Raw genomic sequence first — 69,881 nt, 5'->3', positions numbered from 1 at the left:
ATAGCGGCCTTTCACACTGAAGCCATGGGCTTGTTTCCCATTCAGCGAGTGTATGTGGTCCCTCCCAGGCTGGAGGCGCGTCAGGTGACACCATTTGCGCTGCCCCTGGAAAATGCAAGTGGCTGTACCCGATGTGGGCTGCCTGGTGAAACAACTTGCAGTCACCAGCACCCTGAGTACCTTTCCTGAAGTGTGAGTCCTAGCTAGGTAAACTCGGCCTTCGGAGGCTAGAGGGGAGCAAACATGTTCAACTGGTGGGGAAAGTCTTTGACCGATGACCAATATGCTTGTGCTTGGGCGAGGGTTAGGCAGGAACTTTCCAACACAGGGTTTTTACCTCACCGTAAGCCGTCCCTTTGGGCTGAAGCAGGCGGCGGGTCTGTCTGTATCACAGTCTGGGAAGGAGGCCCTCAGGTGAGTCTGCCCACTGACTGCCCTCCATCATAGCCAGCTGAGGAAATATGGCAAGGCTGATGGAACCCACTTACAGCGGAATGTTTCTCTTCAGAAGAGGAGATTTTGCAGCCAAACGTCAGCAGCTCCTCAGAGTGCTGTTCTGGTGTAGACGAGGGCAAGCTCCCACGGTCCGAAGATTATGAACGGCTCTTTTCCAGTTGCTTCATCCGAGAGAGAGCCAGAAGGGCTGATCTCAACAAATAGGGCGGCACACCGTGAGTGCTTCGGGCAGGGCAGGGCAGTCCTGAGCCAGTGTGCCACCTAAGGAATGAAAGCCAAGTTTCCTAGCCACAGGAAAGCAGACCGAGGCCTGCTGTTTTCTCTAGGCGATTGACGTGAGCCTGAGGGTGAGGCCTATACTACGTTGTGGAAAAGCTCGGGGTCACGGCTGTCTTCCTCCCTCTCTCGGTCCCATGCCCTGGGCTCAGCCATGGGGGAATGCGGAGTGGGAGAGACTGCCTCTCTGCCGGACTCAGAAGGCCTCCTCCCTTTAGGGCAATTCCGTTTGTGTCTTACTTCGTGGAGGAGGAATGAGGGCGCCCAGAGATCTTCTGACATGAAATGGCTAACGACAGAGGACCTGGAGGAGCTGGTTTGTCAGTGGAAGGAGCCAAGAAGCCTGCATTCCTAAGGTCTCTCTGAGGACTGCCAGACACTCTGCCGTCATAGGCCTAAGAATTGGAAATTGTGACGGCAAGGCAACACCTGGAATCCTAGGAGGCAGTGGAAGTGCGGCTCTCAAACTGGATGGAAGAATCTTCCAAGCATAGGGTTCTTTCATGTCCCAAAGAGAACCCAAGTGTCTGAGGCTGCTAGCCTTGTGGCTGGAGAGAACTGGCATCCCCGTGGGCCTGTCGGCTCATTTCCTCTTTCTGACCCGCGAAGGAAAGTCTTCCAAAAAGCCTTTGGGACCCGCTTAGAGAGAACAGCTGCGAAGCTGATGCACAGAACATCGACATAGAGACTAGCCCTGGGTCCCAAGCAGCCACCTATCTCTGGAGGGTACGTACCCCACCCGGGGATTCAAGCAGGGAGTTTGCCTTGTACAGCTTAGGCAGGAAACCGGGAGGAGATGGAGGGCCACTCTACCTGCGCTCACACTACCTGGCCCGGAGAAGTTATCTCGCAGCAGAATTCCACACCCTCCCACTACACGTGTGTAGCCAAAAGAGGCGCTGGGCAGTGGGTGTTCTCAGCCCAAGAGCAGTCCTTGTTCTGGGCCGCACCTGCTCCGTGGTTCAAAGGGTCTCTGAGTCTGCTCCTTTGGAGGCATTTCAGAGCTGACGCTATCCCTGGGCTGCCGAAGCAAAGAGGCATAGCGGCCTTTCACACTGAAGGCATGGGCTTGTTTCCCATTCAGCGAGTGTATGTGGCCCCTCCCAGGCTGGAGGCGCGTCAGGTGACACCATTTGCGCTGCCCCTGGAAAATGCAAGTGGCTGTACCCGATGTGGGCTGCCTGGTGAAACAACTTGCAGTCACCAGCACCCTGAGTACCTTTCCTGAAGTGTGAGTCCTAGCTATGTAAACTCGGCCTTCGGAGGCTAGAGGGGAGCAAACATGTTCAACTGGTGGGGAAAGTCTTTGACCGATGACCAATAGGCTTGTGCTTGGGCGAGGGTTAGGCAGGAACTTTCCAACACAGGGTTTTTACCTCACCGTAAGCCGTCCCTTTGGGCTGAAGCAGGCGGCGGGTCTGTCTGTATCACAGTCTGGGAAGGAGGGCCTCAGGTGAGTCTGCCCACTGACTGCCCTCCATCATAGCCAGCTGAGAAAATATGGCAAGGCTGATGGAACCCACTGACAGCGAAATGTTTCTCTTCAGAAGAGGAGATTTTGCTACCAAACGTCAGCAGCTCCTCAGAGTGCAGTTCTGGTGTAGACTGGGGCGAGCTCCCACGGTCCGAAGATTACGAACGGCTCTTTTCCAGTTGCTTCATCCGAGAGAGAGCCAGAAGGGCTGATCTCAACAAATAGGGCTGCACCCCGTGAGTGCTTCGGGCAGGGCAGTCCTGAGCCAGTGTGCCACCTAAGGAATGAAAGCCAAGTTTCCTAGCCACAGGAAAGCAGACCGAGGCCTGCTGTTTTCTCTAGGCGATTGACGTGAGCTTGAGGGTGAGGCCTATACTACATTGTGGAAAAGCTCGGGGTCACGGCTGTCTTTCTCCCTCTCTCGGTCCCATGCCCTGGGCTCAGCCATGGGGGAATGCTGAGGGGGAGAGACTGCCTCTCTGCCGGACTCAGAGGGCTTCCTCCCTTTCGGGCAATTCCGTTTGTGTCTTACTTCGTGGAGGAGGAATGAGGGCGCCCAGAGATATTCTGACATGAAATGCCTATCGACAGAGGATCTGGAGGAGCTGGTTTGTCAGTGGAAGGAGCCAAAAAGCCTGCATTCCTAAGGTCTCTCTGAGAACTGCCAGACACTCTGCCGTCATAGGCCTAAGAATTGGAAATTGTGACGGCAAGGCAACACCTGGAATCCTAGGAGGCAGTGGAAGTGCGGCTCTCAAACTGGATGGAAGAAGCTTCCAAGCATAGTGTTCTTTCATGTCCCAAAGAGAACCCGCGTGTCTGAGGCTGCTAGCGTTGTGGCTGGAGAGAACTGGCATCCCCGTGGGCCTGTCGGCTCATTTCCTCTTTCTGACCCTCGAAGGAAAGTCTTCCAAAAAGCCTTTGGGACCCGCTTAGAGAGAACAGCTGCGAAGCTGATGCACAGAACATCGACATAGAGACTAGCCCTGGGTCCCAAGCATCCACCTTTCTCTGGAGGGTACGTACCCCACCCGGGGATTCAAGCAGGGAGTTTGCCTTGTACAACTTAGGCAGGAAACTGGGAGGAGATGGAGGGCCACTCTACCTGCGCTCACACCACGTGGCCCGGAGAAGTTATCACGCAGCAGAATTCAACACCCTCCCACTACACGTGTGTAGCCAAAAGAGGCGCTGGGCAGTGGGTGTTCTCAGCCCAAGAGCAGTCCTTGTTCTGGGCCGCACCTGCTCTGTGGTTCAAAGGGTCTCTGAGTCTGCTCCTTTGGAGGCATTTCAGAGCTGACGCTATCCCTGGGCTGCCGAAGCAAGGAGGCATAGCGGCCTTTCACACTGAAGGCATGGGCTTGTTTCCCATTCAGAGAGTGTATGTGGGCCCTCCCAGGCTGGAGGCGCGTTAGCTGACACCCTTTGCGCTGTGCACCTGGAAAATGCAAGTGGCTGTACCCGATGTGGGCTGCCTGGTGAAACAACTTGCAGTCACCAGCACCCTGAGTACCCTTCCTGCAGTGTGAGTCCTAGCTAGGTAAACTCGGCCTTCGGAGGCTAGAGGGGAGCAAACATGTTCAACTTGTGGGGAAAGTCTTTGGCCGATGACCAATATGCTTGTGCTTGGGCGAGGGTTAGGCAGGAACTTTCCAACACAGGGTTTTTGCCTCACCGTAAGCCGTCCCTTTGGGCTGAAGCAGGCGGCGGGTCTGTCTGTATCACAGTCTGGGAAGGAGGGCCTCAGGTGAGTCTGCCCACTGACTGCCCTCCATCATAGCCAGCTGAGAAAATATGGCAAGGCTGATGGAACCCACTGACAGCGAAATGTTTCTCTTCAGAAGAGGAGATTTTGCTACCAAACGTCAGCAGCTCCTCAGAGTGCTGTTCTGGTGTAGACTGGGGCGAGCTCCCACGGTCCGAAGATTACGAACGGCTCTTTTCCAGTTGCTTCATCCGAGAGAGAGCCAGAAGGGCTGATCTCAACAAATAGGGCTGCACCCCGTGAGTGCTTCGGGCAGGGCAGTCCTGAGCCAGTGTGCCACCTAAGGAATGAAAGCCAAGTTTCCTAGCCACAGGAAAGCAGACCGAGGCCTGCTGTTTTCTCTAGGCGATTGACGTGAGCTTGAGGGTGAGGCCTATACTACATTGTGGAAAAGCTCGGGGTCACGGCTGTCTTTCTCCCTCTCTCGGTCCCATGCCCTGGGCTCAGCCATGGGGGAATGCTGAGGGGGAGAGACTGCCTCTCTGCCGGACTCAGAGGGCTTCCTCCCTTTCGGGCAATTCCGTTTGTGTCTTACTTCGTGGAGGAGGAATGAGGGCGCCCAGAGATATTCTGACATGAAATGCCTATCGACAGAGGATCTGGAGGAGCTGGTTTGTCAGTGGAAGGAGCCAAAAAGCCTGCATTCCTAAGGTCTCTCTGAGAACTGCCAGACACTCTGCCGTCATAGGCCTAAGAATTGGAAATTGTGACGGCAAGGCAACACCTGGAATCCTAGGAGGCAGTGGAAGTGCGGCTCTCAAACTGGATGGAAGAAGCTTCCAAGCATAGTGTTCTTTCATGTCCCAAAGAGAACCCGCGTGTCTGAGGCTGCTAGCGTTGTGGCTGGAGAGAACTGGCATCCCCGTGGGCCTGTCGGCTCATTTCCTCTTTCTGACCCTCGAAGGAAAGTCTTCCAAAAAGCCTTTGGGACCCGCTTAGAGAGAACAGCTGCGAAGCTGATGCACAGAACATCGACATAGAGACTAGCCCTGGGTCCCAAGCATCCACCTTTCTCTGGAGGGTACGTACCCCACCCGGGGATTCAAGCAGGGAGTTTGCCTTGTACAACTTAGGCAGGAAACTGGGAGGAGATGGAGGGCCACTCTACCTGCGCTCACACCACGTGGCCCGGAGAAGTTATCACGCAGCAGAATTCAACACCCTCCCACTACACGTGTGTAGCCAAAAGAGGCGCTGGGCAGTGGGTGTTCTCAGCCCAAGAGCAGTCCTTGTTCTGGGCCGCACCTGCTCCGTGGTTCAAAGGGTCTCTGAGTCTGCTCCTTTGGAGGCATTTCAGAGCTGACGCTATCCCTGGGCTGCCGAAGCAAAGAGGCATAGCGGCCTTTCACACTGAAGCCATGGGCTTGTTTCCCATTCAGCGAGTGTATGTGGCCCCTCCCAGGCTGGAGGCGCGTCAGGTGACACCATTTGCGCTGTGCCCCTGGAAAATGCAAGTGGCTGTACCCGATTTGGGCTGCCTGGTGAAACAACTTGCAGTCACCAGCACCCTGAGTACCCTTCCTGAAGTGTGAGTCCTAGCTAGGTAAACTCGGCCTTCGGAGGCTAGAGGGGAGCAAACATGTTCAACTGGTGGGGAAAGTCTTTGACCGATGACCAATATGCTTGTGCTTGGGCGAGGGTTAGGCAGGAACTTTCCAACACAGGGTTTTTACCTCACCGTAAGCCGTCCCTTTGGGCTGAAGCAGGCGGCGGGTCTGTCTGTATCACAGTCTGGGAAGGAGGGCCTCAGGTGAGTCTGAGTCTGCCCACTGACTGCCCTCCATCATAGCCAGCTGAGGAAATATGGCAAGGCTGATGGAACCCACTGACAGCGAAATGTTTCTCTTCAGAAGAGGAGGTTTTGCAACCAAACGTCAGCAGCTCCTCAGAGTGCTGTTCTGGTGTAGACGAGGGCAAGCTCCCACGGTCCGAAGATTATGAACGGCTCTTTTCCAGTTGCTTCATCCGAGAGAGAGCCAGAAGGGCTGATCTCAACAAATAGGGCGGCACACCATGAGTGCTTCGGGCAGGGCAGTCCTGAGCCAGTGTGCCACCTAAGGAATGAAAGCCAAGTTTCCTAGCCACAGGAAAGCAGACCGAGGCCTGCTGTTTTCTCTAGGCGATTGACGTGAGCTTGAGGGTGAGGCCTATACTACGTTGTGGAAAAGCTCGGGGTCATGGCTGTCTTCCTCCCTCTCTCGGTCCCATGCCCTGGGCTCAGCCATGGGGGAATGCGGAGTGGGAGAGACTGCCTCTCTGCCGGACTCAGAAGGCTTCCTCCCTTTAGGGCAATTCCGTTTGTGTCTTACTTCGTGGAGGAGGAATGAGGGCGCCCAGAGATCTTCTGACATGAAATGGCTAACGACAGAGGACCTGGAGGAGCTGGTTTGTCAGTGGAAGGAGCCAAGAAGCCTGCATTCCTAAGGTCTCTCTGAGAACTGCCAGACGCTCTGCCGTCATAGGCCTACGAAGTGGAAATTGTGACGGCAAGGCAACACCTGGAATCCTAGGAGGCAGTGGAAGTGCGGCTCTCAAACTGGATGGAAGAAGCTTCCAAGCATAGTGTTCTTTCATGTCCCAAAGAGAACCCAAGTGTCTGAGGCTGCTAGCCTTGTGGCTGGAGAGAACTGGCATCCCCGTGGGCCTGTCGGCTCATTTCCTCTTTCTGACCCGCGAAGGAAAGTCTTCCAAAAAGCCTTTGGGACCCGCTTAGAGAGAACAGCTGCGAAGCTGATGCACAGATCATCGACATAGAGACTAGCCCTGGGTCCCAAGCAGCCACCTATCTCTGGAGGGTACGTACCCCACCCGGGGATTCAAGCAGGGAGTTTGCCTTGTACAGCTTAGGCAGGAAACCGGGAGGAGATGGAGGGCCACTCTACCTGCGCTCACACTACCTGGCCCGGAGAAGTTATCTCGCAGCAGAATTCCACACCCTCCCACTACACGTGTGTAGCCAAAAGAGGCGCTGGGCAGTGGGTGTTCTCAGCCCAAGAGCAGTCCTTGTTCTGGGCCGCACCTGCTCCGTGGTTCAAAGGGTCTCTGAGTCTGCTCCTTTGGAGGCATTTCAGAGCTGACGCTATCCCTGGGCTGCCGAAGCAAAGAGGCATAGCGGCCTTTCACACTGAAGCCATGGGCTTGTTTCCCATTCAGCGAGTGTATGTGGTCCCTCCCAGGCTGGAGGCGCGTCAGGTGAGACCATTTGCGCTGCCCCTGGAAAATGCAAGTGGCTGTACCCGATGTGGGCTGCCTGGTGAAACAACTTGCAGTCACCAGCACCCTGAGTACCTTTCCTGAAGTGTGAGTCCTAGCTAGGTAAACTCGGCCTTCGGAGGCTAGAGGGGAGCAAACATGTTCAACTGGTGGGGAAAGTCTTTGACCGATGACCAATATGCTTGTGCTTGGGCGAGGGTTAGGCAGGAACTTTCCAACACAGGGTTTTTACCTCACCGTAAGCCGTCCCTTTGGGCTGAAGCAGGCGGCGGGTCTGTCTGTATCACAGTCTGGGAAGGAGGGCCTCAGGTGAGTCTGCCCACTGACTGCCCTCCATCATAGCCAGCTGAGGAAATATGGCAAGGCTGATGGAACCCACTTACAGCGGAATGTTTCTCTTCAGAAGAGGAGATTTTGCAGCCAAACGTCAGCAGCTCCTCAGAGTGCTGTTCTGGTGTAGACGAGGGCAAGCTCCCACGGTCCGAAGATTATGAACGGCTCTTTTCCAGTTGCTTCATCCGAGAGAGAGCCAGAAGGGCTGATCTCAACAAATAGGGCGGCACACCGTGAGTGCTTCGGGCAGGGCAGGGCAGTCCTGAGCCAGTGTGCCACCTAAGGAATGAAAGCCAAGTTTCCTAGCCACAGGAAAGCAGACCGAGGCCTGCTGTTTTCTCTAGGCGATTGACGTGAGCCTGAGGGTGAGGCCTATACTACGTTGTGGAAAAGCTCGGGGTCACGGCTGTCTTCCTCCCTCTCTCGGTCCCATGCCCTGGGCTCAGCCATGGGGGAATGCGGAGTGGGAGAGACTGCCTCTCTGCCGGACTCAGAAGGCCTCCTCCCTTTAGGGCAATTCCGTTTGTGTCTTACTTCGTGGAGGAGGAATGAGGGCGCCCAGAGATCTTCTGACATGAAATGGCTAACGACAGAGGACCTGGAGGAGCTGGTTTGTCAGTGGAAGGAGCCAAGAAGCCTGCATTCCTAAGGTCTCTCTGAGGACTGCCAGACACTCTGCCGTCATAGGCCTAAGAATTGGAAATTGTGACGGCAAGGCAACACCTGGAATCCTAGGAGGCAGTGGAAGTGCGGCTCTCAAACTGGATGGAAGAAGCTTCCAAGCATAGTGTTCTTTCATGTCCCAAAGAGAACCCGCGTGTCTGAGGCTGCTAGCCTTGTGGCTGGAGAGAACTGGCATCCCCGTGGGCCTGTCGGCTCATTTCCTCTTTCTGACCCGCGAAGGAAAGTCTTCCAAAAAGCCTTTGGGACCCGCTTAGAGAGAACAGCTGCGAAGCTGATGCACAGAACATCGACATAGAGACTAGCCCTGGGTCCCAAGCAGCCACCTATCTCTGGAGGGTACGTACCCCACCCGGGGATTCAAGCAGGGAGTTTGCCTTGTACAGCTTAGGCAGGAAACCGGGAGGAGATGGAGGGCCACTCTACCTGCGCTCACACTACCTGGCCCAGAGAAGTTATCTCGCAGCAGAATTCCACACCCTCCCACTACACGTGTGTAGCCAAAAGAGGCGCTGGGCAGTGGGTGTTCTCAGCCCAAGAGCAGTCCTTGTTCTGGGCCGCACCTGCTCCGTGGTTCAAAGGGTCTCTGAGTCTGCTCCTTTGGAGGCATTTCAGAGCTGACGCTATCCCTGGGCTGCCGAAGCAAAGAGGCATAGCGGCCTTTCACACTGAAGCCATGGGCTTGTTTCCCATTCAGCGAGTGTATGTGGTCCCTCCCAGGCTGGAGGCGCGTCAGGTGACACCATTTGCGCTGCCCCTGGAAAATGCAAGTGGCTGTACCCGATGTGGGCTGCCTGGTGAAACAACTTGCAGTCACCAGCACCCTGAGTACCTTTCCTGAAGTGTGAGTCCTAGCTAGGTAAACTCGGCCTTCGGAGGCTAGAGGGGAGCAAACATGTTCAACTGGTGGGGAAAGTCTTTGACCGATGACCAATATGCTTGTGCTTGGGCGAGGGTTAGGCAGGAACTTTCCAACACAGGGTTTTTACCTCACCGTAAGCCGTCCCTTTGGGCTGAAGCAGGCGGCGGGTCTGTCTGTATCACAGTCTGGGAAGGAGGGCCTCAGGTGAGTCTGCCCACTGACTGCCCTCCATCATAGCCAGCTGAGGAAATATGGCAAGGCTGATGGAACCCACTTACAGCGGAATGTTTCTCTTCAGAAGAGGAGATTTTGCAGCCAAACGTCAGCAGCTCCTCAGAGTGCTGTTCTGGTGTAGACGAGGGCAAGCTCCCACGGTCCGAAGATTATGAACGGCTCTTTTCCAGTTGCTTCATCCGAGAGAGAGCCAGAAGGGCTGATCTCAACAAATAGGGCGGCACACCGTGAGTGCTTCGGGCAGGGCAGGGCAGTCCTGAGCCAGTGTGCCACCTAAGGAATGAAAGCCAAGTTTCCTAGCCACAGGAAAGCAGACCGAGGCCTGCTGTTTTCTCTAGGCGATTGACGTGAGCCTGAGGGTGAGGCCTATACTACGTTGTGGAAAAGCTCGGGGTCACGGCTGTCTTCCTCCCTCTCTCGGTCCCATGCCCTGGGCTCAGCCATGGGGGAATGCGGAGTGGGAGAGACTGCCTCTCTGCCGGACTCAGAAGGCCTCCTCCCTTTAGGGCAATTCCGTTTGTGTCTTACTTCGTGGAGGAGGAATGAGGGCGCCCAGAGATCTTCTGACATGAAATGGCTAACGACAGAGGACCTGGAGGAGCTGGTTTGTCAGTGGAAGGAGCCAAGAAGCCTGCATTCCTAAGGTCTCTCTGAGGACTGCCAGACACTCTGCCGTCATAGGCCTAAGAATTGGAAATTGTGACGGCAAGGCAACACCTGGAATCCTAGGAGGCAGTGGAAGTGCGGCTCTCAAACTGGATGGAAGAATCTTCCAAGCATAGGGTTCTTTCATGTCCCAAAGAGAACCCAAGTGTCTGAGGCTGCTAGCCTTGTGGCTGGAGAGAACTGGCATCCCCGTGGGCCTGTCGGCTCATTTCCTCTTTCTGACCCGCGAAGGAAAGTCTTCCAAAAAGCCTTTGGGACCCGCTTAGAGAGAACAGCTGCGAAGCTGATGCACAGAACATCGACATAGAGACTAGCCCTGGGTCCCAAGCAGCCACCTATCTCTGGAGGGTACGTACCCCACCCGGGGATTCAAGCAGGGAGTTTGCCTTGTACAGCTTAGGCAGGAAACCGGGAGGAGATGGAGGGCCACTCTACCTGCGCTCACACTACCTGGCCCGGAGAAGTTATCTCGCAGCAGAATTCCACACCCTCCCACTACACGTGTGTAGCCAAAAGAGGCGCTGGGCAGTGGGTGTTCTCAGCCCAAGAGCAGTCCTTGTTCTGGGCCGCACCTGCTCCGTGGTTCAAAGGGTCTCTGAGTCTGCTCCTTTGGAGGCATTTCAGAGCTGACGCTATCCCTGGGCTGCCGAAGCAAAGAGGCATAGCGGCCTTTCACACTGAAGGCATGGGCTTGTTTCCCATTCAGCGAGTGTATGTGGCCCCTCCCAGGCTGGAGGCGCGTCAGGTGACACCATTTGCGCTGCCCCTGGAAAATGCAAGTGGCTGTACCCGATGTGGGCTGCCTGGTGAAACAACTTGCAGTCACCAGCACCCTGAGTACCTTTCCTGAAGTGTGAGTCCTAGCTATGTAAACTCGGCCTTCGGAGGCTAGAGGGGAGCAAACATGTTCAACTGGTGGGGAAAGTCTTTGACCGATGACCAATAGGCTTGTGCTTGGGCGAGGGTTAGGCAGGAACTTTCCAACACAGGGTTTTTACCTCACCGTAAGCCGTCCCTTTGGGCTGAAGCAGGCGGCGGGTCTGTCTGTATCACAGTCTGGGAAGGAGGGCCTCAGGTGAGTCTGCCCACTGACTGCCCTCCATCATAGCCAGCTGAGAAAATATGGCAAGGCTGATGGAACCCACTGACAGCGAAATGTTTCTCTTCAGAAGAGGAGATTTTGCTACCAAACGTCAGCAGCTCCTCAGAGTGCTGTTCTGGTGTAGACTGGGGCGAGCTCCCACGGTCCGAAGATTACGAACGGCTCTTTTCCAGTTGCTTCATCCGAGAGAGAGCCAGAAGGGCTGATCTCAACAAATAGGGCTGCACCCCGTGAGTGCTTCGGGCAGGGCAGTCCTGAGCCAGTGTGCCACCTAAGGAATGAAAGCCAAGTTTCCTAGCCACAGGAAAGCAGACCGAGGCCTGCTGTTTTCTCTAGGCGATTGACGTGAGCTTGAGGGTGAGGCCTATACTACATTGTGGAAAAGCTCGGGGTCACGGCTGTCTTTCTCCCTCTCTCGGTCCCATGCCCTGGGCTCAGCCATGGGGGAATGCTGAGGGGGAGAGACTGCCTCTCTGCCGGACTCAGAGGGCTTCCTCCCTTTCGGGCAATTCCGTTTGTGTCTTACTTCGTGGAGGAGGAATGAGGGCGCCCAGAGATATTCTGACATGAAATGCCTATCGACAGAGGATCTGGAGGAGCTGGTTTGTCAGTGGAAGGAGCCAAAAAGCCTGCATTCCTAAGGTCTCTCTGAGAACTGCCAGACACTCTGCCGTCATAGGCCTAAGAATTGGAAATTGTGACGGCAAGGCAACACCTGGAATCCTAGGAGGCAGTGGAAGTGCGGCTCTCAAACTGGATGGAAGAAGCTTCCAAGCATAGTGTTCTTTCATGTCCCAAAGAGAACCCGCGTGTCTGAGGCTGCTAGCGTTGTGGCTGGAGAGAACTGGCATCCCCGTGGGCCTGTCGGCTCATTTCCTCTTTCTGACCCTCGAAGGAAAGTCTTCCAAAAAGCCTTTGGGACCCGCTTAGAGAGAACAGCTGCGAAGCTGATGCACAGAACATCGACATAGAGACTAGCCCTGGGTCCCAAGCATCCACCTTTCTCTGGAGGGTACGTACCCCACCCGGGGATTCAAGCAGGGAGTTTGCCTTGTACAACTTAGGCAGGAAACTGGGAGGAGATGGAGGGCCACTCTACCTGCGCTCACACCACGTGGCCCGGAGAAGTTATCACGCAGCAGAATTCAACACCCTCCCACTACACGTGTGTAGCCAAAAGAGGCGCTGGGCAGTGGGTGTTCTCAGCCCAAGAGCAGTCCTTGTTCTGGGCCGCACCTGCTCTGCGGTTCAAAGGGTCTCTGAGTCTGCTCCTTTGGAGGCATTTCAGAGCTGACGCTATCCCTGGGCTGCCGAAGCAAGGAGGCATAGCGGCCTTTCACACTGAAGGCATGGGCTTGTTTCCCATTCAGAGAGTGTATGTGGGCCCTCCCAGGCTGGAGGCGCGTTAGCTGACACCCTTTGCGCTGTGCACCTGGAAAATGCAAGTGGCTGTACCCGATGTGGGCTGCCTGGTGAAACAACTTGCAGTCACCAGCACCCTGAGTACCCTTCCTGCAGTGTGAGTCCTAGCTAGGTAAACTCGGCCTTCGGAGGCTAGAGGGGAGCAAACATGTTCAACTTGTGGGGAAAGTCTTTGGCCGATGACCAATATGCTTGTGCTTGGGCGAGGGTTAGGCAGGAACTTTCCAACACAGGGTTTTTGCCTCACCGTAAGCCGTCCCTTTGGGCTGAAGCAGGCGGCGGGTCTGTCTGTATCACAGTCTGGGAAGGAGGGCCTCAGGTGAGTCTGCCCACTGACTGCCCTCCATCATAGCCAGCTGAGAAAATATGGCAAGGCTGATGGAACCCACTGACAGCGAAATGTTTCTCTTCAGAAGAGGAGATTTTGCTACCAAACGTCAGCAGCTCCTCAGAGTGCTGTTCTGGTGTAGACTGGGGCGAGCTCCCACGGTCCGAAGATTACGAACGGCTCTTTTCCAGTTGCTTCATCCGAGAGAGAGCCAGAAGGGCTGATCTCAACAAATAGGGCTGCACCCCGTGAGTGCTTCGGGCAGGGCAGTCCTGAGCCAGTGTGCCACCTAAGGAATGAAAGCCAAGTTTCCTAGCCACAGGAAAGCAGACCGAGGCCTGCTGTTTTCTCTAGGCGATTGACGTGAGCTTGAGGGTGAGGCCTATACTACATTGTGGAAAAGCTCGGGGTCACGGCTGTCTTTCTCCCTCTCTCGGTCCCATGCCCTGGGCTCAGCCATGGGGGAATGCTGAGGGGGAGAGACTGCCTCTCTGCCGGACTCAGAGGGCTTCCTCCCTTTCGGGCAATTCCGTTTGTGTCTTACTTCGTGGAGGAGGAATGAGGGCGCCCAGAGATATTCTGACATGAAATGCCTATCGACAGAGGATCTGGAGGAGCTGGTTTGTCATTGGAAGGAGTCAAAAAGCCTGCATTCCTAAGGTCTCTCTGAGAACTGCCAGACACTCTGCCGTCATAGGCCTAAGAATTGGAAATTGTGACGGCAAGGCAACACCTGGAATCCTAGGAGGCAGTGGAAGTGCGGCTCTCAAACTGGATGGAAGAAGCTTCCAAGCATAGGGTTCTTTCATGTCCCAAAGAGAACCCGCGTGTCTGAGGCTGCTAGCCTTGTGGCTGGAGAGAACTGGCATCCCCGTGGGCCTGTCGGCTCATTTCCTCTTTCTGACCCTCGAAGGAAAGTCTTCCAAAAAGCCTTTGGGACCCGCTTAGAGAGAACAGCTGCGAAGCTGATGCACAGAACATCGACATAGAGACTAGCCCTGGGTCCCAAGCATCCACCTTTCTCTGGAGGGTACGTACCCCACCCGGGGATTCAAGCAGGGAGTTTGCCTTGTACAACTTAGGCAGGAAACTGGGAGGAGATGGAGGGCCACTCTACCTGCGCTCACACCACGTGGCCCGGAGAAGTTATCACGCAGCAGAATTCAACACCCTCCCACTACACGTGTGTAGCCAAAAGAGGCGCTGGGCAGTGGGTGTTCTCAGCCCAAGAGCAGTCCTTGTTCTGGGCCCCACCTGCTGTGTGGTTCAAAGGGTCTCTGAGTCTGCTCCTTTGGAGGCATTTCAGAGCTGACGCTATCCCTGGGCTGCCGAAGCAAAGAGGCATAGCGGCCTTTCACACTGAAGGCATGGGCTTGTTTCCCATTCAGAGAGTGTATGTGGGCCCTCCCAGGCTGGAGGCGCGTTAGCTGACACCCTTTGCGCTGTGCCCCTGGAAAATGCAAGTGGCTGTACCCGATGTGGGCTGCCTGGTGAAACAACTTGCAGTCACCAGCACCCTGAGTACCCTTCCTGCAGTGTGAGTCCTAGCTAGGTAAACTCGGCCTTCGGAGGCTAGAGGGGAGCAAACATGTTCAACTTGTGGGGAAAGTCTTTGACCGATGACCAATATGCTTGTGCTTGGGCGAGGGTTAGGCAGGAACTTTCCAACACAGGGTTTTTGCCTCACCGTAAGCCGTCCCTTTGGGCTGAAGCAGGCGGCGGGTCTGTCTGTATCACAGTCTGGGAAGGAGGGCCTCAGGTGAGTCTGCCCACTGACTGCCCTCCATCATAGCCAGCTGAGAAAATATGGCAAGGCTGATGGAACCCACTGACAGCGAAATGTTTCTCTTCAGAAGAGGAGAGTTTGCTACCAAACGTCAGCAGCTCCTCAGAGTGCTGTTCTGGTGTAGACTGGGGCGAGCTCCCACGGTCCGAAGATTACGAACGGCTCTTTTCCAGTTGCTTCATCCGAGAGAGAGCCAGAAGGGCTGATCTCAACAAATAGGGCTGCACCCCGTGAGTGCTTCGGGCAGGGCAGTCCTGAGCCAGTGTGCCACCTAAGGAATGAAAGCCAAGTTTCCTAGCCACAGGAAAGCAGACCGAGGCCTGCTGTTTTCTCTAGGCGATTGACGTGAGCTTGAGGGTGAGGCCTATACTACATTGTGGAAAAGCTCGGGGTCACGGCTGTCTTTCTCCCTCTCTCGGTCCCATGCCCTGGGCTCAGCCATGGGGGAATGCTGAGGGGGAGAGACTGCCTCTCTGCCGGACTCAGAGGGCTTCCTCCCTTTCGGGCAATTCCGTTTGTGTCTTACTTCGTGGAGGAGGAATGAGGGCGCCCAGAGATATTCTGACATGAAATGCCTATCGACAGAGGATCTGGAGGAGCTGGTTTGTCAGTGGAAGGAGTCAAAAAGCCTGCATTCCTAAGGTCTCTCTGAGAACTGCCAGACACTCTGCCGTCATAGGCCTAAGAATTGGAAATTGTGACGGCAAGGCAACACCTGGAATCCTAGGAGGCAGTGGAAGTGCGGCTCTCAAACTGGATGGAAGAAGCTTCCAAGCATAGGGTTCTTTCATGTCCCAAAGAGAACCCGCGTGTCTGAGGCTGCTAGCCTTGTGGCTGGAGAGAACTGGCATCCCCGTGGGCCTGTCGGCTCATTTCCTCTTTCTGACCCTCGAAGGAAAGTCTTCCAAAAAGCCTTTGGGACCCGCTTAGAGAGAACAGCTGCGAAGCTGATGCACAGAACATCGACATAGAGACTAGCCCTGGGTCCCAAGCATCCACCTTTCTCTGGAGGGTACGTACCCCACCCGGGGATTCAAGCAGGGAGTTTGCCTTGTACAACTTAGGCAGGAAACTGGGAGGAGATGGAGGGCCACTCTACCTGCGCTCACACCACGTGGCCCGGAGAAGTTATCACGCAGCAGAATTCAACACCCTCCCACTACACGTGTGTAGCCAAAAGAGGCGCTGGGCAGTGGGTGTTCTCAGCCCAAGAGCAGTCCTTGTTCTGGGCCCCACCTGCTGTGTGGTTCAAAGGGTCTCTGAGTCTGCTCCTTTGGAGGCATTTCAGAGCTGACGCTATCCCTGGGCTGCCGAAGCAAAGAGGCATAGCGGCCTTTCACACTGAAGGCATGGGCTTGTTTCCCATTCAGAGAGTGTATGTGGGCCCTCCCAGGCTGGAGGCGCGTTAGCTGACACCCTTTGCGCTGTGCCCCTGGAAAATGCAAGTGGCTGTACCCGATGTGGGCTGCCTGGTGAAACAACTTGCAGTCACCAGCACCCTGAGTACCCTTCCTGCAGTGTGAGTCCTAGCTAGGTAAACTCGGCCTTCGGAGGCTAGAGGGGAGCAAACATGTTCAACTTGTGGGGAAAGTCTTTGACCGATGACCAATATGCTTGTGCTTGGGCGAGGGTTAGGCAGGAACTTTCCAACACAGGGTTTTTGCCTCACCGTAAGCCGTCCCTTTGGGCTGAAGCAGGCGGCGGGTCTGTCTGTATCACAGTCTGGGAAGGAGGGCCTCAGGTGAGTCTGCCCACTGACTGCCCTCCATCATAGCCAGCTGAGAAAATATGGCAAGGCTGATGGAACCCACTGACAGCGAAATGTTTCTCTTCAGAAGAGGAGATTTTGCTACCAAACGTCAGCAGCTCCTCAGAGTGCTGTTCTGGTGTAGACTGGGGCGAGCTCCCACGGTCCGAAGATTACGAACGGCTCTTTTCCAGTTGCTTCATCCGAGAGAGAGCCAGAAGGGCTGATCTCAACAAATAGGGCTGCACCCCGTGAGTGCTTCGGGCAGGGCAGTCCTGAGCCAGTGTGCCACCTAAGGAATGAAAGCCAAGTTTCCTAGCCACAGGAAAGCAGACCGAGGCCTGCTGTTTTCTCTAGGCGATTGACGTGAGCTTGAGGGTGAGGCCTATACTACATTGTGGAAAAGCTCGGGGTCACGGCTGTCTTTCTCCCTCTCTCGGTCCCATGCCCTGGGCTCAGCCATGGGGGAATGCTGAGGGGGAGAGACTGCCTCTCTGCCGGACTCAGAGGGCTTCCTCCCTTTCGGGCAATTCCGTTTGTGTCTTACTTCGTGGAGGAGGAATGAGGGCGCCCAGAGATATTCTGACATGAAATGCCTATCGACAGAGGATCTGGAGGAGCTGGTTTGTCAGTGGAAGGAGCCAAAAAGCCTGCATTCCTAAGGTCTCTCTGAGAACTGCCAGACACTCTGCCGTCATAGGCCTAAGAATTGGAAATTGTGACGGCAAGGCAACACCTGGAATCCTAGGAGGCAGTGGAAGTGCGGCTCTCAAACTGGATGGAAGAAGCTTCCAAGCATAGGGTTCTTTCATGTCCCAAAGAGAACCCGCGTGTCTGAGGCTGCTAGCCTTGTGGCTGGAGAGAACTGGCATCCCCGTGGGCCTGTCGGCTCATTTCCTCTTTCTGACCCTCGAAGGAAAGTCTTCCAAAAAGCCTTTGGGACCCGCTTAGAGAGAACAGCTGCGAAGCTGATGCACAGAACATCGACATAGAGACTAGCCCTGGGTCCCAAGCATCCATCTTTCTCTGGAGGGTACGTACCCCACCCGGGGATTCAAGCAGGGAGTTTGCCTTGTACAACTTAGGCAGGAAACTGGGAGGAGATGGAGGGCCACTCTACCTGCGCTCACACCACGTGGCCCGGAGAAGTTATCACGCAGCAGAATTCAACACCCTCCCACTACACGTGTGTAGCCAAAAGAGGCGCTGGGCAGTGGGTGTTCTCAGCCCAAGAGCAGTCCTTGTTCTGGGCCGCACCTGCTCTGTGGTTCAAAGGGTCTCTGAGTCTGCTCCTTTGGAGGCATTTCAGAGCTGACGCTATCCCTGGGCTGCCGAAGCAAAGAGGCATAGCGGCCTTTCACACTGAAGGCATGGGCTTGTTTCCCATTCAGAGAGTGTATGTGGCCCCTCCCAGGCTGGAGGCGCGTTAGCTGACACCCTTTGCGCTGTGCCCCTGGAAAATCCAAGTGGCTGTACCCGATGTGGGCTGCCTGGTGAAACAACTTGCAGTCACCAGCACCCTGAGTACCCTTCCTGCAGTGTGAGTCCTAGCTAGGTAAACTCGGCCTTCGGAGGCTAGAGGGCAGCAAACATGTTCAACTTGTGGGGAAAGTCTTTGACCGATGACCAATTTGCTTGTGCTTGGGCGAGGGTTAGGCAGGAACTTTCCAACACAGGGTTTTTGCCTCACCGTAAGCCGTCCCTTTGGGCTGAAGCAGGCGGCGGGTCTGTCTGTATCACAGTCTGGGAAGGAGGGCCTCAGGTGAGTCTGCCCACTGACTGCCCTCCATCATAGCCAGCTGAGAAAATATGGCAAGGCTGATGGAACCCACTGACAGCGAAATGTTTCTCTTCAGAAGAGGAGATTTTGCTACCAAACGTCAGCAGCTCCTCAGAGTGCTGTTCTGGTGTAGACTGGGGCGTGCTCCCACGGTCCGAAGATTACGAACGGCTCTTTTCCAGTTGCTTCATCCGAGAGAGAGCCAGAAGGGCTGATCTCAACAAATAGGGCTGCACCCCGTGAGTGCTTCGGGCAGGGCAAGGCAGTCCTGAGCCAGTGTGCCACCTAAGGAATGAAAGCCAAGTTTCCTAGCCACAGGAAAGCAGACCGAGGCCTGCTGTTTTCTCTAGGCGATTGACGTGAGCCTGAGGGTGAGGCCTATACTACGTTGTGGAAAAGCTCGGGGTCACGGCTGTCTTCCTCCCTCTCTCGGTCCCATGCCCTGGGCTCAGCCATGGGGGAATGCGGAGTGGGAGAGACTGCCTCTCTGCCGGACTCAGAAGGCTTCCTCCCTTTAGGGCAATTCCGTTTGTGTCTTACTTCGTGGAGGAGGAATGAGGGCGCCCAGAGATCTTCTGACATGAAATGGCTAACGACAGAGGACCTGGAGGAGCTGGTTTGTCAGTGGAAGGAGCCAAGAAGCCTGCATTCCTAAGGTCTCTCTGAGAACTGCCAGACGCTCTGCCGTCATAGGCCTACGAAGTGGAAATTGTGACGGCAAGGCAACACCTGGAATCCTAGGAGGCAGTGGAAGTGCGGCTCTCAAACTGGATGGAAGAAGCTTCCAAGCATAGTGTTCTTTCATGTCCCAAAGAGAACCCAAGTGTCTGAGGCTGCTAGCCTTGTGGCTGGAGAGAACTGGCATCCCCGTGGGCCTGTCGGCTCATTTCCTCTTTCTGACCCGCGAAGGAAAGTCTTCCAAAAAGCCTTTGGGACCCGCTTAGAGAGAACAGCTGCGAAGCTGATGCACAGAACATCGACATAGAGACTAGCCCTGGGTCCCAAGCAGCCACCTATCTCTGGAGGGTACGTACCCCACCCGGGGATTCAAGCAGGGAGTTTGCCTTGTACAGCTTAGGCAGGAAACCGGGAGGAGATGGAGGGCCACTCTACCTGCGCTCACACTACCTGGCCCGGAGAAGTTATCTCGCAGCAGAATTCCACACCCTCCCACTACACGTGTGTAGCCAAAAGAGGCGCTGGGCAGTGGGTGTTCTCAGCCCAAGAGCAGTCCTTGTTCTGGGCCGCACCTGCTCTGCGGTTCAAAGGGTCTCTGAGTCTGCTCCTTTGGAGGCATTTCAGAGCTGACGCTATCCCTGGGCTGCCGAAGCAAAGAGGCATAGCGGCCTTTCACACTGAAGGCATGGGCTTGTTTCCCATTCAGAGAGTGTATGTGGGCCCTCCCAGGCTGGAGGCGCGTTAGCTGACACCCTTTGCGCTGTGCCCCTGGAAAATCCAAGTGGCTGTACCCGATGTGGGCTGCCTGGTGAAACAACTTGCAGTCACCAGCACCCTGAGTACCCTTCCTGCAGTGTGAGTCCTAGCTAGGTAAACTCGGCCTTCGGAGGCTAGAGGGGAGCAAACATGTTCAACTTGTGGGGAAAGTCTTTGACCGATGACCGATTTGCTTGTGCTTGGGCGAGGGTTAGGCAGGAACTTTCCAACACAGGGTTTTTGCCTCACCGTAAGCCGTCCCTTTGGGCTGAAGCAGGCGGCGGGTCTGTCTGTATCACAGTCTGGGAAGGAGGGCCTCAGGTGAGTCTGCCCACTGACTGCCCTCCATCATAGCCAGCTGAGAAAATATGGCAAGGCTGATGGAACCCACTGACAGCGAAATGTTTCTCTTCAGAAGAGGAGATTTTGCTACCAAACGTCAGCAGCTCCTCAGAGTGCTGTTCTGGTGTAGACTGGGGCGAGCTCCCACGGTCCGAAGATTACGAACGGCTCTTTTCCAGTTGCTTCATCCGAGAGAGAGCCAGAAGGGCTGATCTCAACAAATAGGGCTGCACCCCGTGAGTGCTTCGGGCAGGGCAGTCCTGAGCCAGTGTGCCACCTAAGGAATGAAAGCCAAGTTTCCTAGCCACAGGAAAGCAGACCGAGGCCTGCTGTTTTCTCTAGGCGATTGACGTGAGCTTGAGGGTGAGGCCTATACTACATTGTGGAAAAGCTCGGGGTCACGGCTGTCTTTCTCCCTCTCTCGGTCCCATGCCCTGGGCTCAGCCATGGGGGAATGCTGAGGGGGAGAGACTGCCTCTCTGCCGGACTCAGAGGGCTTCCTCCCTTTCGGGCAATTCCGTTTGTGTCTTACTTCGTGGAGGAGGAATGAGGGCGCCCAGAGATATTCTGACATGAAATGCCTATCGACAGAGGATCTGGAGGAGCTGGTTTGTCAGTGGAAGGAGCCAAAAAGCCTGCATTCCTAAGGTCTCTCTGAGAACTGCCAGACACTCTGCCGTCATAGGCCTAAGAATTGGAAATTGTGACGGCAAGGCAACACCTGGAATCCTAGGAGGCAGTGGAAGTGCGGCTCTCAAACTGGATGGAAGAAGCTTCCAAGCATAGTGTTCTTTCATGTCCCAAAGAGAACCCGCGTGTCTGAGGCTGCTAGCGTTGTGGCTGGAGAGAACTGGCATCCCCGTGGGCCTGTCGGCTCATTTCCTCTTTCTGACCCGCGAAGGAAAGTCTTCCAAAAAGCCTTTGGGACCCGCTTAGAGAGAACAGCTGCGAAGCTGATGCACAGAACATCGACATAGAGACTAGCCCTGGGTCCCAAGCATCCACCTTTCTCTGGAGGGTACGTACCCCACCCGGGGATTCAAGCAGGGAGTTTGCCTTGTACAACTTAGGCAGGAAACTGGGAGGAGATGGAGGGCCACTCTACCTGCGCTCACACCACGTGGCCCGGAGAAGTTATCACGCAGCAGAATTCAACACCCTCCCACTACACGTGTGTAGCCAAAAGAGGCGCTGGGCAGTGGGTGTTCTCAGCCCAAGAGCAGTCCTTGTTCTGGGCCGCACCTGCTCTGCGGTTCAAAGGGTCTCTGAGTCTGCTCCTTTGGAGGCATTTCAGAGCTGACGCTATCCCTGGGCTGCCGAAGCAAAGAGGCATAGCGGCCTTTCACACTGAAGGCATGGGCTTGTTTCCCATTCAGAGAGTGTATGTGGGCCCTCCCAGGCTGGAGGCGCGTTAGCTGACACCCTTTGCGCTGTGCCCCTGGAAAATGCAAGTGGCTGTACCCGATGTGGGCTGCCTGGTGAAACAACTTGCAGTCACCAGCACCCTGAGTACCCTTCCTGCAGTGTGAGTCCTAGCTAGGTAAACTCGGCCTTCGGAGGCTAGAGGGGAGCAAACATGTTCAACTTGTGGGGAAAGTCTTTGACCGATGACCGATTTGCTTGTGCTTGGGCGAGGGTTAGGCAGGAACTTTCCAACACAGGGTTTTTGCCTCACCGTAAGCCGTCCCTTTGGGCTGAAGCAGGCGGCGGGTCTGTCTGTATCACAGTCTGGGAAGGAGGGCCTCAGGTGAGTCTGCCCACTGACTGCCCTCCATCATAGCCAGCTGAGAAAATATGGCAAGGCTGATGGAACCCACTGACAGCGAAATGTTTCTCTTCAGAAGAGGAGATTTTGCTACCAAACGTCAGCAGCTCCTCAGAGTGCTGTTCTGGTGTAGACTGGGGCGAGCTCCCACGGTCCGAAGATTACGAACGGCTCTTTTCCAGTTGCTTCATCCGAGAGAGAGCCAGAAGGGCTGATCTCAACAAATAGGGCTGCACCCCGTGAGTGCTTCGGGCAGGGCAGTCCTGAGCCAGTGTGCCACCTAAGGAATGAAAGCCAAGTTTCCTAGCCACAGGAAAGCAGACCGAGGCCTGCTGTTTTCTCTAGGCGATTGACGTGAGCTTGAGGGTGAGGCCTATACTACATTGTGGAAAAGCTCGGGGTCACGGCTGTCTTTCTCCCTCTCTCGGTCCCATGCCCTGGGCTCAGCCATGGGGGAATGCTGAGGGGGAGAGACTGCCTCTCTGCCGGACTCAGAGGGCTTCCTCCCTTTCGGGCAATTCCGTTTGTGTCTTACTTCGTGGAGGAGGAATGAGGGCGCCCAGAGATATTCTGACATGAAATGCCTATCGACAGAGGATCTGGAGGAGCTGGTTTGTCAGTGGAAGGAGCCAAAAAGCCTGCATTCCTAAGGTCTCTCTGAGAACTGCCAGACACTCTGCCGTCATAGGCCTAAGAATTGGAAATTGTGACGGCAAGGCAACACCTGGAATCCTAGGAGGCAGTGGAAGTGCGGCTCTCAAACTGGATGGAAGAAGCTTCCAAGCATAGTGTTCTTTCATGTCCCAAAGAGAACCCGCGTGTCTGAGGCTGCTAGCGTTGTGGCTGGAGAGAACTGGCATCCCCGTGGGCCTGTCGGCTCATTTCCTCTTTCTGACCCTCGAAGGAAAGTCTTCCAAAAAGCCTTTGGGACCCGCTTAGAGAGAACAGCTGCGAAGCTGATGCACAGAACATCGACATAGAGACTAGCCCTGGGTCCCAAGCATCCACCTTTCTCTGGAGGGTACGTACCCCACCCGGGGATTCAAGCAGGGAGTTTGCCTTGTACAACTTAGGCAGGAAACTGGGAGGAGATGGAGGGCCACTCTACCTGCGCTCACACCACGTGGCCCGGAGAAGTTATCACGCAGCAGAATTCAACACCCTCCCACTACACGTGTGTAGCCAAAAGAGGCGCTGGGCAGTGGGTGTTCTCAGCCCAAGAGCAGTCCTTGTTCTGGGCCGCACCTGCTCTGCGGTTCAAAGGGTCTCTGAGTCTGCTCCTTTGGAGGCATTTCAGAGCTGACGCTATCCCTGGGCTGCCGAAGCAAGGAGGCATAGCGGCCTTTCACACTGAAGGCATGGGCTTGTTTCCCATTCAGAGAGTGTATGTGGGCCCTCCCAGGCTGGAGGCGCGTTAGCTGACACCCTTTGCGCTGTGCCCCTGGAAAATCCAAGTGGCTGTACCCGATGTGGGCTGCCTGGTGAAACAACTTGCAGTCACCAGCACCCTGAGTACCCTTCCTGCAGTGTGAGTCCTAGCTAGGTAAACTCGGCCTTCGGAGGCTAGAGGGGAGCAAACATGTTCAACTTGTGGGGAAAGTCTTTGGCCGATGACCGATTTGCTTGTGCTTGGGCGAGGGTTAGGCAGGAACTTTCCAACACAGGGTTTTTGCCTCACCGTAAGCCGTCCCTTTGGGCTGAAGCAGGCGGCGGGTCTGTCTGTATCACAGTCTGGGAAGGAGGGCCTCAGGTGAGTCTGCCCACTGACTGCCCTCCATCATAGCCAGCTGAGAAAATATGGCAAGGCTGATGGAACCCACTGACAGCGAAATGTTTCTCTTCAGAAGAGGAGATTTTGCTACCAAACGTCAGCAGCTCCTCAGAGTGCTGTTCTGGTGTAGACTGGGGCGAGCTCCCACGGTCCGAAGATTACGAACGGCTCTTTTCCAGTTGCTTCATCCGAGAGAGAGCCAGAAGGGCTGATCTCAACAAATAGGGCTGCACCCCGTGAGTGCTTCGGGCAGGGCAGTCCTGAGCCAGTGTGCCACCTAAGGAATGAAAGCCAAGTTTCCTAGCCACAGGAAAGCAGACCGAGGCCTGCTGTTTTCTCTAGGCGATTGACGTGAGCTTGAGGGTGAGGCCTATACTACATTGTGGAAAAGCTCGGGGTCACGGCTGTCTTTCTCCCTCTCTCGGTCCCATGCCCTGGGCTCAGCCATGGGGGAATGCTGAGGGGGAGAGACTGCCTCTCTGCCGGACTCAGAGGGCTTCCTCCCTTTCGGGCAATTCCGTTTGTGTCTTACTTCGTGGAGGAGGAATGAGGGCGCCCAGAGATATTCTGACATGAAATGCCTATCGACAGAGGATCTAGAGGAGCTGGTTTGTCAGTGGAAGGAGCCAAAAAGCCTGCATTCCTAAGGTCTCTCTGAGAACTGCCAGACACTCTGCCGTCATAGGCCTAAGAATTGGAAATTGTGACGGCAAGGCAACACCTGGAATCCTAGGAGGCAGTGGAAGTGCGGCTCTCAAACTGGATGGAAGAAGCTTCCAAGCATAGGGTTCTTTCATGTCCCAAAGAGAACCCGCGTGTCTGAGGCTGCTAGCCTTGTGGCTGGAGAGAACTGGCATCCCCGTGGGCCTGTCGGCTCATTTCCTCTTTCTGACCCTCGAAGGAAAGTCTTCCAAAAAGCCTTTGGGACCCGCTTAGAGAGAACAGCTGCGAAGCTGATGCACAGAACATCGACATAGAGACTAGCCCTGGGTCCCAAGCATCCACCTTTCTCTGGAGGGTACGTACCCCACCCGGGGATTCAAGCAGGGAGTTTGCCTTGTACAACTTAGGCAGGAAACTGGGAGGAGATGGAGGGCCACTCTACCTGCGCTCACACCACGTGGCCCGGAGAAGTTATCACGCAGCAGAATTCAACACCCTCCCACTACACGTGTGTAGCCAAAAGAGGCGCTGGGCAGTGGGTGTTCTCAGCCCAAGAGCAGTCCTTGTTCTGGGCCGCACCTGCTCTGCGGTTCAAAGGGTCTCTGAGTCTGCTCCTTTGGAGGCATTTCAGAGCTGACGCTATCCCTGGGCTGCCGAAGCAAGGAGGCATAGCGGCCTTTCACACTGAAGGCATGGGCTTGTTTCCCATTCAGAGAGTGTATGTGGGCCCTCCCAGGCTGGAGGCGCGTTAGCTGACACCCTTTGCGCTGTGCCCCTGGAAAATCCAAGTGGCTGTACCCGATGTGGGCTGCCTGGTGAAACAACTTGCAGTCACCAGCACCCTGAGTACCCTTCCTGCAGTGTGAGTCCTAGCTAGGTAAACTCGGCCTTCGGAGGCTAGAGGGGAGCAAACATGTTCAACTTGTGGGGAAAGTCTTTGGCCGATGACCAATATGCTTGTGCTTGGGCGAGGGTTAGGCAGGAACTTTCCAACACAGGGTTTTTGCCTCACCGTAAGCCGTCCCTTTGGGCTGAAGCAGGCGGCGGGTCTGTCTGTATCACAGTCTGGGAAGGAGGGCCTCAGGTGAGTCTGCCCACTGACTGCCCTCCATCATAGCCAGCTGAGAAAATATGGCAAGGCTGATGGAACCCACTGACAGCGAAATGTTTCTCTTCAGAAGAGGAGATTTTGCTACCAAACGTCAGCAGCTCCTCAGAGTGCTGTTCTGGTGTAGACTGGGGCGAGCTCCCACGGTCCGAAGATTACGAACGGCTCTTTTCCAGTTGCTTCATCCGAGAGAGAGCCAGAAGGGCTGATCTCAACAAATAGGGCTGCACCCCGTGAGTGCTTCGGGCAGGGCAGTCCTGAGCCAGTGTGCCACCTAAGGAATGAAAGCCAAGTTTCCTAGCCACAGGAAAGCAGACCGAGGCCTGCTGTTTTCTCTAGGCGATTGACGTGAGCTTGAGGGTGAGGCCTATACTACATTGTGGAAAAGCTCGGGGTCACGGCTGTCTTTCTCCCTCTCTCGGTCCCATGCCCTGGGCTCAGCCATGGGGGAATGCTGAGGGGGAGAGACTGCCTCTCTGCCGGACTCAGAGGGCTTCCTCCCTTTCGGGCAATTCCGTTTGTGTCTTACTTCGTGGAGGAGGAATGAGGGCGCCCAGAGATATTCTGACATGAAATGCCTATCGACAGAGGATCTGGAGGAGCTGGTTTGTCAGTGGAAGGAGCCAAAAAGCCTGCATTCCTAAGGTCTCTCTGAGAACTGCCAGACACTCTGCCGTCATAGGCCTAAGAATTGGAAATTGTGACGGCAAGGCAACACCTGGAATCCTAGGAGGCAGTGGAAGTGCGGCTCTCAAACTGGATGGAAGAAGCTTCCAAGCATAGTGTTCTTTCATGTCCCAAAGAGAACCCGCGTGTCTGAGGCTGCTAGCGTTGTGGCTGGAGAGAACTGGCATCCCCGTGGGCCTGTCGGCTCATTTCCTCTTTCTGACCCGCGAAGGAAAGTCTTCCAAAAAGCCTTTGGGACCCGCTTAGAGAGAACAGCTGCGAAGCTGATGCACAGAACATCGACATAGAGACTAGCCCTGGGTCCCAAGCATCCACCTTTCTCTGGAGGGTACGTACCCCACCCGGGGATTCAAGCAGGGAGTTTGCCTTGTACAACTTAGGCAGGAAACTGGGAGGAGATGGAGGGCCACTCTACCTGCGCTCACACCACGTGGCCCGGAGAAGTTATCACGCAGCAGAATTCAACACCCTCCCACTACACGTGTGTAGCCAAAAGAGGCGCTGGGCAGTGGGTGTTCTCAGCCCAAGAGCAGTCCTTGTTCTGGGCCGCACCTGCTCTGCGGTTCAAAGGGTCTCTGAGTCTGCTCCTTTGGAGGCATTTCAGAGCTGACGCTATCCCTGGGCTGCCGAAGCAAGGAGGCATAGCGGCCTTTCACACTGAAGGCATGGGCTTGTTTCCCATTCAGAGAGTGTATGTGGGCCCTCCCAGGCTGGAGGCGTGTTAGCTGACACCCTTTGCGCTGTGCCCCTGGAAAATGCAAGTGGCTGTACCCGATGTGGGCTGCCTGGTGAAACAACTTGCAGTCACCAGCACCCTGAGTACCCTTCCTGCAGTGTGAGTCCTAGCTAGGTAAACTCGGCCTTCGGAGGCTAGAGGGGAGCAAACATGTTCAACTTGTGGGGAAAGTCTTTGACCGATGACCGATTTGCTTGTGCTTGGGCGAGGGTTAGGCAGGAACTTTCCAACACAGGGTTTTTGCCTCACCGTAAGCCGTCCCTTTGGGCTGAAGCAGGCGGCGGGTCTGTCTGTATCACAGTCTGGGAAGGAGGGCCTCAGGTGAGTCTGCCCACTGACTGCCCTCCATCATAGCCAGCTGAGAAAATATGGCAAGGCTGATGGAACCCACTGACAGCGAAATGTTTCTGTTCAGAAGAGGAGATTTTGCTACCAAACGTCAGCAGCTCCTCAGAGTGCTGTTCTGGTGTAGACTGGGGCGAGCTCCCACGGTCCGAAGATTACGAACGGCTCTTTTCCAGTTGCTTCATCCGAGAGAGAGCCAGAAGGGCTGATCTCAACAAATAGGGCTGCACCCCGTGAGTGCTTCGGGCAGGGCAGTCCTGAGCCAGTGTGCCACCTAAGGAATGAAAGCCAAGTTTCCTAGCCACAGGAAAGCAGACCGAGGCCTGCTGTTTTCTCTAGGCGATTGACGTGAGCTTGAGGGTGAGGCCTATACTACATTGTGGAAAAGCTCGGGGTCACGGCTGTCTTTCTCCCTCTCTCGGTCCCATGCCCTGGGCTCAGCCATGGGGGAATGCTGAGGGGGAGAGACTGCCTCTCTGCCGGACTCAGAGGGCTTCCTCCCTTTCGGGCAATTCCGTTTGTGTCTTACTTCGTGGAGGAGGAATGAGGGCGCCCAGAGATATTCTGACATGAAATGCCTATCGACAGAGGATCTGGAGGAGCTGGTTTGTCAGTGGAAGGAGCCAAAAAGCCTGCATTCCTAAGGTCTCTCTGAGAACTGCCAGACACTCTGCCGTCATAGGCCTAAGAATTGGAAATTGTGACGGCAAGGCAACACCTGGAATCCTAGGAGGCAGTGGAAGTGCGGCTCTCAAACTGGATGGAAGAAGCTTCCAAGCATAGTGTTCTTTCATGTCCCAAAGAGAACCCGCGTGTCTGAGGCTGCTAGCGTTGTGGCTGGAGAGAACTGGCATCCCCGTGGGCCTGTCGGCTCATTTCCTCTTTCTGACCCTCGAAGGAAAGTCTTCCAAAAAGCCTTTGGGACCCGCTTAGAGAGAACAGCTGCGAAGCTGATGCACAGAACATCGACATAGAGACTAGCCCTGGGTCCCAAGCATCCACCTTTCTCTGGAGGGTACGTACCCCACCCGGGGATTCAAGCAGGGAGTTTGCCTTGTACAACTTAGGCAGGAAACTGGGAGGAGATGGAGGGCCACTCTACCTGCGCTCACACCACGTGGCCCGGAGAAGTTATCACGCAGCAGAATTCAACACCCTCCCACTACACGTGTGTAGCCAAAAGAGGCGCTGGGCAGTGGGTGTTCTCAGCCCAAGAGCAGTCCTTGTTCTGGGCCGCACCTGCTCTGCGGTTCAAAGGGTCTCTGAGTCTGCTCCTTTGGAGGCATTTCAGAGCTGACGCTATCCCTGGGCTGCCGAAGCAAGGAGGCATAGCGGCCTTTCACACTGAAGGCATGGGCTTGTTTCCCATTCAGAGAGTGTATGTGGGCCCTCCCAGGCTGGAGGCGCGTTAGCTGACACCCTTTGCGCTGTGCCCCTGGAAAATGCAAGTGGCTGTACCCGATGTGGGCTGCCTGGTGAAACAACTTGCAGTCACCAGCACCCTGAGTACCCTTCCTGCAGTGTGAGTCCTAGCTAGGTAAACTCGGCCTTCGGAGGCTAGAGGGGAGCAAACATGTTCAACTTGTGGGGAAAGTCTTTGGCCGATGACCAATATGCTTGTGCTTGGGCGAGGGTTAGGCAGGAACTTTCCAACACAGGGTTTTTGCCTCACCGTAAGCCGTCCCTTTGGGCTGAAGCAGGCGGCGGGTCTGTCTGTATCACAGTCTGGGAAGGAGGGCCTCAGGTGAGTCTGCCCACTGACTGCCCTCCATCATAGCCAGCTGAGAAAATATGGCAAGGCTGATGGAACCCACTGACAGCGAAATGTTTCTCTTCAGAAGAGGAGATTTTGCTACCAAACGTCAGCAGCTCCTCAGAGTGCTGTTCTGGTGTAGACTGGGGCGAGCTCCCACGGTCCGAAGATTACGAACGGCTCTTTTCCAGTTGCTTCATCCGAGAGAGAGCCAGAAGGGCTGATCTCAACAAATAGGGCTGCACCCCGTGAGTGCTTCGGGCAGGGCAGTCCTGAGCCAGTGTGCCACCTAAGGAATGAAAGCCAAGTTTCCTAGCCACAGGAAAGCAGACCGAGGCCTGCTGTTTTCTCTAGGCGATTGACGTGAGCTTGAGGGTGAGGCCTATACTACATTGTGGAAAAGCTCGGGGTCACGGCTGTCTTTCTCCCTCTCTCGGTCCCATGCCCTGGGCTCAGCCATGGGGGAATGCTGAGGGGGAGAGACTGCCTCTCTGCCGGACTCAGAGGGCTTCCTCCCTTTCGGGCAATTCCGTTTGTGTCTTACTTCGTGGAGGAGGAATGAGGGCGCCCAGAGATATTCTGACATGAAATGCCTATCGACAGAGGATCTGGAGGAGCTGGTTTGTCAGTGGAAGGAGCCAAAAAGCCTGCATTCCTAAGGTCTCTCTGAGAACTGCCAGACACTCTGCCGTCATAGGCCTAAGAATTGGAAATTGTGACGGCAAGGCAACACCTGGAATCCTAGGAGGCAGTGGAAGTGCGGCTCTCAAACTGGATGGAAGAAGCTTCCAAGCATAGGGTTCTTTCATGTCCCAAAGAGAACCCGTGTGTCTGAGGCTGCTAGCCTTGTGGCTGGAGAGAACTGGCATCCCCGTGGGCCTGTCGGCTCATTTCCTCTTTCTGACCCTCGAAGGAAAGTCTTCCAAAAAGCCTTTGGGACCCGCTTAGAGAGAACAGCTGCGAAGCTGATGCACAGAACATCGACATAGAGACTAGCCCTGGGTCCCAAGCATCCACCTTTCTCTGGAGGGTACGTACCCCACCCGGGGATTCAAGCAGGGAGTTTGCCTTGTACAACTTAGGCAGGAAACTGGGAGGAGATGGAGGGCCACTCTACCTGCGCTCACACCACGTGGCCCGGAGAAGTTATCACGCAGCAGAATTCAACACCCTCCCACTACACGTGTGTAGCCAAAAGAGGCGCTGGGCAGTGGGTGTTCTCAGCCCAAGAGCAGTCCTTGTTCTGGGCCGCACCTGCTCTGCGGTTCAAAGGGTCTCTGAGTCTGCTCCTTTGGAGGCATTTCAGAGCTGACGCTATCCCTGGGCTGCCGAAGCAAGGAGGCATAGCGGCCTTTCACACTGAAGGCATGGGCTTGTTTCCCATTCAGAGAGTGTATGTGGGCCCTCCCAGGCTGGAGGCGCGTTAGCTGACACCCTTTGCGCTGTGCCCCTGGAAAATCCAAGTGGCTGTACCCGATGTGGGCTGCCTGGTGAAACAACTTGCAGTCACCAGCACCCTGAGTACCCTTCCTGCAGTGTGAGTCCTAGCTAGGTAAACTCGGCCTTCGGAGGCTAGAGGGGAGCAAACATGTTCAACTTGTGGGGAAAGTCTTTGGCCGATGACCAATATGCTTGTGCTTGGGCGAGGGTTAGGCAGGAACTTTCCAACACAGGGTTTTTGCCTCACCGTAAGCCGTCCCTTTGGGCTGAAGCAGGCGGCGGGTCTGTCTGTATCACAGTCTGGGAAGGAGGGCCTCAGGTGAGTCTGCCCACTGACTGCCCTCCATCATAGCCAGCTGAGAAAATATGGCAAGGCTGATGGAACCCACTGACAGCGAAATGTTTCTCTTCAGAAGAGGAGATTTTGCTACCAAACGTCAGCAGCTCCTCAGAGTGCTGTTCTGGTGTAGACTGGGGCGAGCTCCCACGGTCCGAAGATTACGAACGGCTCTTTTCCAGTTGCTTCATCCGAGAGAGAGCCAGAAGGGCTGATCTCAACAAATAGGGCTGCACCCCGTGAGTGCTTCGGGCAGGGCAGTCCTGAGCCAGTGTGCCACCTAAGGAATGAAAGCCAAGTTTCCTAGCCACAGGAAAGCAGACCGAGGCCTGCTGTTTTCTCTAGGCGATTGACGTGAGCTTGAGGGTGAGGCCTATACTACATTGTGGAAAAGCTCGGGGTCACGGCTGTCTTTCTCCCTCTCTCGGTCCCATGCCCTGGGCTCAGCCATGGGGGAATGCTGAGGGGGAGAGACTGCCTCTCTGCCGGACTCAGAGGGCTTCCTCCCTTTCGGGCAATTCCGTTTGTGTCTTACTTCGTGGAGGAGGAATGAGGGCGCCCAGAGATATTCTGACATGAAATGCCTATCGACAGAGGATCTGGAGGAGCTGGTTTGTCAGTGGAAGGAGCCAAAAAGCCTGCATTCCTAAGGTCTCTCTGAGAACTGCCAGACACTCTGCCGTCATAGGCCTAAGAATTGGAAATTGTGACGGCAAGGCAACACCTGGAATCCTAGGAGGCAGTGGAAGTGCGGCTCTCAAACTGGATGGAAGAAGCTTCCAAGCATAGGGTTCTTTCATGTCCCAAAGAGAACCCGCGTGTCTGAGGCTGCTAGCCTTGTGGCTGGAGAGAACTGGCATCCCCGTGGGCCTGTCGGCTCATTTCCTCTTTCTGACCCGCGAAGGAAAGTCTTCCAAAAAGCCTTTGGGACCCGCTTAGAGAGAACAGCTGCGAAGCTGATGCACAGAACATCGACATAGAGACTAGCCCTGGGTCCCAAGCATCCACCTTTCTCTGGAGGGTACGTACCCCACCCGGGGATTCAAGCAGGGAGTTTGCCTTGTACAACTTAGGCAGGAAACTGGGAGGAGATGGAGGGCCACTCTACCTGCGCTCACACCACGTGGCCCGGAGAAGTTATCACGCAGCAGAATTCAACACCCTCCCACTACACGTGTGTAGCCAAAAGAGGCGCTGGGCAGTGGGTGTTCTCAGCCCAAGAGCAGTCCTTGTTCTGGGCCGCACCTGCTCTGCGGTTCAAAGGGTCTCTGAGTCTGCTCCTTTGGAGGCATTTCAGAGCTGACGCTATCCCTGGGCTGCCGAAGCAAGGAGGCATAGCGGCCTTTCACACTGAAGGCATGGGCTTGTTTCCCATTCAGAGAGTGTATGTGGGCCCTCCCAGGCTGGAGGCGCGTTAGCTGACACCCTTTGCGCTGTGCCCCTGGAAAATGCAAGTGGCTGTACCCGATGTGGGCTGCCTGGTGAAACAACTTGCAGTCACCAGCACCCTGAGTACCCTTCCTGCAGTGTGAGTCCTAGCTAGGTAAACTCGGCCTTCGGAGGCTAGAGGGGAGCAAACATGTTCAACTTGTGGGGAAAGTCTTTGACCGATGACCGATTTGCTTGTGCTTGGGCGAGGGTTAGGCAGGAACTTTCCAACACAGGGTTTTTGCCTCACCGTAAGCCGTCCCTTTGGGCTGAAGCAGGCGGCGGGTCTGTCTGTATCACAGTCTGGGAAGGAGGGCCTCAGGTGAGTCTGCCCACTGACTGCCCTCCATCATAGCCAGCTGAGAAAATATGGCAAGGCTGATGGAACCCACTGACAGCGAAATGTTTCTGTTCAGAAGAGGAGATTTTGCTACCAAACGTCAGCAGCTCCTCAGAGTGCTGTTCTGGTGTAGACTGGGGCGAGCTCCCACGGTCCGAAGATTACGAACGGCTCTTTTCCAGTTGCTTCATCCGAGAGAGAGCCAGAAGGGCTGATCTCAACAAATAGGGCTGCACCCCGTGAGTGCTTCGGGCAGGGCAGTCCTGAGCCAGTGTGCCACCTAAGGAATGAAAGCCAAGTTTCCTAGCCACAGGAAAGCAGACCGAGGCCTGCTGTTTTCTCTAGGCGATTGACGTGAGCTTGAGGGTGAGGCCTATACTACATTGTGGAAAAGCTCGGGGTCACGGCTGTCTTTCTCCCTCTCTCGGTCCCATGCCCTGGGCTCAGCCATGGGGGAATGCTGAGGGGGAGAGACTGCCTCTCTGCCGGACTCAGAGGGCTTCCTCCCTTTCGGGCAATTCCGTTTGTGTCTTACTTCGTGGAGGAGGAATGAGGGCGCCCAGAGATATTCTGACATGAAATGCCTATCGACAGAGGATCTGGAGGAGCTGGTTTGTCAGTGGAAGGAGCCAAAAAGCCTGCATTCCTAAGGTCTCTCTGAGAACTGCCAGACACTCTGCCGTCATAGGCCTAAGAATTGGAAATTGTGACGGCAAGGCAACACCTGGAATCCTAGGAGGCAGTGGAAGTGCGGCTCTCAAACTGGATGGAAGAAGCTTCCAAGCATAGTGTTCTTTCATGTCCCAAAGAGAACCCGCGTGTCTGAGGCTGCTAGCGTTGTGGCTGGAGAGAACTGGCATCCCCGTGGGCCTGTCGGCTCATTTCCTCTTTCTGACCCTCGAAGGAAAGTCTTCCAAAAAGCCTTTGGGACCCGCTTAGAGAGAACAGCTGCGAAGCTGATGCACAGAACATCGACATAGAGACTAGCCCTGGGTCCCAAGCATCCACCTTTCTCTGGAGGGTACGTACCCCACCCGGGGATTCAAGCAGGGAGTTTGCCTTGTACAACTTAGGCAGGAAACTGGGAGGAGATGGAGGGCCACTCTACCTGCGCTCACACCACGTGGCCCGGAGAAGTTATCACGCAGCAGAATTCAACACCCTCCCACTACACGTGTGTAGCCAAAAGAGGCGCTGGGCAGTGGGTGTTCTCAGCCCAAGAGCAGTCCTTGTTCTGGGCCGCACCTGCTCTGCGGTTCAAAGGGTCTCTGAGTCTGCTCCTTTGGAGGCATTTCAGAGCTGACGCTATCCCTGGGCTGCCGAAGCAAGGAGGCATAGCGGCCTTTCACACTGAAGGCATGGGCTTGTTTCCCATTCAGAGAGTGTATGTGGGCCCTCCCAGGCTGGAGGCGCGTTAGCTGACACCCTTTGCGCTGTGCCCCTGGAAAATGCAAGTGGCTGTACCCGATGTGGGCTGCCTGGTGAAACAACTTGCAGTCACCAGCACCCTGAGTACCCTTCCTGCAGTGTGAGTCCTAGCTAGGTAAACTCGGCCTTCGGAGGCTAGAGGGGAGCAAACATGTTCAACTTGTGGGGAAAGTCTTTGGCCGATGACCAATATGCTTGTGCTTGGGCGAGGGTTAGGCAGGAACTTTCCAACACAGGGTTTTTGCCTCACCGTAAGCCGTCCCTTTGGGCTGAAGCAGGCGGCGGGTCTGTCTGTATCACAGTCTGGGAAGGAGGGCCTCAGGTGAGTCTGCCCACTGACTGCCCTCCATCATAGCCAGCTGAGAAAATATGGCAAGGCTGATGGAACCCACTGACAGCGAAATGTTTCTCTTCAGAAGAGGAGATTTTGCTACCAAACGTCAGCAGCTCCTCAGAGTGCTGTTCTGGTGTAGACTGGGGCGAGCTCCCACGGTCCGAAGATTACGAACGGCTCTTTTCCAGTTGCTTCATCCGAGAGAGAGCCAGAAGGGCTGATCTCAACAAATAGGGCTGCACCCCGTGAGTGCTTCGGGCAGGGCAGTCCTGAGCCAGTGTGCCACCTAAGGAATGAAAGCCAAGTTTCCTAGCCACAGGAAAGCAGACCGAGGCCTGCTGTTTTCTCTAGGCGATTGACGTGAGCTTGAGGGTGAGGCCTATACTACATTGTGGAAAAGCTCGGGGTCACGGCTGTCTTTCTCCCTCTCTCGGTCCCATGCCCTGGGCTCAGCCATGGGGGAATGCTGAGGGGGAGAGACTGCCTCTCTGCCGGACTCAGAGGGCTTCCTCCCTTTCGGGCAATTCCGTTTGTGTCTTACTTCGTGGAGGAGGAATGAGGGCGCCCAGAGATATTCTGACATGAAATGCCTATCGACAGAGGATCTGGAGGAGCTGGTTTGTCAGTGGAAGGAGCCAAAAAGCCTGCATTCCTAAGGTCTCTCTGAGAACTGCCAGACACTCTGCCGTCATAGGCCTAAGAATTGGAAATTGTGACGGCAAGGCAACACCTGGAATCCTAGGAGGCAGTGGAAGTGCGGCTCTCAAACTGGATGGAAGAAGCTTCCAAGCATAGGGTTCTTTCATGTCCCAAAGAGAACCCGCGTGTCTGAGGCTGCTAGCGTTGTGGCTGGAGAGAACTGGCATCCCCGTGGGCCTGTCGGCTCATTTCCTCTTTCTGACCCTCGAAGGAAAGTCTTCCAAAAAGCCTTTGGGACCCGCTTAGAGAGAACAGCTGCGAAGCTGATGCACAGAACATCGACATAGAGACTAGCCCTGGGTCCCAAGCATCCACCTTTCTCTGGAGGGTACGTACCCCACCCGGGGATTCAAGCAGGGAGTTTGCCTTGTACAACTTAGGCAGGAAACTGGGAGGAGATGGAGGGCCACTCTACCTGCGCTCACACCACGTGGCCCGGAGAAGTTATCACGCAGCAGAATTCAACACCCTCCCACTACACGTGTGTAGCCAAAAGAGGCGCTGGGCAGTGGGTGTTCTCAGCCCAAGAGCAGTCCTTGTTCTGGGCCGCACCTGCTCTGCGGTTCAAAGGGTCTCTGAGTCTGCTCCTTTGGAGGCATTTCAGAGCTGACGCTATCCCTGGGCTGCCGAAGCAAGGAGGCATAGCGGCCTTTCACACTGAAGGCATGGGCTTGTTTCCCATTCAGAGAGTGTATGTGGGCCCTCCCAGGCTGGAGGCGCGTTAGCTGACACCCTTTGCGCTGTGCACCTGGAAAATGCAAGTGGCTGTACCCGATGTGGGCTGCCTGGTGAAACAACTTGCAGTCACCAGCACCCTGAGTACCCTTCCTGCAGTGTGAGTCCTAGCTAGGTAAACTCGGCCTTCGGAGGCTAGAGGGGAGCAAACATGTTCAACTTGTGGGGAAAGTCTTTGGCCGATGACCAATATGCTTGTGCTTGGGCGAGGGTTAGGCAGGAACTTTCCAACACAGGGTTTTTGCCTCACCGTAAGTCGTCCCTTTGGGCTGAAGCAGGCGGCGGGTCTGTCTGTATCACAGTCTGGGAAGGAGGGCCTCAGGTGAGTCTGCCCACTGACTGCCCTCCATCATAGCCAGCTGAGAAAATATGGCAAGGCTGATGGAACCCACTGACAGCGAAATGTTTCTCTTCAGAAGAGGAGATTTTGCTACCAAACGTCAGCAGCTCCTCAGAGTGCTGTTCTGGTGTAGACTGGGGCGAGCTCCCACGGTCCGAAGATTACGAACGGCTCTTTTCCAGTTGCTTCATCCGAGAGAGAGCCAGAAGGGCTGATCTCAACAAATAGGGCTGCACCCCGTGAGTGCTTCGGGCAGGGCAGTCCTGAGCCAGTGTGCCACCTAAGGAATGAAAGCCAAGTTTCCTAGCCACAGGAAAGCAGACCGAGGCCTGCTGTTTTCTCTAGGCGATTGACGTGAGCTTGAGGGTGAGGCCTATACTACATTGTGGAAAAGCTCGGGGTCACGGCTGTCTTTCTCCCTCTCTCGGTCCCATGCCCTGGGCTCAGCCATGGGGGAATGCTGAGGGGGAGAGACTGCCTCTCTGCCGGACTCAGAGGGCTTCCTCCCTTTCGGGCAATTCCGTTTGTGTCTTACTTCGTGGAGGAGGAATGAGGGCGCCCAGAGATATTCTGACATGAAATGCCTATCGACAGAGGATCTGGAGGAGCTGGTTTGTCAGTGGAAGGAGCCAAAAAGCCTGCATTCCTAAGGTCTCTCTGAGAACTGCCAGACACTCTGCCGTCATAGGCCTAAGAATTGGAAATTGTGACGGCAAGGCAACACCTGGAATCCTAGGAGGCAGTGGAAGTGCGGCTCTCAAACTGGATGGAAGAAGCTTCCAAGCATAGGGTTCTTTCATGTCCCAAAGAGAACCCGCGTGTCTGAGGCTGCTAGCCTTGTGGCTGGAGAGAACTGGCATCCCCGTGGGCCTGTCGGCTCATTTCCTCTTTCTGACCCTCGAAGGAAAGTCTTCCAAAAAGCCTTTGGGACCCGCTTAGAGAGAACAGCTGCGAAGCTGATGCACAGAACATCGACATAGAGACTAGCCCTGGGTCCCAAGCATCCACCTTTCTCTGGAGGGTACGTACCCCACCCGGGGATTCAAGCAGGGAGTTTGCCTTGTACAACTTAGGCAGGAAACTGGGAGGAGATGGAGGGCCACTCTACCTGCGCTCACACCACGTGGCCCGGAGAAGTTATCACGCAGCAGAATTCAACACCCTCCGACTACACGTGTGTAGCCAAAAGAGGCGCTGGGCAGTGGGTGTTCTCAGGCCAAGAGCAGTCCTTGTTCTGGGCCGCACCTGCTCTGCGGTTCAAAGGGTCTCTGAGTCTGCTCCTTTGGAGGCATTTCAGAGCTGACGCTATCCCTGGGCTGCCGAAGCAAAGAGGCATAGCGGCCTTTCACACTGAAGGCATGGGCTTGTTTCCCATTCAGAGAGTGTATGTGGGCCCTCCCAGGCTGGAGGCGCGTTAGCTGACACCCTTTGCGCTGTGCCCCTGGAAAATCCAAGTGGCTGTACCCGATGTGGGCTGCCTGGTGAAACAACTTGCAGTCACCAGCACCCTGAGTACCCTTCCTGCAGTGTGAGTCCTAGCTAGGTAAACTCGGCCTTCGGAGGCTAGAGGGGAGCAAACATGTTCAACTTGTGGGGAAAGTCTTTGGCCGATGACCAATATGCTTGTGCTTGGGCGAGGGTTAGGCAGGAACTTTCCAACACAGGGTTTTTGCCTCACCGTAAGCCGTCCCTTTGGGCTGAAGCAGGCGGCGGGTCTGTCTGTATCACAGTCTGGGAAGGAGGGCCTCAGGTGAGTCTGCCCACTGACTGCCCTCCATCATAGCCAGCTGAGAAAATATGGCAAGGCTGATGGAACCCACTGACAGCGAAATGTTTCTCTTCAGAAGAGGAGAGTTTGCTACCAAACGTCAGCAGCTCCTCAGAGTGCTGTTCTGGTGTAGACTGGGGCGAGCTCCCACGGTCCGAAGATTACGAACGGCTCTTTTCCAGTTGCTTCATCCGAGAGAGAGCCAGAAGGGCTGATCTCAACAAATAGGGCTGCACCCCGTGAGTGCTTCGGGCAGGGCAGTCCTGAGCCAGTGTGCCACCTAAGGAATGAAAGCCAAGTTTCCTAGCCACAGGAAAGCAGACCGAGGCCTGCTGTTTTCTCTAGGCGATTGACGTGAGCTTGAGGGTGAGGCCTATACTACATTGTGGAAAAGCTCGGGGTCACGGCTGTCTTTCTCCCTCTCTCGGTCCCATGCCCTGGGCTCAGCCATGGGGGAATGCTGAGGGGGAGAGACTGCCTCTCTGCCGGACTCAGAGGGCTTCCTCCCTTTCGGGCAATTCCGTTTGTGTCTTACTTCGTGGAGGAGGAATGAGGGCGCCCAGAGATATTCTGACATGAAATGCCTATCGACAGAGGATCTGGAGGAGCTGGTTTGTCAGTGGAAGGAGCCAAAAAGCCTGCATTCCTAAGGTCTCTCTGAGAACTGCCAGACACTCTGCCGTCATAGGCCTAAGAATTGGAAATTGTGACGGCAAGGCAACACCTGGAATCCTAGGAGGCAGTGGAAGTGCGGCTCTCAAACTGGATGGAAGAAGCTTCCAAGCATAGTGTTCTTTCATGTCCCAAAGAGAACCCGCGTGTCTGAGGCTGCTAGCGTTGTGGCTGGAGAGAACTGGCATCCCCGTGGGCCTGTCGGCTCATTTCCTCTTTCTGACCCTCGAAGGAAAGTCTTCCAAAAAGCCTTTGGGACCCGCTTAGAGAGAACAGCTGCGAAGCTGATGCACAGAACATCGACATAGAGACTAGCCCTGGGTCCCAAGCATCCACCTTTCTCTGGAGGGTACGTACCCCACCCGGGGATTCAAGCAGGGAGTTTGCCTTGTACAACTTAGGCAGGAAACTGGGAGGAGATGGAGGGCCACTCTACCTGCGCTCACACCACGTGGCCCGGAGAAGTTATCACGCAGCAGAATTCAACACCCTCCCACTACACGTGTGTAGCCAAAAGAGGCGCTGGGCAGTGGGTGTTCTCAGCCCAAGAGCAGTCCTTGTTCTGGGCCGCACCTGCTCTGCGGTTCAAAGGGTCTCTGAGTCTGCTCCTTTGGAGGCATTTCAGAGCTGACGCTATCCCTGGGCTGCCGAAGCAAGGAGGCATAGCGGCCTTTCACACTGAAGGCATGGGCTTGTTTCCCATTCAGAGAGTGTATGTGGGCCCTCCCAGGCTGGAGGCGCGTTAGCTGACACCCTTTGCGCTGTGCCCCTGGAAAATGCAAGTGGCTGTACCCGATGTGGGCTGCCTGGTGAAACAACTTGCAGTCACCAGCACCCTGAGTACCCTTCCTGCAGTGTGAGTCCTAGCTAGGTAAACTCGGCCTTCGGAGGCTAGAGGGGAGCAAACATGTTCAACTTGTGGGGAAAGTCTTTGGCCGATGACCAATATGCTTGTGCTTGGGCGAGGGTTAGGCAGGAACTTTCCAACACAGGGTTTTTGCCTCACCGTAAGCCGTCCCTTTGGGCTGAAGCAGGCGGCGGGTCTGTCTGTATCACAGTCTGGGAAGGAGGGCCTCAGGTGAGTCTGCCCACTGACTGCCCTCCATCATAGCCAGCTGAGAAAATATGGCAAGGCTGATGGAACCCACTGACAGCGAAATGTTTCTCTTCAGAAGAGGAGATTTTGCTACCAAACGTCAGCAGCTCCTCAGAGTGCTGTTCTGGTGTAGACTGGGGCGAGCTCCCACGGTCCGAAGATTACGAACGGCTCTTTTCCAGTTGCTTCATCCGAGAGAGAGCCAGAAGGGCTGATCTCAACAAATAGGGCTGCACCCCGTGAGTGCTTCGGGCAGGGCAGTCCTGAGCCAGTGTGCCACCTAAGGAATGAAAGCCAAGTTTCCTAGCCACAGGAAAGCAGACCGAGGCCTGCTGTTTTCTCTAGGCGATTGACGTGAGCTTGAGGGTGAGGCCTATACTACATTGTGGAAAAGCTCGGGGTCACGGCTGTCTTTCTCCCTCTCTCGGTCCCATGCCCTGGGCTCAGCCATGGGGGAATGCTGAGGGGGAGAGACTGCCTCTCTGCCGGACTCAGAGGGCTTCCTCCCTTTCGGGCAATTCTGTTTGTGTCTTACTTCGTGGAGGAGGAATGAGGGCGCCCAGAGATATTCTGACATGAAATGCCTATCGACAGAGGATCTGGAGGAGCTGGTTTGTCATTGGAAGGAGTCAAAAAGCCTGCATTCCTAAGGTCTCTCTGAGAACTGCCAGACACTCTGCCGTCATAGGCCTAAGAATTGGAAATTGTGACGGCAAGGCAACACCTGGAATCCTAGGAGGCAGTGGAAGTGCGGCTCTCAAACTGGATGGAAGAAGCTTCCAAGCATAGGGTTCTTTCATGTCCCAAAGAGAACCCAAGTGTCTGAGGCTGCTAGCCTTGTGGCTGGAGAGAACTGGCATCCCCGTGGGCCTGTCGGCTCATTTCCTCTTTCTGACCCTCGAAGGAAAGTCTTCCAAAAAGCCTTTGGGACCCGCTTAGAGAGAACAGCTGCGAAGCTGATGCACAGAACATCGACATAGAGACTAGCCCTGGGTCCCAAGCATCCACCTTTCTCTGGAGGGTACGTACCCCACCCGGGGATTCAAGCAGGGAGTTTGCCTTGTACAACTTAGGCAGGAAACTGGGAGGAGATGGAGGGCCACTCTACCTGCGCTCACACCACGTGGCCCGGAGAAGTTATCACGCAGCAGAATTCAACACCCTCCCACTACACGTGTGTAGCCAAAAGAGGCGCTGGGCAGTGGGTGTTCTCAGCCCAAGAGCAGTCCTTGTTCTGGGCCCCACCTGCTGTGTGGTTCAAAGGGTCTCTGAGTCTGCTCCTTTGGAGGCATTTCAGAGCTGACGCTATCCCTGGGCTGCCGAAGCAAAGAGGCATAGCGGCCTTTCACACTGAAGGCATGGGCTTGTTTCCCATTCAGAGAGTGTATGTGGGCCCTCCCAGGCTGGAGGCGCGTTAGCTGACACCCTTTGCGCTGTGCCCCTGGAAAATGCAAGTGGCTGTACCCGATGTGGGCTGCCTGGTGAAACAACTTGCAGTCACCAGCACCCTGAGTACCCTTCCTGCAGTGTGAGTCCTAGCTAGGTAAACTCGGCCTTCGGAGGCTAGAGGGGAGCAAACATGTTCAACTTGTGGGGAAAGTCTTTGACCGATGACCAATATGCTTGTGCTTGGGCGAGGGTTAGGCAGGAACTTTCCAACACAGGGTTTTTGCCTCACCGTAAGCCGTCCCTTTGGGCTGAAGCAGGCGGCGGGTCTGTCTGTATCACAGTCTGGGAAGGAGGGCCTCAGGTGAGTCTGCCCACTGACTGCCCTCCATCATAGCCAGCTGAGAAAATATGGCAAGGCTGATGGAACCCACTGACAGCGAAATGTTTCTCTTCAGAAGAGGAGAGTTTGCTACCAAACGTCAGCAGCTCCTCAGAGTGCTGTTCTGGTGTAGACTGGGGCGAGCTCCCACGGTCCGAAGATTACGAACGGCTCTTTTCCAGTTGCTTCATCCGAGAGAGAGCCAGAAGGGCTGATCTCAACAAATAGGGCTGCACCCCGTGAGTGCTTCGGGCAGGGCAGTCCTGAGCCAGTGTGCCACCTAAGGAATGAAAGCCAAGTTTCCTAGCCACAGGAAAGCAGACCGAGGCCTGCTGTTTTCTCTAGGCGATTGACGTGAGCTTGAGGGTGAGGCCTATACTACATTGTGGAAAAGCTCGGGGTCACGGCTGTCTTTCTCCCTCTCTCGGTCCCATGCCCTGGGCTCAGCCATGGGGGAATGCTGAGGGGGAGAGACTGCCTCTCTGCCGGACTCAGAGGGCTTCCTCCCTTTCGGGCAATTCCGTTTGTGTCTTACTTCGTGGAGGAGGAATGAGGGCGCCCAGAGATATTCTGACATGAAATGCCTATCGACAGAGGATCTGGAGGAGCTGGTTTGTCAGTGGAAGGAGTCAAAAAGCCTGCATTCCTAAGGTCTCTCTGAGAACTGCCAGACACTCTGCCGTCATAGGCCTAAGAATTGGAAATTGTGACGGCAAGGCAACACCTGGAATCCTAGGAGGCAGTGGAAGTGCGGCTCTCAAACTGGATGGAAGAAGCTTCCAAGCATAGGGTTCTTTCATGTCCCAAAGAGAACCCAAGTGTCTGAGGCTGCTAGCCTTGTGGCTGGAGAGAACTGGCATCCCCGTGGGCCTGTCGGCTCATTTCCTCTTTCTGACCCTCGAAGGAAAGTCTTCCAAAAAGCCTTTGGGACCCGCTTAGAGAGAACAGCTGCGAAGCTGATGCACAGAACATCGACATAGAGACTAGCCCTGGGTCCCAAGCATCCACCTTTCTCTGGAGGGTACGTACCCCACCCGGGGATTCAAGCAGGGAGTTTGCCTTGTACAACTTAGGCAGGAAACTGGGAGGAGATGGAGGGCCACTCTACCTGCGCTCACACCACGTGGCCCGGAGAAGTTATCACGCAGCAGAATTCAACACCCTCCCACTACACGTGTGTAGCCAAAAGAGGCGCTGGGCAGTGGGTGTTCTCAGCCCAAGAGCAGTCCTTGTTCTGGGCCCCACCTGCTGTGTGGTTCAAAGGGTCTCTGAGTCTGCTCCTTTGGAGGCATTTCAGAGCTGACGCTATCCCTGGGCTGCCGAAGCAAAGAGGCATAGCGGCCTTTCACACTGAAGGCATGGGCTTGTTTCCCATTCAGAGAGTGTATGTGGGCCCTCCCAGGCTGGAGGCGCGTTAGCTGACACCCTTTGCGCTGTGCCCCTGGAAAATGCAAGTGGCTGTACCCGATGTGGGCTGCCTGGTGAAACAACTTGCAGTCACCAGCACCCTGAGTACCCTTCCTGCAGTGTGAGTCCTAGCTAGGTAAACTCGGCCTTCGGAGGCTAGAGGGGAGCAAACATGTTCAACTTGTGGGGAAAGTCTTTGGCCGATGACCAATTTGCTTGTGCTTGGGCGAGGGTTAGGCAGGAACTTTCCAACACAGGGTTTTTGCCTCACCGTAAGCCATCCCTTTGGGCTGAAGCAGGCGGCGGGTCTGTCTGTATCACAGTCTGGGAAGGAGGGCCTCAGGTGAGTCTGCCCACTGACTGCCCTCCATCATAGCCAGCTGAGAAAATATGGCAAGGCTGATGGAACCCACTGACAGCGAAATGTTTCTCTTCAGAAGAGGAGAGTTTGCTACCAAACGTCAGCAGCTCCTCAGAGTGCTGTTCTGGTGTAGACTGGGGCGAGCTCCCACGGTCCGAAGATTACGAACGGCTCTTTTCCAGTTGCTTCATCCGAGAGAGAGCCAGAAGGGCTGATCTCAACAAATAGGGCTGCACCCCGTGAGTGCTTCGGGCAGGGCAGTCCTGAGCCAGTGTGCCACCTAAGGAATGAAAGCCAAGTTTCCTAGCCACAGGAAAGCAGACCGAGGCCTGCTGTTTTCTCTAGGCGATTGACGTGAGCTTGAGGGTGAGGCCTATACTACATTGTGGAAAAGCTCGGGGTCACGGCTGTCTTTCTCCCTCTCTCGGTCCCATGCCCTGGGCTCAGCCATGGGGGAATGCGGAGTGGGAGAGACTGCCTCTCTGCCGGACTCAGAAGGCTTCCTCCCTTTAGGGCAATTCCGTTTGTGTCTTACTTCGTGGAGGAGGAATGAGGGCGCCCAGAGATCTTCTGACATGAAATGGCTAACGACAGAGGACCTGGAGGAGCTGGTTTGTCAGTGGAAGGAGCCAAAAAGCCTGCATTCCTAAGGTCTCTCTGAGAACTGCCAGACGCTCTGCCGTCATAGGCCTACGAAGTGGAAATTGTGACGGCAAGGCAACACCTGGAATCCTAGGAGGCAGTGGAAGTGCGGCTCTCAAACTGGATGGAAGAAGCTTCCAAGCATAGTGTTCTTTCATGTCCCAAAGAGAACCCAAGTGTCTGAGGCTGCTAGCCTTGTGGCTGGAGAGAACTGGCATCCCCGTGGGCCTGTCGGCTCATTTCCTCTTTCTGACCCGCGAAGGAAAGTCTTCCAAAAAGCCTTTGGGACCCGCTTAGAGAGAACAGCTGCGAAGCTGATGCACAGAACATCGACATAGAGACTAGCCCTGGGTCCCAAGCAGCCACCTATCTCTGGAGGGTACGTACCCCACCCGGGGATTCAAGCAGGGAGTTTGCCTTGTACAGCTTAGGCAGGAAACCGGGAGGAGATGGAGGGCCACTCTACCTGCGCTCACACTACCTGGCCCGGAGAAGTTATCTCGCAGCAGAATTCCACACCCTCCCACTACACGTGTGTAGCCAAAAGAGGCGCTGGGCAGTGGGTGTTCTCAGCCCAAGAGCAGTCCTTGTTCTGGGCCGCACCTGCTCCGTGGTTCAAAGGGTCTCTGAGTCTGCTCCTTTGGAGGCATTTCAGAGCTGACGCTATCCCTGGGCTGCCGAAGCAAAGAGGCATAGCGGCCTTTCACACTGAAGCCATGGGCTTGTTTCCCATTCAGCGAGTGTATGTGGTCCCTCCCAGGCTGGAGGCGCGTCAGGTGACACCATTTGCGCTGTGCCCCTGGAAAATGCAAGTGGCTGTACCCGATGTGGGCTGCCTGGTGAAACAACTTGCAGTCACCAGCACCCTGAGTACCTTTCCTGAAGTGTGAGTCCTAGCTAGGTAAACTCGGCCTTCGGAGGCTAGAGGGGAGCAAACATGTTCAACTGGTGGGGAAAGTCTTTGACCGATGACCAATATGCTTGTGCTTGGGCGAGGGTTAGGCAGGAACTTTCCAACACAGGGTTTTTACCTCACCGTAAGCCGTCCCTTTGGGCTGAAGCAGGCGGCGGGTCTGTCTGTATCACAGTCTGGGAAGGAGGGCCTCAGGTGAGTCTGAGTCTGCCCACTGACTGCCCTCCATCATAGCCAGCTGAGGAAATATGGCAAGGCTGATGGAACCCACTGACAGCGAAATGTTTCTCTTCAGAAGAGGAGGTTTTGCAACCAAACGTCAGCAGCTCCTCAGAGTGCTGTTCTGGTGTAGACGAGGGCAAGCTCCCACGGTCCGAAGATTATGAACGGCTCTTTTCCAGTTGCTTCATCCGAGAGAGAGCCAGAAGGGCTGATCTCAACAAATAGGGCGGCACACCGTGAGTGCTTCGGGCAGGGCAGTTCTGAGCCAGTGTGCCACCTAAGGAATGAAAGCCAAGTTTCCTAGCCACAGGAAAGCAGACCGAGGCCTGCTGTTTTCTCTAGGCGATTGACGTGAGCCTGAGGGTGAGGCCTATACTACGTTGTGGAAAAGCTCGGGGTCACGGCTGTCTTCCTCCCTCTCTCGGTCCCATGCCCTGGGCTCAGCCATGGGGGAATGCGGAGTGGGAGAGACTGCCTCTCTGCCGGACTCAGAAGGCCTCCTCCCTTTAGGGCAATTCCGTTTGTGTCTTACTTCGTGGAGGAGGAATGAGGGCGCCCAGAGATCTTCTGACATGAAATGGCTAACGACAGAGGACCTGGAGGAGCTGGTTTGTCAGTGGAAGGAGCCAAGAAGCCTGCATTCCTAAGGTCTCTCTGAGGACTGCCAGACACTCTGCCGTCATAGGCCTAAGAATTGGAAATTGTGACGGCAAGGCAACACCTGGAATCCTAGGAGGCAGTGGAAGTGCGGCTCTCAAACTGGATGGAAGAAGCTTCCAAGCATAGTGTTCTTTCATGTCCCAAAGAGAACCCGCATGTCTGAGGCTGCTAGCCTTGTGGCTGGAGAGAACTGGCATCCCCGTGGGCCTGTCGGCTCATTTCCTCTTTCTGACCCGCGAAGGAAAGTCTTCCAAAAAGCCTTTGGGACCCGCTTAGAGAGAACAGCTGCGAAGCTGATGCACAGAACATCGACATAGAGACTAGCCCTGGGTCCCAAGCAGCCACCTATCTCTGGAGGGTACGTACCCCACCCGGGGATTCAAGCAGGGAGTTTGCCTTGTACAGCTTAGGCAGGAAACCGGGAGGAGATGGAGGGCCACTCTACCTGCGCTCACACTACCTGGCCCGGAGAAGTTATCTCGCAGCAGAATTCCACACCCTCCCACTACACGTGTGTAGCCAAAAGAGGCGCCGGGCAGTGGGTGTTCTCAGCCCAAGAGCAGTCCTTGTTCTGGGCCGCACCTGCTCCGTGGTTCAAAGGGTCTCTGAGTCTGCTCCTTTGGAGGCATTTCAGAGCTGACGCTATCCCTGGGCTACCGAAGCAAAGAGGCATAGCGGCCTTTCACACTGAAGCCATGGGCTTGTTTCCCATTCAGCGAGTGTATGTGGCCCCTCCCAGGCTGGAGGCGCGTCAGGTGACACCATTTGCGCTGTGCCCCTGGAAAATGCAAGTGGCTGTACCCGATTTGGGCTGCCTGGTGAAACAACTTGCAGTCACCAGCACCCTGAGTACCCTTCCTGAAGTGTGAGTCCTAGCTAGGTAAACTCGGCCTTCGGAGGCTAGAGGGGAGCAAACATGTTCAACTGGTGGGGAAAGTCTTTGACCGATGACCAATATGCTTGTGCTTGGGCGAGGGTTAGGCAGGAACTTTCCAACACAGGGTTTTTACCTCACCGTAAGCCGTCCCTTTGGGCTGAAGCAGGCGGCGGGTCTGTCTGTATCACAGTCTGGGAAGGAGGGCCTCAGGTGAGTCTGAGTCTGCCCACTGACTGCCCTCCATCATAGCCAGCTGAGGAAATATGGCAAGGCTGATGGAACCCACTGACAGCGAAATGTTTCTCTTCAGAAGAGGAGGTTTTGCAACCAAACGTCAGCAGCTCCTCAGAGTGCTGTTCTGGTGTAGACGAGGGCAAGCTCCCACGGTCCGAAGATTATGAACGGCTCTTTTCCAGTTGCTTCATCCGAGAGAGAGCCAGAAGGGCTGATCTCAACAAATAGGGCGGCACACCATGAGTGCTTCGGGCAGGGCAGTCCTGAGCCAGTGTGCCACCTAAGGAATGAAAGCCAAGTTTCCTAGCCACAGGAAAGCAGACCGAGGCCTGCTGTTTTCTCTAGGCGATTGACGTGAGCTTGAGGGTGAGGCCTATACTACGTTGTGGAAAAGCTCGGGGTCACGGCTGTCTTCCTCCCTCTCTCGGTCCCATGCCCTGGGCTCAGCCATGGGGGAATGCGGAGTGGGAGAGACTGCCTCTCTGCCGGACTCAGAAGGCTTCCTCCCTTTAGGGCAATTCCGTTTGTGTCTTACTTCGTGGAGGAGGAATGAGGGCGCCCGGAGATCTTCTGACATGAAATGGCTAACGACAGAGGACCTGGAGGAGCTGGTTTGTCAGTGGAAGGAGCCAAGAAGCCTGCATTCCTAAGGTCTCTCTGAGAACTGCCAGACGCTCTGCCGTCATAGGCCTACGAAGTGGAAATTGTGACGGCAAGGCAACACCTGGAATCCTAGGAGGCAGTGGAAGTGCGGCTCTCAAACTGGATGGAAGAAGCTTCCAAGCATAGTGTTCTTTCATGTCCCAAAGAGAACCCAAGTGTCTGAGGCTGCTAGCCTTGTGGCTGGAGAGAACTGGCATCCCCGTGGGCCTGTCGGCTCATTTCCTCTTTCTGACCCGCGAAGGAAAGTCTTCCAAAAAGCCTTTGGGACCCGCTTAGAGAGAACAGCTGCGAAGCTGATGCACAGAACATCGACATAGAGACTAGCCCTGGGTCCCAAGCAGCCACCTATCTCTGGAGGGTACGTACCCCACCCGGGGATTCAAGCAGGGAGTTTGCCTTGTACAGCTTAGGCAGGAAACCGGGAGGAGATGGAGGGCCACTCTACCTGCGCTCACACTACCTGGCCCGGAGAAGTTATCTCGCAGCAGAATTCCACACCCTCCCACTACACGTGTGTAGCCAAAAGAGGCGCTGGGCAGTGGGTGTTCTCAGCCCAAGAGCAGTCTTTGTTCTGGGCCGCACCTGCTCCGTGGTTCAAAGGGTCTCTGAGTCTGCTCCTTTGGAGGCATTTCAGAGCTGACGCTATCCCTGGGCTGCCGAAGCAAAGAGGCATAGCGGCCTTTCACACTGAAGCCATGGGCTTGTTTCCCATTCAGCGAGTGTATGTGGTCCCTCCCAGGCTGGAGGCGCGTCAGGTGACACCATTTGCGCTGTGCCCCTGGAAAATGCAAGTGGCTGTACCCGATGTGGGCTGCCTGGTGAAACAACTTGCAGTCACCAGCACCCTGAGTACCTTTCCTGAAGTGTGAGTCCTAGCTAGGTAAACTCGGCCTTCGGAGGCTAGAGGGGAGCAAACATGTTCAACTGGTGGGGAAAGTCTTTGACCGATGACCAATATGCTTGTGCTTGGGCGAGGGTTAGGCAGGAACTTTCCAACACAGGGTTTTTACCTCACCGTAAGCCGTCCCTTTGGGCTGAAGCAGGCGGCGGGTCTGTCTGTATCACAGTCTGGGAAGGAGGGCCTCAGGTGAGTCTGAGTCTGCCCACTGACTGCCCTCCATCATAGCCAGCTGAGGAAATATGGCAAGGCTGATGGAACCCACTGACAGCGAAATGTTTCTCTTCAGAAGAGGAGGTTTTGCAACCAAACGTCAGCAGCTCCTCAGAGTGCTGTTCTGGTGTAGACGAGGGCAAGCTCCCACGGTCCGAAGATTATGAACGGCTCTTTTCCAGTTGCTTCATCCGAGAGAGAGCCAGAAGGGCTGATCTCAACAAATAGGGCGGCACACCGTGAGTGCTTCGGGCAGGGCAGTCCTGAGCCAGTGTGCCACCTAAGGAATGAAAGCCAAGTTTCCTAGCCACAGGAAAGCAGACCGAGGCCTGCTGTTTTCTCTAGGCGATTGACGTGAGCCTGAGGGTGAGGCCTATACTACGTTGTGGAAAAGCTCGGGGTCACGGCTGTCTTCCTCCCTCTCTCGGTCCCATGCCCTGGGCTCAGCCATGGGGGAATGCGGAGTGGGAGAGACTGCCTCTCTGCCGGACTCAGAAGGCCTCCTCCCTTTAGGGCAATTCCGTTTGTGTCTTACTTCGTGGAGGAGGAATGAGGGCGCCCAGAGATCTTCTGACATGAAATGGCTAACGACAGAGGACCTGGAGGAGCTGGTTTGTCAGTGGAAGGAGCCAAGAAGCCTGCATTCCTAAGGTCTCTCTGAGGACTGCCAGACACTCTGCCGTCATAGGCCTAAGAATTGGAAATTGTGACGGCAAGGCAACACCTGGAATCCTAGGAGGCAGTGGAAGTGCGGCTCTCAAACTGGATGGAAGAAGCTTCCAAGCATAGTGTTCTTTCATGTCCCAAAGAGAACCCAAGTGTCTGAGGCTGCTAGCCTTGTGGCTGGAGAGAACTGGCATCCCCGTGGGCCTGTCGGCTCATTTCCTCTTTCTGACCCGCGAAGGAAAGTCTTCCAAAAAGCCTTTGGGACCCGCTTAGAGAGAACAGCTGCGAAGCTGATGCACAGAACATCGACATAGAGACTAGCCCTGGGTCCCAAGCAGCCACCTATCTCTTGAGGGTACGTACCCCACCCGGGGATTCAAGCAGGGAGTTTGCCTTGTACAGCTTAGGCAGGAAACCGGGAGGAGATGGAGGGCCACTCTACCTGCGCTCACACTACCTGGCCCGGAGAAGTTATCTCGCAGCAGAATTCCACACCCTCCCACTACACGTGTGTAGCCAAAAGAGGCGCCGGGCAGTGGGTGTTCTCAGCCCAAGAGCAGTCCTTGTTCTGGGCCGCACCTGCTCCGTGGTTCAAAGGGTCTCTGAGTCTGCTCCTTTGGAGGCATTTCAGAGCTGACGCTATCCCTGGGCTACCGAAGCAAAGAGGCATAGCGGCCTTTCACACTGAAGCCATGGGCTTGTTTCCCATTCAGCGAGTGTATGTGGTCCCTCCCAGGCTGGAGGCGCGTCAGGTGACACCATTTGCGCTGTGCCCCTGGAAAATGCAAGTGGCTGTACCCGATTTGGGCTGCCTGGTGAAACAACTTGCAGTCACCAGCACCCTGAGTACCCTTCCTGAAGTGTGAGTCCTAGCTAGGTAAACTCGGCCTTCGGAGGCTAGAGGGGAGCAAACATGTTCAACTGGTGGGGAAAGTCTTTGACCGATGACCAATATGCTTGTGCTTGGGCGAGGGTTAGGCAGGAACTTTCCAACACAGGGTTTTTACCTCACCGTAAGCCGTCCCTTTGGGCTGAAGCAGGCGGCGGGTCTGTCTGTATCACAGTCTGGGAAGGAGGGCCTCAGGTGAGTCTGAGTCTGCCCACTGACTGCCCTCCATCATAGCCAGCTGAGGAAATATGGCAAGGCTGATGGAACCCACTGACAGCGAAATGTTTCTCTTCAGAAGAGGAGGTTTTGCAACCAAACGTCAGCAGCTCCTCAGAGTGCTGTTCTGGTGTAGACGAGGGCAAGCTCCCACGGTCCGAAGATTATGAACGGCTCTTTTCCAGTTGCTTCATCCGAGAGAGAGCCAGAAGGGCTGATCTCAACAAATAGGGCGGCACACCGTGAGTGCTTCGGGCAGGGCAGTCCTGAGCCAGTGTGCCACCTAAGGAATGAAAGCCAAGTTTCCTAGCCACAGGAAAGCAGACCGAGGCCTGCTGTTTTCTCTAGGCGATTGACGTGAGCCTGAGGGTGAGGCCTATACTACGTTGTGGAAAAGCTCGGGGTCACGGCTGTCTTCCTCCCTCTCTCGGTCCCATGCCCTGGGCTCAGCCATGGGGGAATGCGGAGTGGGAGAGACTGCCTCTCTGCCGGACTCAGAAGGCCTCCTCCCTTTAGGGCAATTCCGTTTGTGTCTTACTTCGTGGAGGAGGAATGAGGGCGCCCAGAGATCTTCTGACATGAAATGGCTAACGACAGAGGACCTGGAGGAGCTGGTTTGTCAGTGGAAGGAGCCAAGAAGCCTGCATTCCTAAGGTCTCTCTGAGGACTGCCAGACACTCTGCCGTCATAGGCCTAAGAATTGGAAATTGTGACAGCAAGGCAACACCTGGAATCCTAGGAGGCAGTGGAAGTGCGGCTCTCAAACTGGATGGAAGAAGCTTCCAAGCATAGTGTTCTTTCATGTCCCAAAGAGAACCCAAGTGTCTGAGGCTGCTAGCCTTGTGGCTGGAGAGAACTGGCATCCCCGTGGGCCTGTCGGCTCATTTCCTCTTTCTGACCCGCGAAGGAAAGTCTTCCAAAAAGCCTTTGAGACCCGCTTGGAGAGAACAGCTGCGAAGCTGATGCACAGAACATCGACATAGAGACTAGCCCTGGGTCCCAAGCAGCCACCTATCTCTGGAGGGTACGTACCCCACCCGGGGATTCAAGCAGGGAGTTTGCCTTGTACAGCTTAGGCAGGAAACCGGGAGGAGATGGAGGGCCACTCTACCTGCGCTCACACTACCTGGCCCGGAGAAGTTATCTCGCAGCAGAATTCCACACCCTCCCACTACACGTGTGTAGCCAAAAGAGGCGCTGGGCAGTGGGTGTTCTCAGCCCAAGAGCAGTCCTTGTTCTGGGCCGCACCTGCTCCGTGGTTCAAAGGGTCTCTGAGTCTGCTCCTTTGGAGGCATTTCAGAGCTGACGCTATCCCTGGGCTGCCGAAACAAAGAGGCATAGCGGCCTTTCACACTGAAGCCATGGGCTTGTTTCCCATTCAGCGAGTGTATGTGGCCCCTCCCAGGCTGGAGGCGCGTCAGGTGACACCATTTGCGCTGTGCCCCTGGAAAATGCAAGTGGCTGTACCCGATTTGGGCTGCCTGGTGAAACAACTTGCAGTCACCAGCACCCTGAGTACCCTTCCTGAAGTGTGAGTCCTAGCTAGGTAAACTCGGCCTTCGGAGGCTAGAGGGGAGCAAACATGTTCAACTGGTGGGGAAAGTCTTTGACCGATGACCAATATGCTTGTGCTTGGGCGAGGGTTAGGCAGGAACTTTCCAACACAGGGTTTTTACCTCACCGTAAGCCGTCCCTTTGGGCTGAAGCAGGCGGCGGGTCTGTCTGTATCACAGTCTGGGAAGGAGGGCCTCAGGTGAGTCTGCCCACTGACTGCCCTCCATCATAGCCAGCTGAGGAAATATGGCAAGGCTGATGGAACCCACTGACAGCGAAATGTTTCTCTTCAGAAGAGGAGATTTTGCTACCAAACGTCAGCAGCTCCTCAGAGTGCTGTTCTGGTGTAGACTGGGGCGAGCTCCCACGGTCCGAAGATTACGAACGGCTCTTTTCCAGTTGCTTCATCCGAGAGAGAGCCAGAAGGGCTGATCTCAACAAATAGGGCTGCACCCCGTGAGTGCTTCGGGCAGGGCAGTCCTGAGCCAGTGTGCCACCTAAGGAATGAAAGCCAAGTTTCCTAGCCACAGGAAAGCAGACCGAGGCCTGCTGTTTTCTCTAGGCGATTGACGTGAGCCTGAGGTGAGGCCTATACTACGTTGTGGAAAAGCTCGGGGTCACGGCTGTCTTCCTCCCTCTCTCGGTCCCATGCCCTGGGCTCAGCCATGGGGGAATGCGGAGTGGGAGAGACTGCCTCTCTGCCGGACTCAGAAGGCTTCCTCCCTTTAGGGCAATTCCGTTTGTGTCTTACTTCGTGGAGGAGGAATGAGGGCGCCCAGAGATCTTCTGACATGAAATGGCTAACGACAGAGGACCTGGAGGAGCTGGTTTGTCAGTGGAAGGAGCCAAGAAGCCTGCATTCCTAAGGTCTCTCTGAGGACTGCCAGACACTCTGCCGTCATAGGCCTAAGAATTGGAAATTGTGACGGCCAGGCAACACCTGGAATCCTAGGAGGCAGTGGAAGTGCGGCTCTCAAACTGGATGGAAGAAGCTTCCAAGCATAGGGTTCTTTCATGTCCCAAAGAGAACCCAAGTGTCTGAGGCTGCTAGCCTTGTGGCTGGAGAGAACTGGCATCCCCGTGGGCATGTCGGCTCATTTCCTCTTTCTGACCCGCGAAGGAAAGTCTTCCAAAAAGCCTTTGGGACCCGCTTAGAGAGAACAGCTGCGAAGCTGATGCACAGAACATCGACATAGAGACTAGCCCTGGGTCCCAAGCAGCCACCTATCTCTGGAGGGTACGTACTCCACCCGGGGATTCAAGCAGGGAGTTTGCCTTGTACAGCTTAGGCAGGAAACCGGGAGGAGATGGAGGGCCACTCTACCTGCGCTCACACTACCTGGCCCGGAGAAGTTATCTCGCAGCAGAATTCCACACCCTCCCACTACACGTGTGTAGCCAAAAGAGGCGCCGGGCAGTGGGTGTTCTCAGCCCAAGAGCAGTCCTTGTTCTGGGCCGCACCTGCTCCGTGGTTCAAAGGGTCTCTGAGTCTGCTCCTTTGGAGGCATTTCAGAGCTGACGCTATCCCTGGGCTGCCGAAGCAAAGAGGCATAGCGGCCTTTCACACTGAAGCCATGGGCTTGTTTCCCATTCAGCGAGTGTATGTGGCCCCTCCCAGGCTGGAGGCGCGTCAGGTGACACCATTTGCGCTGTGCCCCTGGAAAATGCAAGTGGCTGTACCCGATTTGGGCTGCCTGGTGAAACAACTTGCAGTCACCAGCACCCTGAGTACCCTTCCTGAAGTGTGAGTCCTAGCTAGGTAAACTCGGCCTTCGGAGGCTAGAGGGGAGCAAACATGTTCAACTGGTGGGGAAAGTCTTTGACCGATGACCAATATGCTTGTGCTTGGGCGAGGGTTAGGCAGGAACTTTCCAACACAGGGTTTTTACCTCACCGTAAGCCGTCCCTTTGGGCTGAAGCAGGCGGCGGGTCTGTCTGTATCACAGTCTGGGAAGGAGGGCCTCAGGTGAGTCTGAGTCTGCCCACTGACTGCCCTCCATCATAGCCAGCTGAGGAAATATGGCAAGGCTGATGGAACGCACTGACAGCGAAATGTTTCTCTTCAGAAGAGGAGGTTTTGCAACCAAACGTCAGCAGCTCCTCAGAGTGCTGTTCTGGTGTAGACGAGGGCAAGCTCCCACGGTCCGAAGATTATGAACGGCTCTTTTCCAGTTGCTTCATCCGAGAGAGAGCCAGAAGGGCTGATCTCAACAAATAGGGCGGCACACCATGAGTGCTTCGGGCAGGGCAGTCCTGAGCCAGTGTGCCACCTAAGGAATGAAAGCCAAGTTTCCTAGCCACAGGAAAGCAGACCGAGGCCTGCTGTTTTCTCTAGGCGATTGACGTGAGCTTGAGGGTGAGGCCTATACTACGTTGTGGAAAAGCTCGGGGTCATGGCTGTCTTCCTCCCTCTCTCGGTCCCATGCCCTGGGCTCAGCCATGGGGGAATGCGGAGTGGGAGAGACTGCCTCTCTGCCGGACTCAGAAGGCTTCCTCCCTTTAGGGCAATTCCGTTTGTGTCTTACTTCGTGGAGGAGGAATGAGGGCGCCCAGAGATCTTCTGACATGAAATGGCTAACGACAGAGGACCTGGAGGAGCTGGTTTGTCAGTGGAAGGAGCCAAGAAGCCTGCATTCCTAAGGTCTCTCTGAGAACTGCCAGACGCTCTGCCGTCATAGGCCTACGAAGTGGAAATTGTGACGGCAAGGCAACACCTGGAATCCTAGGAGGCAGTGGAAGTGCGGCTCTCAAACTGGATGGAAGAAGCTTCCAAGCATAGTGTTCTTTCATGTCCCAAAGAGAACCCAAGTGTCTGAGGCTGCTAGCCTTGTGGCTGGAGAGAACTGGCATCCCCGTGGGCCTGTCGGCTCATTTCCTCTTTCTGACCCGCGAAGGAAAGTCTTCCAAAAAGCCTTTGGGACCCGCTTAGAGAGAACAGCTGCGAAGCTGATGCACAGATCATCGACATAGAGACTAGCCCTGGGTCCCAAGCAGCCACCTATCTCTGGAGGGTACGTACCCCACCCGGGGATTCAAGCAGGGAGTTTGCCTTGTACAGCTTAGGCAGGAAACCGGGAGGAGATGGAGGGCCACTCTACCTGCGCTCACACTACCTGGCCCGGAGAAGTTATCTCGCAGCAGAATTCCACACCCTCCCACTACACGTGTGTAGCCAAAAGAGGCGCTGGGCAGTGGGTGTTCTCAGCCCAAGAGCAGTCCTTGTTCTATGCCGCACCTGCTCCGTGGTTCAAAGGGTCTCTGAGTCTGCTCCTTTGGAGGCATTTCAGAGCTGACGCTATCCCTGGGCTGCCGAAGCAAAGAGGCATAGCGGCCTTTCACACTGAAGCCATGGGCTTGTTTCCCATTCAGCGAGTGTATGTGGTCCCTCCCAGGCTGGAGGCGCGTCAGGTGACACCATTTGCGCTGCCCCTGGAAAATGCAAGTGGCTGTACCCGATGTGGGCTGCCTGGTGAAACAACTTGCAGTCACCAGCACCCTGAGTACCTTTCCTGAAGTGTGAGTCCTAGCTAGGTAAACTCGGCCTTCGGAGGCTAGAGGGGAGCAAACATGTTCAACTGGTGGGGAAAGTCTTTGACCGATGACCAATATGCTTGTGCTTGGGCGAGGGTTAGGCAGGAACTTTCCAACACAGGGTTTTTACCTCACCGTAAGCCGTCCCTTTGGGCTGAAGCAGGCGGCGGGTCTGTCTGTATCACAGTCTGGGAAGGAGGGCCTCAGGTGAGTCTGCCCACTGACTGCCCTCCATCATAGCCAGCTGAGAAAATATGGCAAGGCTGATGGAACCCACTTACAGCGGAATGTTTCTCTTCAGAAGAGGAGGTTTTGCAACCAAACGTCAGCAGCTCCTCAGAGTGCTGTTCTGGTGTAGACGAGGGCAAGCTCCCACGGTCCGAAGATTATGAACGGCTCTTTTCCAGTTGCTTCATCCGAGAGAGAGCCAGAAGGGCTGATCTCAACAAATAGGGCGGCACACCGTGAGTGCTTCGGGCAGGGCAGGGCAGTCCTGAGCCAGTGTGCCACCTAAGGAATGAAAGCCAAGTTTCCTAGCCACAGGAAAGCAGACCGAGGCCTGCTGTTTTCTCTAGGCGATTGACGTGAGCCTGAGGGTGAGGCCTATACTACGTTGTGGAAAAGCTCGGGGTCACGGCTGTCTTCCTCCCTCTCTCGGTCCCATGCCCTGGGCTCAGCCATGGGGGAATGCGGAGTGGGAGAGACTGCCTCTCTGCCGGACTCAGAAGGCCTCCTCCCTTTAGGGCAATTCCGTTTGTGTCTTACTTCGTGGAGGAGGAATGAGGGCGCCCAGAGATCTTCTGACATGAAATGGCTAACGACAGAGGACCTGGAGGAGCTGGTTTGTCAGTGGAAGGAGCCAAGAAGCCTGCATTCCTAAGGTCTCTCTGAGGACTGCCAGACACTCTGCCGTCATAGGCCTAAGAATTGGAAATTGTGACGGCAAGGCAACACCTGGAATCCTAGGAGGCAGTGGAAGTGCGGCTCTCAAACTGGATGGAAGAAGCTTCCAAGCATAGTGTTCTTTCATGTCCCAAAGAGAACCCAAGTGTCTGAGGCTGCTAGCCTTGTGGCTGGAGAGAACTGGCATCCCCGTGGGCCTGTCGGCTCATTTCCTCTTTCTGACCCGCGAAGGAAAGTCTTCCAAAAAGCCTTTGGGACCCGCTTAGAGAGAACAGCTGCGAAGCTGATGCACAGAACATCGACATAGAGACTAGCCCTGGGTCCCAAGCAGCCACCTATCTCTTGAGGGTACGTACCCCACCCGGGGATTCAAGCAGGGAGTTTGCCTTGTACAGCTTAGGCAGGAAACCGGGAGGAGATGGAGGGCCACTCTACCTGCGCTCACACTACCTGGCCCGGAGAAGTTATCTCGCAGCAGAATTCCACACCCTCCCACTACACGTGTGTAGCCAAAAGAGGCGCCGGGCAGTGGGTGTTCTCAGCCCAAGAGCAGTCCTTGTTCTGGGCCGCACCTGCTCCGTGGTTCAAAGGGTCTCTGAGTCTGCTCCTTTGGAGGCATTTCAGAGCTGACGCTATCCCTGGGCTACCGAAGCAAAGAGGCATAGCGGCCTTTCACACTGAAGCCATGGGCTTGTTTCCCATTCAGCGAGTGTATGTGGTCCCTCCCAGGCTGGAGGCGCGTCAGGTGACACCATTTGCGCTGTGCCCCTGGAAAATGCAAGTGGCTGTACCCGATTTGGGCTGCCTGGTGAAACAACTTGCAGTCACCAGCACCCTGAGTACCCTTCCTGAAGTGTGAGTCCTAGCTAGGTAAACTCGGCCTTCGGAGGCTAGAGGGGAGCAAACATGTTCAACTGGTGGGGAAAGTCTTTGACCGATGACCAATATGCTTGTGCTTGGGCGAGGGTTAGGCAGGAACTTTCCAACACAGGGTTTTTACCTCACCGTAAGCCGTCCCTTTGGGCTGAAGCAGGCGGCGGGTCTGTCTGTATCACAGTCTGGGAAGGAGGGCCTCAGGTGAGTCTGAGTCTGCCCACTGACTGCCCTCCATCATAGCCAGCTGAGGAAATATGGCAAGGCTGATGGAACCCACTGACAGCGAAATGTTTCTCTTCAGAAGAGGAGGTTTTGCAACCAAACGTCAGCAGCTCCTCAGAGTGCTGTTCTGGTGTAGACGAGGGCAAGCTCCCACGGTCCGAAGATTATGAACGGCTCTTTTCCAGTTGCTTCATCCGAGAGAGAGCCAGAAGGGCTGATCTCAACAAATAGGGCGGCACACCGTGAGTGCTTCGGGCAGGGCAGTCCTGAGCCAGTGTGCCACCTAAGGAATGAAAGCCAAGTTTCCTAGCCACAGGAAAGCAGACCGAGGCCTGCTGTTTTCTCTAGGCGATTGACGTGAGCCTGAGGGTGAGGCCTATACTACGTTGTGGAAAAGCTCGGGGTCACGGCTGTCTTCCTCCCTCTCTCGGTCCCATGCCCTGGGCTCAGCCATGGGGGAATGCGGAGTGGGAGAGACTGCCTCTCTGCCGGACTCAGAAGGCCTCCTCCCTTTAGGGCAATTCCGTTTGTGTCTTACTTCGTGGAGGAGGAATGAGGGCGCCCAGAGATCTTCTGACATGAAATGGCTAACGACAGAGGACCTGGAGGAGCTGGTTTGTCAGTGGAAGGAGCCAAGAAGCCTGCATTCCTAAGGTCTCTCTGAGGACTGCCAGACACTCTGCCGTCATAGGCCTAAGAATTGGAAATTGTGACAGCAAGGCAACACCTGGAATCCTAGGAGGCAGTGGAAGTGCGGCTCTCAAACTGGATGGAAGAAGCTTCCAAGCATAGTGTTCTTTCATGTCCCAAAGAGAACCCAAGTGTCTGAGGCTGCTAGCCTTGTGGCTGGAGAGAACTGGCATCCCCGTGGGCCTGTCGGCTCATTTCCTCTTTCTGACCCGCGAAGGAAAGTCTTCCAAAAAGCCTTTGAGACCCGCTTGGAGAGAACAGCTGCGAAGCTGATGCACAGAACATCGACATAGAGACTAGCCCTGGGTCCCAAGCAGCCACCTATCTCTGGAGGGTACGTACCCCACCCGGGGATTCAAGCAGGGAGTTTGCCTTGTACAGCTTAGGCAGGAAACCGGGAGGAGATGGAGGGCCACTCTACCTGCGCTCACACTACCTGGCCCGGAGAAGTTATCTCGCAGCAGAATTCCACACCCTCCCACTACACGTGTGTAGCCAAAAGAGGCGCTGGGCAGTGGGTGTTCTCAGCCCAAGAGCAGTCCTTGTTCTGGGCCGCACCTGCTCCGTGGTTCAAAGGGTCTCTGAGTCTGCTCCTTTGGAGGCATTTCAGAGCTGACGCTATCCCTGGGCTGCCGAAACAAAGAGGCATAGCGGCCTTTCACACTGAAGCCATGGGCTTGTTTCCCATTCAGCGAGTGTATGTGGCCCCTCCCAGGCTGGAGGCGCGTCAGGTGACACCATTTGCGCTGTGCCCCTGGAAAATGCAAGTGGCTGTACCCGATTTGGGCTGCCTGGTGAAACAACTTGCAGTCACCAGCACCCTGAGTACCCTTCCTGAAGTGTGAGTCCTAGCTAGGTAAACTCGGCCTTCGGAGGCTAGAGGGGAGCAAACATGTTCAACTGGTGGGGAAAGTCTTTGACCGATGACCAATATGCTTGTGCTTGGGCGAGGGTTAGGCAGGAACTTTCCAACACAGGGTTTTTACCTCACCGTAAGCCGTCCCTTTGGGCTGAAGCAGGCGGCGGGTCTGTCTGTATCACAGTCTGGGAAGGAGGGCCTCAGGTGAGTCTGCCCACTGACTGCCCTCCATCATAGCCAGCTGAGGAAATATGGCAAGGCTGATGGAACCCACTGACAGCGAAATGTTTCTCTTCAGAAGAGGAGATTTTGCTACCAAACGTCAGCAGCTCCTCAGAGTGCTGTTCTGGTGTAGACTGGGGCGAGCTCCCACGGTCCGAAGATTACGAACGGCTCTTTTCCAGTTGCTTCATCCGAGAGAGAGCCAGAAGGGCTGATCTCAACAAATAGGGCTGCACCCCGTGAGTGCTTCGGGCAGGGCAGTCCTGAGCCAGTGTGCCACCTAAGGAATGAAAGCCAAGTTTCCTAGCCACAGGAAAGCAGACCGAGGCCTGCTGTTTTCTCTAGGCGATTGACGTGAGCCTGAGGTGAGGCCTATACTACGTTGTGGAAAAGCTCGGGGTCACGGCTGTCTTCCTCCCTCTCTCGGTCCCATGCCCTGGGCTCAGCCATGGGGGAATGCGGAGTGGGAGAGACTGCCTCTCTGCCGGACTCAGAAGGCTTCCTCCCTTTAGGGCAATTCCGTTTGTGTCTTACTTCGTGGAGGAGGAATGAGGGCGCCCAGAGATCTTCTGACATGAAATGGCTAACGACAGAGGACCTGGAGGAGCTGGTTTGTCAGTGGAAGGAGCCAAGAAGCCTGCATTCCTAAGGTCTCTCTGAGGACTGCCAGACACTCTGCCGTCATAGGCCTAAGAATTGGAAATTGTGACGGCCAGGCAACACCTGGAATCCTAGGAGGCAGTGGAAGTGCGGCTCTCAAACTGGATGGAAGAAGCTTCCAAGCATAGGGTTCTTTCATGTCCCAAAGAGAACCCAAGTGTCTGAGGCTGCTAGCCTTGTGGCTGGAGAGAACTGGCATCCCCGTGGGCATGTCGGCTCATTTCCTCTTTCTGACCCGCGAAGGAAAGTCTTCCAAAAAGCCTTTGGGACCCGCTTAGAGAGAACAGCTGCGAAGCTGATGCACAGAACATCGACATAGAGACTAGCCCTGGGTCCCAAGCAGCCACCTATCTCTGGAGGGTACGTACTCCACCCGGGGATTCAAGCAGGGAGTTTGCCTTGTACAGCTTAGGCAGGAAACCGGGAGGAGATGGAGGGCCACTCTACCTGCGCTCACACTACCTGGCCCGGAGAAGTTATCTCGCAGCAGAATTCCACACCCTCCCACTACACGTGTGTAGCCAAAAGAGGCGCCGGGCAGTGGGTGTTCTCAGCCCAAGAGCAGTCCTTGTTCTGGGCCGCACCTGCTCCGTGGTTCAAAGGGTCTCTGAGTCTGCTCCTTTGGAGGCATTTCAGAGCTGACGCTATCCCTGGGCTGCCGAAGCAAAGAGGCATAGCGGCCTTTCACACTGAAGCCATGGGCTTGTTTCCCATTCAGCGAGTGTATGTGGCCCCTCCCAGGCTGGAGGCGCGTCAGGTGACACCATTTGCGCTGTGCCCCTGGAAAATGCAAGTGGCTGTACCCGATTTGGGCTGCCTGGTGAAACAACTTGCAGTCACCAGCACCCTGAGTACCCTTCCTGAAGTGTGAGTCCTAGCTAGGTAAACTCGGCCTTCGGAGGCTAGAGGGGAGCAAACATGTTCAACTGGTGGGGAAAGTCTTTGACCGATGACCAATATGCTTGTGCTTGGGCGAGGGTTAGGCAGGAACTTTCCAACACAGGGTTTTTACCTCACCGTAAGCCGTCCCTTTGGGCTGAAGCAGGCGGCGGGTCTGTCTGTATCACAGTCTGGGAAGGAGGGCCTCAGGTGAGTCTGAGTCTGCCCACTGACTGCCCTCCATCATAGCCAGCTGAGGAAATATGGCAAGGCTGATGGAACGCACTGACAGCGAAATGTTTCTCTTCAGAAGAGGAGGTTTTGCAACCAAACGTCAGCAGCTCCTCAGAGTGCTGTTCTGGTGTAGACGAGGGCAAGCTCCCACGGTCCGAAGATTATGAACGGCTCTTTTCCAGTTGCTTCATCCGAGAGAGAGCCAGAAGGGCTGATCTCAACAAATAGGGCGGCACACCATGAGTGCTTCGGGCAGGGCAGTCCTGAGCCAGTGTGCCACCTAAGGAATGAAAGCCAAGTTTCCTAGCCACAGGAAAGCAGACCGAGGCCTGCTGTTTTCTCTAGGCGATTGACGTGAGCTTGAGGGTGAGGCCTATACTACGTTGTGGAAAAGCTCGGGGTCATGGCTGTCTTCCTCCCTCTCTCGGTCCCATGCCCTGGGCTCAGCCATGGGGGAATGCGGAGTGGGAGAGACTGCCTCTCTGCCGGACTCAGAAGGCTTCCTCCCTTTAGGGCAATTCCGTTTGTGTCTTACTTCGTGGAGGAGGAATGAGGGCGCCCAGAGATCTTCTGACATGAAATGGCTAACGACAGAGGACCTGGAGGAGCTGGTTTGTCAGTGGAAGGAGCCAAGAAGCCTGCATTCCTAAGGTCTCTCTGAGAACTGCCAGACGCTCTGCCGTCATAGGCCTACGAAGTGGAAATTGTGACGGCAAGGCAACACCTGGAATCCTAGGAGGCAGTGGAAGTGCGGCTCTCAAACTGGATGGAAGAAGCTTCCAAGCATAGTGTTCTTTCATGTCCCAAAGAGAACCCAAGTGTCTGAGGCTGCTAGCCTTGTGGCTGGAGAGAACTGGCATCCCCGTGGGCCTGTCGGCTCATTTCCTCTTTCTGACCCGCGAAGGAAAGTCTTCCAAAAAGCCTTTGGGACCCGCTTAGAGAGAACAGCTGCGAAGCTGATGCACAGATCATCGACATAGAGACTAGCCCTGGGTCCCAAGCAGCCACCTATCTCTGGAGGGTACGTACCCCACCCGGGGATTCAAGCAGGGAGTTTGCCTTGTACAGCTTAGGCAGGAAACCGGGAGGAGATGGAGGGCCACTCTACCTGCGCTCACACTACCTGGCCCGGAGAAGTTATCTCGCAGCAGAATTCCACACCCTCCCACTACACGTGTGTAGCCAAAAGAGGCGCTGGGCAGTGGGTGTTCTCAGCCCAAGAGCAGTCCTTGTTCTATGCCGCACCTGCTCCGTGGTTCAAAGGGTCTCTGAGTCTGCTCCTTTGGAGGCATTTCAGAGCTGACGCTATCCCTGGGCTGCCGAAGCAAAGAGGCATAGCGGCCTTTCACACTGAAGCCATGGGCTTGTTTCCCATTCAGCGAGTGTATGTGGTCCCTCCCAGGCTGGAGGCGCGTCAGGTGACACCATTTGCGCTGCCCCTGGAAAATGCAAGTGGCTGTACCCGATGTGGGCTGCCTGGTGAAACAACTTGCAGTCACCAGCACCCTGAGTACCTTTCCTGAAGTGTGAGTCCTAGCTAGGTAAACTCGGCCTTCGGAGGCTAGAGGGGAGCAAACATGTTCAACTGGTGGGGAAAGTCTTTGACCGATGACCAATATGCTTGTGCTTGGGCGAGGGTTAGGCAGGAACTTTCCAACACAGGGTTTTTACCTCACCGTAAGCCGTCCCTTTGGGCTGAAGCAGGCGGCGGGTCTGTCTGTATCACAGTCTGGGAAGGAGGGCCTCAGGTGAGTCTGCCCACTGACTGCCCTCCATCATAGCCAGCTGAGAAAATATGGCAAGGCTGATGGAACCCACTTACAGCGGAATGTTTCTCTTCAGAAGAGGAGGTTTTGCAACCAAACGTCAGCAGCTCCTCAGAGTGCTGTTCTGGTGTAGACGAGGGCAAGCTCCCACGGTCCGAAGATTATGAACGGCTCTTTTCCAGTTGCTTCATCCGAGAGAGAGCCAGAAGGGCTGATCTCAACAAATAGGGCGGCACACCGTGAGTGCTTCGGGCAGGGCAGGGCAGTCCTGAGCCAGTGTGCCACCTAAGGAATGAAAGCCAAGTTTCCTAGCCACAGGAAAGCAGACCGAGGCCTGCTGTTTTCTCTAGGCGATTGACGTGAGCCTGAGGGTGAGGCCTATACTACGTTGTGGAAAAGCTCGGGGTCACGGCTGTCTTCCTCCCTCTCTCGGTCCCATGCCCTGGGCTCAGCCATGGGGGAATGCGGAGTGGGAGAGACTGCCTCTCTGCCGGACTCAGAAGGCCTCCTCCCTTTAGGGCAATTCCGTTTGTGTCTTACTTCGTGGAGGAGGAATGAGGGCGCCCAGAGATCTTCTGACATGAAATGGCTAACGACAGAGGACCTGGAGGAGCTGGTTTGTCAGTGGAAGGAGCCAAGAAGCCTGCATTCCTAAGGTCTCTCTGAGAACTGCCAGACACTCTGCCGTCATAGGCCTAAGAATTGGAAATTGTGACGGCAAGGCAACACCTGGAATCCTAGGAGGCAGTGGAAGTGCGGCTCTCAAACTGGATGGAAGAATCTTCCAAGCATAGGGTTCTTTCATGTCCCAAAGAGAACCCAAGTGTCTGAGGCTGCTAGCCTTGTGGCTGGAGAGAACTGGCATCCCCGTGGGCCTGTCGGCTCATTTCCTCTTTCTGACCCGCGAAGGAAAGTCTTCCAAAAAGCCTTTGGGACCCGCTTAGAGAGAACAGCTGCGAAGCTGATGCACAGAACATCGACATAGAGACTAGCCCTGGGTCCCAAGCAGCCACCTATCTCTGGAGGGTACGTACCCCACCCGGGGATTCAAGCAGGGAGTTTGCCTTGTACAGCTTAGGCAGGAAACCGGGAGGAGATGGAGGGCCACTCTACCTGCGCTCACACTACCTGGCCCGGAGAAGTTATCTCGCAGCAGAATTCCACACCCTCCCACTACACGTGTGTAGCCAAAAGAGGCGCTGGGCAGTGGGTGTTCTCAGCCCAAGAGCAGTCCTTGTTCTGGGCCGCACCTGCTCCGTGGTTCAAAGGGTCTCTGAGTCTGCTCCTTTGGAGGCATTTCAGAGCTGACGCTATCCCTGGGCTGCCGAAGCAAAGAGGCATAGCGGCCTTTCACACTGAAGGCATGGGCTTGTTTCCCATTCAGCGAGTGTATGTGGCCCCTCCCAGGCTGGAGGCGCGTCAGGTGACACCATTTGCGCTGCCCCTGGAAAATGCAAGTGGCTGTACCCGATGTGGGCTGCCTGGTGAAACAACTTGCAGTCACCAGCACCCTGAGTACCTTTCCTGAAGTGTGAGTCCTAGCTAGGTAAACTCGGCCTTCGGAGGCTAGAGGGGAGCAAACATGTTCAACTGGTGGGGAAAGTCTTTGACCGATGACCAATAGGCTTGTGCTTGGGCGAGGGTTAGGCAGGAACTTTCCAACACAGGGTTTTTACCTCACCGTAAGCCGTCCCTTTGGGCTGAAGCAGGCGGCGGGTCTGTCTGTATCACAGTCTGGGAAGGAGGGCCTCAGGTGAGTCTGCCCACTGACTGCCCTCCATCATAGCCAGCTGAGAAAATATGGCAAGGCTGATGGAACCCACTGACAGCGAAATGTTTCTCTTCAGAAGAGGAGATTTTGCTACCAAACGTCAGCAGCTCCTCAGAGTGCTGTTCTGGTGTAGACTGGGGCGAGCTCCCACGGTCCGAAGATTACGAACGGCTCTTTTCCAGTTGCTTCATCCGAGAGAGAGCCAGAAGGGCTGATCTCAACAAATAGGGCTGCACCCCGTGAGTGCTTCGGGCAGGGCAGTCCTGAGCCAGTGTGCCACCTAAGGAATGAAAGCCAAGTTTCCTAGCCACAGGAAAGCAGACCGAGGCCTGCTGTTTTCTCTAGGCGATTGACGTGAGCTTGAGGGTGAGGCCTATACTACATTGTGGAAAAGCTCGGGGTCACGGCTGTCTTTCTCCCTCTCTCGGTCCCATGCCCTGGGCTCAGCCATGGGGGAATGCTGAGGGGGAGAGACTGCCTCTCTGCCGGACTCAGAGGGCTTCCTCCCTTTCGGGCAATTCCGTTTGTGTCTTACTTCGTGGAGGAGGAATGAGGGCGCCCAGAGATATTCTGACATGAAATGCCTATCGACAGAGGATCTGGAGGAGCTGGTTTGTCAGTGGAAGGAGCCAAAAAGCCTGCATTCCTAAGGTCTCTCTGAGAACTGCCAGACACTCTGCCGTCATAGGCCTAAGAATTGGAAATTGTGACGGCAAGGCAACACCTGGAATCCTAGGAGGCAGTGGAAGTGCGGCTCTCAAACTGGATGGAAGAAGCTTCCAAGCATAGTGTTCTTTCATGTCCCAAAGAGAACCCGCGTGTCTGAGGCTGCTAGCGTTGTGGCTGGAGAGAACTGGCATCCCCGTGGGCCTGTCGGCTCATTTCCTCTTTCTGACCCTCGAAGGAAAGTCTTCCAAAAAGCCTTTGGGACCCGCTTAGAGAGAACAGCTGCGAAGCTGATGCACAGAACATCGACATAGAGACTAGCCCTGGGTCCCAAGCATCCACCTTTCTCTGGAGGGTACGTACCCCACCCGGGGATTCAAGCAGGGAGTTTGCCTTGTACAACTTAGGCAGGAAACTGGGAGGAGATGGAGGGCCACTCTACCTGCGCTCACACCACGTGGCCCGGAGAAGTTATCACGCAGCAGAATTCAACACCCTCCCACTACACGTGTGTAGCCAAAAGAGGCGCTGGGCAGTGGGTGTTCTCAGCCCAAGAGCAGTCCTTGTTCTGGGCCGCACCTGCTCTGCGGTTCAAAGGGTCTCTGAGTCTGCTCCTTTGGAGGCATTTCAGAGCTGACGCTATCCCTGGGCTGCCGAAGCAAGGAGGCATAGCGGCCTTTCACACTGAAGGCATGGGCTTGTTTCCCATTCAGAGAGTGTATGTGGGCCCTCCCAGGCTGGAGGCGCGTTAGCTGACACCCTTTGCGCTGTGCACCTGGAAAATGCAAGTGGCTGTACCCGATGTGGGCTGCCTGGTGAAACAACTTGCAGTCACCAGCACCCTGAGTACCCTTCCTGCAGTGTGAGTCCTAGCTAGGTAAACTCGGCCTTCGGAGGCTAGAGGGGAGCAAACATGTTCAACTTGTGGGGAAAGTCTTTGGCCGATGACCAATATGCTTGTGCTTGGGCGAGGGTTAGGCAGGAACTTTCCAACACAGGGTTTTTGCCTCACCGTAAGCCGTCCCTTTGGGCTGAAGCAGGCGGCGGGTCTGTCTGTATCACAGTCTGGGAAGGAGGGCCTCAGGTGAGTCTGCCCACTGACTGCCCTCCATCATAGCCAGCTGAGAAAATATGGCAAGGCTGATGGAACCCACTGACAGCGAAATGTTTCTCTTCAGAAGAGGAGGTTTTGCAACCAAACGTCAGCAGCTCCTCAGAGTGCTGTTCTGGTGTAGGCGAGGGCAAGCTCCCACGGTCCGAAGATTATGAACGGCTCTTTTCCAGTTGCTTCATCCGAGAGAGAGCCAGAAGGGCTGATCTCAACAAATAGGGCGGCACACCGTGAGTGCTTCGGGCAGGGCAGTCCTGAGCCAGTGTGCCACCTAAGGAATGAAAGCCAAGTTTCCTAGCCACAGGAAAGCAGACCGAGGCCTGCTGTTTTCTCTAGGCGATTGACGTGAGCCTGAGGGTGAGGCCTATACTACGTTGTGGAAAAGCTCGGGGTCACGGCTGTCTTCCTCCCTCTCTCGGTCCCATGCCCTGGGCTCAGCCATGGGGGAATGCGGAGTGGGAGAGACTGCCTCTCTGCCGGACTCAGAAGGCCTCCTCCCTTTAGGGCAATTCCGTTTGTGTCTTACTTCGTGGAGGAGGAATGAGGGCGCCCAGAGATCTTCTGACATGAAATGGCTAACGACAGAGGACCTGGAGGAGCTGGTTTGTCAGTGGAAGGAGCCAAGAAGCCTGCATTCCTAAGGTCTCTCTGAGGACTGCCAGACACTCTGCCGTCATAGGCCTAAGAATTGGAAATTGTGACAGCAAGGCAACACCTGGAATCCTAGGAGGCAGTGGAAGTGCGGCTCTCAAACTGGATGGAAGAAGCTTCCAAGCATAGTGTTCTTTCATGTCCCAAAGAGAACCCGCATGTCTGAGGCTGCTAGCCTTGTGGCTGGAGAGAACTGGCATCCCCGTGGGCCTGTCGGCTCATTTCCTCTTTCTGACCCGCGAAGGAAAGTCTTCCAAAAAGCCTTTGGGACCCGCTTAGAGAGAACAGCTGCGAAGCTGATGCACAGAACATCGACATAGAGACTAGCCCTGGGTCCCAAGCAGCCACCTATCTCTGGAGGGTACGTACCCCACCCGGGGATTCAAGCAGGGAGTTTGCCTTGTACAGCTTAGGCAGGAAACCGGGAGGAGATGGAGGGCCACTCTACCTGCGCTCACACTACCTGACCCGGAGAAGTTATCTCGCAGCAGAATTCCACACCCTCCCACTACACGTGTGTAGCCAAAAGAGGCGCCGGGCAGTGGGTGTTCTCAGCCCAAGAGCAGTCCTTGTTCTGGGCCGCACCTGCTCCGTGGTTCAAAGGGTCTCTGAGTCTGCTCCTTTGGAGGCATTTCAGAGCTGACGCTATCCCTGGGCTACCGAAGCAAAGAGGCATAGCGGCCTTTCACACTGAAGCCATGGGCTTGTTTCCCATTCAGCGAGTGTATGTGGCCCCTCCCAGGCTGGAGGCGCGTCAGGTGACACCATTTGCGCTGTGCCCCTGGAAAATGCAAGTGGCTGTACCCGATTTGGGCTGCCTGGTGAAACAACTTGCAGTCACCAGCACCCTGAGTACCCTTCCTGAAGTGTGAGTCCTAGCTAGGTAAACTCGGCCTTCGGAGGCTAGAGGGGAGCAAACATGTTCAACTGGTGGGGAAAGTCTTTGACCGATGACCAATATGCTTGTGCTTGGGCGAGGGTTAGGCAGGAACTTTCCAACACAGGGTTTTTACCTCACCGTAAGCCGTCCCTTTGGGCTGAAGCAGGCGGCGGGTCTGTCTGTATCACAGTCTGGGAAGGAGGGCCTCAGGTGAGTCTGAGTCTGCCCACTGACTGCCCTCCATCATAGCCAGCTGAGGAAATATGGCAAGGCTGATGGAACCCACTGACAGCGAAATGTTTCTCTTCAGAAGAGGAGGTTTTGCAACCAAACGTCAGCAGCTCCTCAGAGTGCTGTTCTGGTGTAGACGAGGGCAAGCTCCCACGGTCCGAAGATTATGAACGGCTCTTTTCCAGTTGCTTCATCCGAGAGAGAGCCAGAAGGGCTGATCTCAACAAATAGGGCGGCACACCATGAGTGCTTCGGGCAGGGCAGTCCTGAGCCAGTGTGCCACCTAAGGAATGAAAGCCAAGTTTCCTAGCCACAGGAAAGCAGACCGAGGCCTGCTGTTTTCTCTAGGCGATTGACGTGAGCTTGAGGGTGAGGCCTATACTACGTTGTGGAAAAGCTCGGGGTCACGGCTGTCTTCCTCCCTCTCTCGGTCCCATGCCCTGGGCTCAGCCATGGGGGAATGCGGAGTGGGAGAGACTGCCTCTCTGCCGGACTCAGAAGGCTTCCTCCCTTTAGGGCAATTCCGTTTGTGTCTTACTTCGTGGAGGAGGAATGAGGGCGCCCGGAGATCTTCTGACATGAAATGGCTAACGACAGAGGACCTGGAGGAGCTGGTTTGTCAGTGGAAGGAGCCAAGAAGCCTGCATTCCTAAGGTCTCTCTGAGAACTGCCAGACGCTCTGCCGTCATAGGCCTACGAAGTGGAAATTGTGACGGCAAGGCAACACCTGGAATCCTAGGAGGCAGTGGAAGTGCGGCTCTCAAACTGGATGGAAGAAGCTTCCAAGCATAGTGTTCTTTCATGTCCCAAAGAGAACCCAAGTGTCTGAGGCTGCTAGCCTTGTGGCTGGAGAGAACTGGCATCCCCGTGGGCCTGTCGGCTCATTTCCTCTTTCTGACCCGCGAAGGAAAGTCTTCCAAAAAGCCTTTGGGACCCGCTTAGAGAGAACAGCTGCGAAGCTGATGCACAGAACATCGACATAGAGACTAGCCCTGGGTCCCAAGCAGCCACCTATCTCTGGAGGGTACGTACCCCACCCGGGGATTCAAGCAGGGAGTTTGCCTTGTACAGCTTAGGCAGGAAACCGGGAGGAGATGGAGGGCCACTCTACCTGCGCTCACACTACCTGGCCCGGAGAAGTTATCTCGCAGCAGAATTCCACACCCTCCCACTACACGTGTGTAGCCAAAAGAGGCGCTGGGCAGTGGGTGTTCTCAGCCCAAGAGCAGTCTTTGTTCTGGGCCGCACCTGCTCCGTGGTTCAAAGGGTCTCTGAGTCTGCTCCTTTGGAGGCATTTCAGAGCTGACGCTATCCCTGGGCTGCCGAAGCAAAGAGGCATAGCGGCCTTTCACACTGAAGCCATGGGCTTGTTTCCCATTCAGCGAGTGTATGTGGTCCCTCCCAGGCTGGAGGCGCGTCAGGTGACACCATTTGCGCTGTGCCCCTGGAAAATGCAAGTGGCTGTACCCGATGTGGGCTGCCTGGTGAAACAACTTGCAGTCACCAGCACCCTGAGTACCTTTCCTGAAGTGTGAGTCCTAGCTAGGTAAACTCGGCCTTCGGAGGCTAGAGGGGAGCAAACATGTTCAACTGGTGGGGAAAGTCTTTGACCGATGACCAATATGCTTGTGCTTGGGCGAGGGTTAGGCAGGAACTTTCCAACACAGGGTTTTTACCTCACCGTAAGCCGTCCCTTTGGGCTGAAGCAGGCGGCGGGTCTGTCTGTATCACAGTCTGGGAAGGAGGGCCTCAGGTGAGTCTGAGTCTGCCCACTGACTGCCCTCCATCATAGCCAGCTGAGGAAATATGGCAAGGCTGATGGAACCCACTGACAGCGAAATGTTTCTCTTCAGAAGAGGAGGTTTTGCAACCAAACGTCAGCAGCTCCTCAGAGTGCTGTTCTGGTGTAGACGAGGGCAAGCTCCCACGGTCCGAAGATTATGAACGGCTCTTTTCCAGTTGCTTCATCCGAGAGAGAGCCAGAAGGGCTGATCTCAACAAATAGGGCGGCACACCGTGAGTGCTTCGGGCAGGGCAGTCCTGAGCCAGTGTGCCACCTAAGGAATGAAAGCCAAGTTTCCTAGCCACAGGAAAGCAGACCGAGGCCTGCTGTTTTCTCTAGGCGATTGACGTGAGCCTGAGGGTGAGGCCTATACTACGTTGTGGAAAAGCTCGGGGTCACGGCTGTCTTCCTCCCTCT

The sequence above is a fragment of the Balaenoptera ricei genome, chromosome 20 (genome assembly GCF_028023285.1).
Source record: "Balaenoptera ricei isolate mBalRic1 chromosome 20, mBalRic1.hap2, whole genome shotgun sequence".
Classification (NCBI taxonomy): domain Eukaryota; kingdom Metazoa; phylum Chordata; class Mammalia; order Artiodactyla; family Balaenopteridae; genus Balaenoptera; species Balaenoptera ricei.
This window is presented reverse-complemented; position numbering follows the sequence as displayed.